We start from the raw sequence: 52,831 nt of genomic DNA, 5'->3' as shown, positions 1-52,831 counted from the left end.
TCACTTAACCACTCCACAGAGAATTTTTCACTTAACTTTAGCCACCAGGCACATGTGATGCCAAACATCTGCTACTGTTACTGCCAGAAAACAACATCCTGAGCACCTATAATGAATGTTACAAGATAGTTTATGTTTGAATAATTTTGAGACTGTCTCACGTTGTTAGTAAAACCCTCATTTATTCTACAGTAGATGGAATGTGTTAATAGCTGTCTGTTCTGTGGTGCCTCCACTTCTGGTTCAGCAGCTTCAACTTGACACCTTTTGCATGATGACACCAAACATGACACTGTTGCTAATTATTTCCTCAACCAATCCACTGATCTCTTCAACAGATGATCTTTGGATGCCTGTCGGCTCCGTCCCCTACATCTTGTAATATTTTGAAATGAACCAAAGAGTATCATTAACATTTTGACCCAAGTTAAATTAACTGTTGAATCATCTTATAATAATATTAATCTCTACCATTACCTTTTGTCATTTATAAGCAATATTTGTTATGTTTAGCTTAGTTCGAGAAAATATGTGTATCAATGTGGTCCTGCAGAACTGTTGCAAGTTACCTTCACGACAAGTAACAAAGTTATATTGTACAATTCTGTTTGGATAGTGAATACAACATGAATGTAATGGTTTATAGAAGGAATTTGATCATTTGTTATTTATTCGTCAGCAAGATGTATTTAATATGTTGATTAATTATCTTATCGAGATTATTGACCTCATGGTTCAACCAACATGTTTCTGTTGAGAAATATGTTGCATCACATCACAGCATAAATTGCAAAAGAATCCAAAAGTGTTGAGTACAGATAATAAAAATTAAAATATAAAATAGATGAAGTGAAAGTGACTTAGGCTTCCACATTTTATTAACTCTTGGGCATGATATTAAAATTAATCAGTTTCTCAAGTAGTTTGTTCATTTTTGTTTATCTGATTCTCTTTAATTATACCTATGTTCCAAACATGGTGAGCTGATTGAGCATATGAGTGTGACTACAATCGTTTTAGTATTTGCTAGAACCAAGTTAGTCATGAATAGACAAAATTACATGGCTGGTGCTTGTTTCCCAATACAATCACGTGTAGGACAAAGCACCACAGTTCAAAAAATGTACCCTCACTAAGCAAAAATGGTGCTTAGGGGAATTTTCATACAACCACAGACTGATAGACCACAAGAAACTGCCATTTGGGTCATTACGCCTGTATCAGCATTGGAAAGTGACCATTGTAAAATGCAAGGATTAAAAATTAAAAGATACCAGAAACATTGTGGACAAAAAGCCTCTGGCTGGAAATCTTGCCTTCACATCTTGACTACAAAATGTTAATGGCATTCTTAGTCCCCCATTACAACACTGAGTTACGTAAGTGAGAGACAAAGGATTTACATTATTTGTTTGATGAATATTTGCTGCTTTTGCTTTCTTTGCTCTTTTGGAGAATTATAGGATGAAATAAATTCTGTGCTATACAGGTTGAAGGCAAGCAACCTTTGAACCCTGCAAAGTACTAAATCCAGAGAAAGAGATCACAGAAACAAAAACTGAAATTGCTGGGAAATCTTAGCAGGTCTGACAGCATCTGGAGAGAGAAATCAGGGTTAATGTTTCAGTCCAGTGACCCTTCTTCAGAACTGATGGTACCTAGGAAAAAAATAGATTTTTAAAAACCAACCATTCTGAATGAGCAGGGAGTGCAATCAGGACCCACTACAGGGATTGTGAAGCCAGGGCCAAAGGGTAAGGAGCCAGATGGGAAGCCTGAAAAGGTAGGCCTGGAGGAGGTGGAGCTGCATAGGGGCCAGGGGAGGTGGGCTGTCTGATCCAAGTTTTGAAAAGCCAACTTTTTTCCTATCTACCATCAGTTCTGTGGAAGGGTCATTGACCTGAAACGTCAACTCTGATTTCTCTCTATAGATGCTGCCACACCCGCGCTTTGCCAGCAATTTCTGCTTTTGCTTTTGATTTCCAGCATCCACAGTTCTTTCGTTTTTTTTAAAAAAGGAGCTGTTGTCACTGGGGTTAGTCAATGCTTTGGTAAAGTGCTCTCTGTGGATATTAGTTTTATTGTGTCAATATAATTTTCTGGCGATACATAGTGAAGGTCCAAACAGGGGTTGTTACTTCAAAGGATACTTAAGTTCTCCATACCTATGTGTCCAGGATACATTTGTTTTCAAGCCCACTCACCTGTACTGCGAACTTAACTACGCTAATTACATTAAGGTCTGGAAACATGTCTATTTGGCAGAATGCTGGAGTACCTGATGTCTGAAGCCTATTTGACCAGCACACACACACCCACACATTGGAGGCTGAGGGGTGACTTTATAAAGGTTTAAAAAATCATGAGGGGCATGGATAGGGTAAATAAGCAAAGTCTTTTCTCTGGGGTGGGGGAACCCAAGGCTAGAGGGTATACGTTTAAGGTGAGAGGGCAAAGATATAAAAGGGACCTAAGGGGTAACATTTTTACGCAGATGGTGGTGTGTATATGGAATGAGCTGCCAGAGGAAGTGGTGGAGGCTGGTATGATTACAACATTTAAAAGGCATTTGGATGGATATATGAATAGGAAAGGTTTAGAGGGATATGGGCCAAATGCTGCCAAATGGGATTAGATTTATATAGGATATGTGGTCAGCATGGACGTGTTGGACCAAAGGGTCTGTTTCTGGGCTGTATATCTCTATGGCTCTATGATTCTCTAAGCAGCCTGGATAGGTGTGGCCAGCTCTCACAGATCAGGATTTCTAGTTTATTTTTAGCTTTCAGATTTGGCTTAAGCTGCTGAAGTTTTTAAGTAGAAGCTATATTTTCCTGTCTGTTGGTTACAGCCAGAAGCTGGGGTTTCTCTTCCTTCTGCAAGCGCTGTACGTGAGAAAATCTGATATCTGAGTTTGCCTTTTTGCCAAGGATTGTGTTTATAGGATGTTACTATATTGAAACAGTTAATTAGTAATATTTACTGTATCTATTATTCTGTTACATTTTCCAATAGAGTAGTTCCAACATACATAAATGTTCTGGAGGAATGTATAGATGGTCTGATTAGCAAGTTTGCAGATGACACTAAGATTGGTGGAGTAGCAGATAGTGAAGGGGACTGTCGGAGAATGTAGCAGAATATAGATAGATTGGAGAGTTAGGCGGAGAAATGGCAGATGGAGTTCAATCCAGGCAAATGTGAGGTGATGCATTTTGGAAGATCCAATTCAAGAGCGACCTATACAGTAAATGGAAAAGCCCTGGGGAAAATTGATGCACAGAGAGAGCTGGGTGTTCAGGTCCATTGTACCCTGAAGGTGGCAACGCAGGTTGATAGAGTGGTCAAGAAGGCATACGGCATGCTTTCATTCATCGGATGGGGTATTGAGTACAAGAGTTGGCAGGTCATGTTACAGTTGCATAGGACTTTGGTTCGACCACATTTGGAATACTGCGTACAGTTCTGGTCGCCACATTACCAAAAGGATGTGGATGCTTTGGAGACGGTGCAGAGGAGGTTCACCAGGATGTTGCCTGGCATGGAGGGCACTTGTTATGAAGAGAGATTGAGTAGATTAGGATTATTTACATTAGAAAGACAGAGGTTGAGGGGGGACCTGATTGAGGTCTACAAAATCATGAGAGGTATAGACAGGGTGGATAGCAAGAAGCTTTTTCCCAGAGTGGGGGATTCAATTACTAGGGGTCACGATTTCAAGGTGAGAGGGGAAAAGTTTAAGGGAGATATGCGTGGAAAGTTCTTTACGCAGAGGGTGGTGGGTGCCTGGGACGCATTGCCAGCGGAGGTGGTAGAGGTGGGCACAATAGGTCATTTAAGATGTATCTAGACAGATACATGAATGGGCAGGGAGCAGAGGGATACAGATCGTTGGAAAATAGGCGACAGGTTTAGATAGAGGATCTGGATCGGCGCAGGCTTGGAGGGCCGAAGGGCCTGTTCCTGTGCTGTAATTTTCTTTGTTCTTTGTTCTTGTTCTAGTTGTTAATCTAAGAGGTGCTACATTTTGGAAGGGCAAATCAGGGCAGGACTTATACACTTAATGGTAAGGTCCTGGGGAGTGTTGCCGAACAAAGAGACCTTGGAGTGCAGGTTCGCAGTTCCTTAAAAATGGACTCACAGATAGACAGGGTAGTGAAGGAAGCATTTGGTATGTTTGCCTTTATTGGTCAGTGCATTGTGTTTAGAATCAAGAATGAGCATCCATGAGGCACTGCAGGCCATCAGCAGCAGTATAACTGTACTCCAATACAATATGCAACTCATGGCTGGATACATTCCTCTCTCTACCACTACCATCAAGGCAAGGGATCAACCCTGGTTCAAGGAAAAGTGCAGAAGTACATACCAAGAGCATGATCAGGCATATCTAAAAAAGAGGAATCAACCTGATGAAGTTACGACACTGAACTATTTGTGTGCTAAACAGTGTAAGCAGCAAGTGAAAGACTGAGCAAAGCGATTCCACAACCCACAAATCAGACCTCAACTCTGTGAATGGTGATTGCAGTTAAGCAACATACTGGAGGTGGTGGCTCTGCAACTCTCAATGTGTGGAAATTCACCACATCAGTGCATAAGATAGGGCTGAAACATGTGCAAAAATCTCCAGTCAGAAATGCAAAGTAGATGATCCCTTTTTGTAAACAAGTGGGCACCTGCGAGTGGCGATTTTGTGCATTTTTCGCTGTACTTATGTATTCCTACACTTAGTATGTGTGACAAATAAATAAATCTACAGGCTTAAAAAAACTACCTCCTCCAGATGTCCCCAGAATCATAGATGCCAGTTTTTCACTAATTTGATTCACTCTACAATATCAAGAAATGGCTGACTGCACTGGATGCTGCCAAGGCTATGGGTCCCAAATGAAATTCTAACAAGTCCTGAAGACTGTGCTAAGTTGTTCCAGCATAGCTACATGACAATACAGCACAAAAAAGCAGGACAACTCCAACTTGGATAACTACCACCCATCAATATACTCATGATCATCAGTTATGTCAGCTACAGGACATCACTTCAGGAGTTCCTCGGGGTAGTCTATGAGGCTCAAACATCTTTGGCTGCTTCACTAATGACCTTCCCTCCATCCTAAGGTCAGAAGTGGGGATGTTAACTGATGATTGCACAATGTTCAGCACCATTCATGACACCTCAGATACTGAAGTAGCTCATGTTCAAATGCAACAAGACCTGGACAATATCTAGACTTGAGCTAAAAAATGGCAAGCAACATTTGTATCACACCAATGCCAGACAATAAACATCTACAATGCAGGCAATGAACATCTCTAATAAGAAACAATCTTACTATCACCCCTTGATATTCAATGTCGATGTCAATGTCACCATCACAGAATCCCCACAAATAATATTCTGGGAGGTACTATTAAGCAGAGATTCAACTGGACAAGGCATATAAATGAAGTGGCCACAAGAGCAGGTCAGCGGTTATGAATACTGCAGCAAGTAACATGCCTCCTGACTCCCCAAAGCCTGTCCCCCACCTGTAAGCCAGGAGTGTGATGGAAGACACCCCACTTGCATGGACGAGTGCAGCTCCATTACAATACACAAGGGTGACTGACACCACCCAGGGCAAAGCTGTCCACTTGATTTTGCACCACATCCACAAACATCCACTCCCTCCACCATCGATGCTCAGTAGCAACAGTATATCCATGTAGAAAGTTAGCAAGGCTTCCTAGATATTACCTTCCAATCTCACAAACACTACCATCCAAAAGGTTTATTGCAGGAGATACACGAAGTTGCTCTTCAAGGAAGTCTCCATTGACTTAGGTATCACTGTTCTTTACTGGGCCAAAATTCTGAAACTCCCTCACTAACAGCATTGTGGATACACCTACACTAAATAGGCTGCAGCAGTTCAAGGACTGCATCTCACAAACTCCTTTTTCAATGGCAACAAGGGATGGGCATTAAACGCTGGTCCAGCCAATGTCACCACTTGCCATAAATAAATTTTACAAGTGACCTTGAATTGAGTGGCTTGCTTAGCCATTTCTACAGGCAGCTAGGAGTCAATTAAATTGTTGTCTAGAACCACATGTTGGCTGGAATGGGTGAGAATGACGGACTTGATTCCTCAGTGGACATGAATTAAACCAGTTTTTATGACAATCAACAGTGTTCACCATTAAAATAGCTTTTTAATCCAGATTATTATTGAACTCAAATTTCACTATCTTTCCATGGTGGGATTTGAACTGATGCCCCCAGAACATTAGCCTGTGGCTCCAGAATTCTAGTCATGTGACATTACCATCACACCGCCACCTTCCCCTAGCATCATTCAACAGTCTTCATTCCTCAATTCAATCCATGTGTCTTCATTTGGTACTCGTAGGAATATAGGTGGAGTTTGGTTATTCTGCCCCTCAAGCCGACTTTGCCACTCTAAATCATGGCTGATGGCCTACGTCAAACCATTTTCCCACAATATTGGAATGACTGATAGGACTGTATGAGTCATAGAGTCATACAGCACAGAAACAGATCCTTCAGCCCAAGCTGAACATAACCCAAACTAAACTAGTCCAACCTGCCTGTGCTTGGCCCATATCCCTTCAAATATTTTATTCATGTATTTATCTAAATGCCTTTTAAATGTTGTAACTGTACCTGCATCTACCACTTCCTCTGGAAGTTCATTCCATGCACGAACCATTGTGTAAAAAAACTGCCCCCACGTCTTTTTTAAATCTTTCTCCTCTCACCTGAAAAATATGCCCACTAGTCTTGAAATTCCCCATCCTAAGGAAATGGCACCTGCTATCCACCTTATCTATATCCCTCATGATTTTATAAAACTCTATAAGATCACCGCTCAACCTTCTGTACTCCAATGAAAAACATCCCAGCCTACCTATCCAGCCTCTCCTTGTAACTCAAACCCTCCATTCTTGGCAACACCCTGGTAAATCTCTTCTGAACCCTCTCCAGATTAATAATGTCCGTCCTATAACAGGGAAACCAGAACTGGACACAATACTGCAGAACCGGCCTCACCAATGTCCTGCACAACATCAACATAGTGTCCCAAACCCTATACTCAGAGGTCTGAGCAATGAAGGCAAGCATACTAAATGCCTTCTTAATCAACCTATCTATATGTGATGCAAACTTTAAAGTATAATGTAGGTCTCTGTTCTACAACACTACCCGAAGATCCTACTTTTAATTGTATAAATTCTGCCTTCGTTTGTTTTACCAAAATGCAATACCTCACATTTATCCAAATTAAACTCCATCTGCCCCTCTTCAGCCCATTGATCCAATGTAATTTTAGATAACCTTCTTCACTGTCCATTATGCCACAAATCATGGTGTTATCCACAAACTTACTAACAATGCTTTCTATACTCTCACCTAAATTGTTTATATAAATGACATACAAAAGTGGACCCAGCACCGATTCCTGTGGAATACTGCTGGTCACAGGCTCTAGTACGAAAAACAACCCTCCATGATCACTCTGTCTCCTGATGTTAAGCCAATTTTGTATCCAATTGGCAAGGTAATTTCAAATCCCATGTGATTTAACTTGAGTAATTGGACTAAAGCCAAAGCTTTACTAAAGTTCAAGCAAACAATGTCGACCACTCTGCCTTCCTCAACACACTCAATCAAGTTTGTGAGACACGATTTCCCTCGCACAAAACCAAGCCAAGTATCCCTAATCACTCCTTACCACTCCAAATGCATATGAGTCCTTTCAAGATTACTTCCAACAACACACCAACCATTGAAGTCTGATTCTCAGGTCTATACTTCCTAGGCTTCTCCTCACATCACTTCTTAATAAAGGCACAACATTAATCACTCTCGAGTCATTTAGCACCTCAGCCATATTTGTAGATGATACAAGTATTTCTGCAAGGCACCCCACAATTTCCTCCTTAATTTCCCACTAAGTCCTGGGATACACTAGATCAGATCCCAGAAATTTATCCACCTTAATATTTTCTAAGACCGCCAGCATTCCCTCTTCAGTAAAGTGAACTATTTTTGAAACATCAACATTTATTTCTGAGTTCTCTAGCCTCCATTTCTTTCTCCACAGTAAAAACGGATCCAAATTAATCATTTAGTATCACCCCCATTTCCTGAGGTTCAACACAATTATGACCTCATCGAACTTTAAGGGGCCCTACTAACTCTCTAGTTGCTCTCTTGCACTTAATGTACTTGTGAAGCTCCTTAGATTATCCTTAACCTTATTTGCAAAGGCTATCTCACATCCTCTTTTTGCCTTCCTGATCTCCCTCTTAAGAATGCCCCCATACTCCCTATACTCTTCAAGAGATTCATTTGAACCCAGTTGTTTATATCCACATATTCTTGACTAGAATCTTAATATCTTTATCACTGTTTTTTAATCCTACCAGAATCAACTTTTTCTCTGTCATTTTTATAAGCTCATACGAACGTGATGTTTTGAAAGAACATATAGTACAATTGAAAGGAAAACGAATAAAAAAAATCTAACCAGCAATAGTGCGATGTTCGTAGTCTCCAGACAGTTTGGTCAAGACAAATGGTGTTTCAACTGACCACCTTTATGAATAGTGCTATTATTAATATTAAAGATGTCAACTTTATCAATAGTAACTGATGCTTTAAATATAGCGCCGACCACAATGACAAACAAAACGTGGCGGTGCTGGTGTTGGACTGGGGTGGACAAGGTCGGAAATCACACGACACCAGGTTATAGTCCAACAGGTTAATTTGAAAACACAAGCTTTCGGAGCCTCAGTCTTTCTTCAGGTGTTAGTGAGGGAGGTAATATCAGATACAGAATTTATAAGTAAAAGATCAAAGGGTCATACCATTGATGAGGATGTACTAAACAAACCTAAGATGATGTTAAATCTTTAATCAGTTGAAGGTTTTGATTAATATGTATATGTAACTCCCTGAATTCTTTTGAAGTCGCTATCCTGAGACAACTAAAGACTTTATTAGTGTAAAGAGGTGGCAACATTTTAGGTCCGACAATGCATGTTACGTGTGAGGCCTTGTCACAGAGTAATACAGCATGGAAACAGGCCCTTTGGCCCAACTGGTCTGTGCTGACCGTGGTGACCACTCAGCTGGTTCCAACTGCCAGCATTTGGTCCATATCCCTCTAAACCCTTCCCACCAATGTACCTATCCAAATGTTGTTAAAATGGTGCCATTGTACCTGCCTCAACCACTTTCTCTAGCAGCCCACTCCGTACACTCACCACTCTCCGCATGAAAATGTTTCCCTTCAGGTGCTTTTTAAATCTTTCCCCTCTCACCTTAAACTTATGCCCTCTAGTTTTCAATTTCCCATCCCTGGGAAAAAAGACCATATGCATTCATCCTATCTTTGCCCCTCATGATTTTATACACCTCCAAGGAATAAAGTCCTATCCTGGCCAATCTCTCCCTGTAACTCAGGCCTACTAGGCCTGGCAACATCCTCATAAATCTTCTCTGCACATGTTCCAATTTAACTATATCTTGACTATAACAGCGTGATCAAAACTGTACACAATATTCCAACTGCGGTCTTACCAACAACTTATATGTCCCAACTCCTATACTCAATTGGAATCTATAGAGTGCATCTGCAAATACAAATTCACCCCATTGATTCATGTGAGTGTGTGTTGGGTTGGGGGGGCGGCGACGGGGGAGAGCAGGGGAGGGTGAGAGAGGGCATGCGTATGTATATATATTTAGTTCTCACAGGGTAGTGACTTGAAAGGAATTTGGGGATTTACATATACATATTAATCAATCAAAACCTTCCTGATTAAACAGTTAACAGCATCTTATGTTTGTTTACTACATCCTCATCAGTGGTGCGATCCTTTGATCTTTTACTTATAAATTCTGAGTCTGATACTACCTCTCTCACTAGCACCTGGAGGATTAGGGCTCCAAAAACTTGTGTTTGCAAGTAAATCTATTGGATTATAAGCTGATGTGGTGTGATTTCTGACCACAATGACAAACAACAGCAGACAAATAGGGTAGATATTTTATGATTGAATTTATATATTTTACAAAGTTATAAAACACACAGGTCAATACTTTATTAGGAATGATATTATTTTCCGTTCAGAAACAAATTGCAAACCAAAACACAACTGAAAACTTAGGTACATTGAGCTAAAGGATCAAGAAATTATAGAAAAATAGCTTTCTAGTGTAGGCCAGAAGGCAGCAAGCTAACAGGCATCACTTTCTGTAGAGTTAACCAGTAACACAGTAATAAGGAACTGCTTAAAATTTCCAACTTCGCAGTTCTGTTTAGATTCACATAATATATGCAAATACAGCTGGATCGTCTCACATTTAAACAAGTTATCAAGGGACTATGTTACTTTTCAAAAATGTTCACAGTTGGTAACTTAAACCCTACAGAAAATAAATCACAGAGGCTTATTTCTTGTCCATCACTTCAGATAAATAAAAGCAACTTGTAAAGTTACAAGTGTTTGCAAATGCAAGCAGAGTTTGGAAAATCATGCGTTTAGTGTTCAAGTCCTTTTCCATCTCAACTCTTCAGGTCTTTGCCATGCAGCTTGCAGAGTTCAATGAAGAACCTAAAGATGCACTTTTTTAAAAATAATTTTATTCATTCTTTCTCATGCTGAATCAAAATCTGAGTTATTGACCGTTTTTTCTTTTTCCCATGTTTCTTATGCTTCTTTTTCTTCTTTAATTTTTCCTGAGTAACATTTAAAAAATTAGTATAAATACAGTATTAAGACGTCACAAAATACAAACGGGTACCTTATGCAATAACACCATTTCAACTGACATGGGTTGTAAAGGAAAAGAACCTTATCCTGCAAATTTGGTCAAACTAAACAACATGGAATAAGTTTAGTTGTTCTGTTTGGCAACAAGTAATTGTGTTTTGGGACTCAGAACACCTGAATCAGACTCAATTTTAACAAGCAGAAATACAGAAGATAGGAGAACTAGGTTATTTGGTGCTTTGAGTCTGTTCCACCATTTCAATAGGATTATGGCTGAACATCCAACTGAGTATCTTGTTCCTGCTTTCTCCCCTTACACTTTGATCCCTTTAACTCTATGAACTATGTCCAACTCCTTCTCGAAAACATTCAATGTTTTGGTCTAAACCACTTTCTGTAGCAGAGAATTCCACTTTATACTCCACAAGCCATGCATGCGCCCACTCACTCAACATCCAAATCACACTGAAGCATCTCTGCATCCTCCGCACAGTTCACCCTTCAACCCAGCTTTGTGTCATCTGCAAACATGGAAATATTACATTTAGTTCCCTTATCTAAATTATTAATATATATATTGAGTAGCTGTGGTCCAGCACTGTTCCCTGAAGTATCCCACTAGTCACTGGCTGCCTCTCGGAAAAAGACCTACTTATTGCACGATTTCATGGCTGTCAATCAATTCTCTAGCCACATCAGTACATAGTCCCCAATCCTATGTGCTTTAATCTTACATGCTAGTCTTTTATATGGGGCTTTTCTGAAAGTCTTTTTGAAGTCCAAGTAAAACACATCCACCGGCTCCCCCTTATCAACTCTACTACTTATATCCTTGAAAAATGCCAGTACATTTGTTAACCAGGATTTCCTATTTGTGAATCTAGGCTGAGTCTGTCCGTTAGCCAACAAATAGCCATTTAAGTTGATAAAATGGCAAGCTATTTTGCATTTCAGATAATATGCTGTACTAATTATTTAGAATTTCACTTCCAAAACTATGTATTATATAAATGAATAATCCTGACGAATCTGGAGGAGTGAGTGTTGCCTGCTTTTTGTGAAACTTTATACTGAACTTTGATAGATCATTTCCACATCATTAACAACAGTAATTCCTATTCAAAAGATGTTTGTTTCAGCTAGATTTTAAAAATTACACCTTCAAAAAATTACAGTGATCCTGCAGTCATAACATGTTTCAGCCAGACTGAAGTGCTGGAGAGTTGGACGTCTGCCCACTACTGGGCAGGAAGTCTCAGCAAGTGGAGCTGGCAAGTCCAACAGTTCTTGCAGGACCAGAGCTCTGTTATGAACACTGGCAGGCCCATGAAGGTGACTTCATGGATCAGAGTCACTGTACTCATCAGCAGTGCTTGCCCAAGTGAGTCAATGATGCAAAACTAGTTAAGCATTTCATAGAATCATGGAAGTAGGTCATTTTGCCCATGGAGTCCTTTCAAAGTGCACCAAATGCAGACCCACTCCCCTACAATATCCCTGTAACCCTGCATCTCTCATGGCTAATCCACCTAATCTGCACATCTCTGGACTTGGGAGAAAACCAGAGCACCCAGCATAAACCAGGAGAATGTGCAAACTCCACACAGAAAGTTGCCCAAGGGTGGAATTGAACCCAGGACCCTGGAGCTATGGGGCAGCAATGCTAACCACTGGGCCACTGTGCCGCATTCGCAAGAAAGGTACCCTGATCATCACAATAATTAGGTATCTATTAATTAGAGATGAATAGCATGTTTTATATGCCCATGGTTTTTAAGAGGATATGACAACATTTATGCAATTGCAAAAGTTTGGTTATTTATTAATGCATCCATTTAAATGGGTTCTTTTTCTATTTCAAATTTGAGTTTGAACCTAAATAGGCAACTGAATATAAAAGATACAATGAGCAACACTTAGAACAATAAAGCAGAAAACTTTTGGTGGAAGCTGTTGTGAAGAATCTTTTGCATGTTGAATGATGTGAACAAGTTGAGATTAGAAGAGTTACTTGGAGCAATTGTGTTTTCTTTTCCTGCTGACAGCAGCATTCACTAACCTGGGCTACAGAAGACACTGTGATTGCAGGGAAGCAAACTGTTGGACTGTAAAATGCATGCATTAAGTAATACTCAAGACTAGAGAATGGAAATAAACCTTAAAAAGCAACATTTAAATAAGAGTAAAATTAGAGGGAATACAGGTTCAAATACATGCACTATTAAACATGAGAATACAAAGATATAAGGCCATTAAATTTGCAAACAAGATCCTTGTGTTCTGTATATCCGAACGCAAACCAAGAGCAAGTGGGCAGTACTGAACTACACGGTAGGGCATGGCTTAGTGGTATAATCACTAGACTATTAATCCAGAAACCCAGTTCTGGGGACCCGGGCTCGAATCCCACCACGGCAGATGCTACAAAGTCTCAAAGAATTGAAACCGGATGGACCACCTGGCATTGACCTAGGCACCGGAAAAGAGAACGGCAGAAACAGCTCTGTCGACTCTGCAAAGTCCTCCTCACTAACATCTGGGGGCTAGTGCCAAAACTGGGAGAGCTGTCACACAGACTAGTTAATCAAGAGCCTGACATTGTAAGGTACGATTCTGAGAGTATGACTATGTCCCAGACACCATCACCAACGCTGGATAAAACCTGTCCCACCGGCAGGACAGACCCAGCACAGTGGTACAGAGTTGGGAAGGTGTAGCTCTAGGATTCCTCAACTTTGACTCCAGATCCCATGAAGTCTCATGGCTTCAGGTTAAACATGGGCAAGGAAATCTTCTGCTGATTACCACATACTGTCTTCCCTCAGCTGATGAATCAGTACTCTTCCATGTTGAAAAAAACCTAGAGGAAGCACTGAGGATGATAAGCGCACAAAATGTACTCTGGGTGGGGGATTTCAATGTCGACTACCAAGAGTGGCTCAGCAGGAGTACTACTGATCGAGTTGGTTGGGTCCTAGAGGACATAGCTGCTAGACTGGGTCTGTGGCAGGTGGTGAGGGAACCAACAAGAGGGAAAAACATACTTGACCTCATCCTTACCAATCTGCCAGCTGCAGTTGCATCTGTCCATGACAGTATGTGACCATCGCACAGTCCTTGTGGAGATGAAATCCTGCCTTCACATTAAGAATAACTTCCATCGTGTTGTGTGGCACTTTGCACAGATCCAGTACAGTTACAACACTGGTATCTACCCGGCAATGTGGAAAATTCCCAAGTATGTCCTGTACACAAAAAGCAGGACAAATCCAATCCAGCCAATTACTGCCTCATCAATCTACTCTCGATCATCAGTAAAGTGATGGAAGGTGTTAACAACAGCGCTATCAAGCAGTGCCTGCTCAGTGATGCCCAGTTTGGGTTCCGCCAGGGCCACTCAGCTCCTGACCTCATTACAGCCTTGGTTCAAACGTGGACAAAAGAGCTGAATTCCAGAGGAGAGGTGAGAGTGAAAGCCCTTGGCATCAAGGAGCCCTAGCAAAACTGCAATCAATAGGTATCAGGGGACAAACTCTCTGGTGGTTGGAGTCATACCCGACACATAGGAGAATGGTCGTGGTTGTTGGAGGTCAATCATCTCAGCTCCGGGACATCTCTGCAGGAGTTCCTCAGGGTAGTGTCCTTGGCCCAGTCATCATCAGCTGCTTCATCAATGACCCTCCGTCCATCATCAAAGGTCAGAAGTGGGGATGTTCGCCGATGTTTGCACAATGTTCAGCACCATTCATGATTCCTCAGATACTGAAACAGTCCGTGTTCAAATGCAACAAGATCTGGACAATATCCAGGATTGGGCTGACAAGTGGAAGTAACATTCGCGCCACAAAAATGCCAGGCTATGACCATCACAATCTAACCACCACCCCTTGACATTCAATGGTGTTACCATCACTGAATCCCCCATTATCAACATCCTGGGGGTTACCATTGACCAGAAACTCAACTGGACTCACCACATAAACAGTGGCTACAAGAGCAGGCCAGAAGCTAGGAATAATGTGGCAAGTAACTCACCTCCTGACTCCTCAAAGCCTGTCCACCATCTACAAGGCACAAGTCAGGAGTGTGATGGAATACTCCCCACTTGCCTGGATGAGTGCAGCCCAAACAACACTTAAGAAGCTTGACACCATCCAGGACAAAGCAGCCTGCTTGATTGGTACTACATCCACAAGCATCCACTCCCTCCACCACCGATGCTCAGTAGCAGCAGTGTGTACTATTTACAAGATGCACTGCAGAAATTCACCAAAGATCCTCAGACAGCACCTTCCAAATCCATGACCACTTCCATCTCGAAGGACAAGGGCATCAGACATATTGGAACACCATCAACTCCATTTCCCCTCCAAGCCACTCACCATCCTGATTTGGAAACATATCACATTCCTTCACTGTTGCTGGGTCAAAATCCTAGAATTCCCTCCCTAAGGACATTGTGGGTCACCTTACAACAGGTGGACTGCAGTTCAAGAAGGCAGCTCACCACCACCTTCTCAAAATCAACTAGGGGTGGGCAAGAAATGCTGGCCAGCTAGCGACGTCCATATCCCACGGATGAATAGAAAAAACTTGCAGAAAAAATTGACTAAATCACAGCTGGAAAGATTGTGCAGTTTTGGGCACATTATTAGACAGATATAAAAGGGAGAGAAATATGCCGTGAAATTTAGTAAGCTATTACTGGGATATTACTAAGATGAAGTGTTATGGGTTAGGTAGAGATAATTGATAAGTTAGGATATTTTCACCAGAGCTAACGACGTTAAGGTGACCCTGATGGAGATCTTTAGGGTTAAGAGAAAATTAATTCGTCATACTATTTTCATTGGTCTAGAAGGCAGTAATGAAGGGGAAATCCTAAAATAATCACAAAAAGATTCGGAGTAATCTTTATATAGAGATGATAGAATGAGCAATTCCTTCCAGAGTACTATTGTAGCAATCATCTTTTAAGACTTCAATTGAAGAGCTGCCAACACAAATGTAAAATTTAAGAACAAGGTATTGACATTTAACTAAGCAATTTACAAATCTTTACATATATACTGGCCTCAATATACATATGTGCATTCTTGACTGCGCATTACAAGTAATTTCCAAATACTTTAAATTTTATGCCAAATATTCTTCATTGAAGATGATCTAATACACTAAAATTTTAGGCAAAATCCAGTATATTAACATAAATTCCCAGAAATTTTCACAGGAGCCCAACAATACATGAATAATATTGCACACATAGTAGTAAGAGAATCTAAGGATGAATCTGCTCATATGTCAGCATTCAATCATAATCTTTATTATCTAATGCTTGCTGTTTATCTAATATATCTTAGGATCTGCAAAAGTGGATAACTTGACGCTTGCTTTCTAAATTTGCTGCCCTTGTTTTGGAACAAAACACATTATTTCCGTGAAAGCATGTGATTTAATCAAGAGCCTAGCTAGGTACCTGTGGTATTAACTGATGGAATGTTTATACGGTTGAATTTAGGAGAGACTGACAAGGCAGATCAGAGACCACTTGTTCAGTACCGACTTCTGTTTAGAAGGATCAGGAATGTAGGTCAGACAATGCTTTTTCCAGCAAAAGAATCAAGTTCTCACTTAACCCTCCTAAAATGTGCTGACTTTGTAAAGTCTCCATGCTAAGTATATTTATGTAGCAGTTTTCAAGTTGTCAGAAATGAAAAGAGGTTCAAGCCATCAGAATGTAAAGGAGAGTCTTGCTGGCAGATTGGAAAGAAGTTGTAAAACTCTGTCAGTAGTCCCAAGATAAATAAATAGAAAAGGTCAAATAAGGAGGAAACTAAAGAGTTTAGATAGGAGTGATACTCCTCTGCCTTTGAGCATCTGTAGAAAGATACTGCTGGGAAACAGGCCAAAAAACTTTGTTTTGTTGTTTATGTATGGATCTTTCTGAAAGTCTCATGTGAATATGTTCAGTGATTCGCCAAGGTAACTAATGCAAAAGTTAAATTTATGATCTATCAGGTCAAGTTGCACTCCAGGATCTGGACCATAACAAAATGTACAGAGCATTCTTTTGCACTTTTTCTTCCTAGCACCATAGTGAGATTGCAGGTATGCTCAACAGCCAAGTAACCATAGGAAGCAACTATATTCTGTGGGAAATGTAATCATTCTCATGAGGTGTTTGAAAGCAACTATGCCTTATTCCTGTTTTTGGCATCACCATAAATACATTTGTATGGTGGAGGGGGGAAAAAGTGGAGACAGCCATTATGAGCAACAAGCCAAACATAAGAAGTAATTTGTACTGTTAATTTTATTGCATTATAAAGACTTTTGGTACTTACTGCAGTTTTATCTCTCTCTTCATAACTTTTCTTTTTCCTTGACTGCACCTTGAAAATAAATTGCTGATTAATGAAGTACAATGAACAACCTACAGGAAATGTATATATGAAATCTGTACACTTCAAATGCAGGTGCCTATTATGTTCCATGGCAAGCTAATTAAGCCTTAATTTTAAAAATTATTTTCATGCCTTGAATCATTTTTCAACTTCACATTTACTGTAGCTATGATTTAGACACCTGTTAGTAAACAGGCACTAGAAGTAGGATATGGTAAAATTCAGTGTCATTTGGGTGATTCTTCTTTTTAAAAGGAAGATTGTATTTTTACATCATTCTTTAAGGACACAAAAATTTGCTAAGATTGAAATCAAAATCTGTCTGCCATTTTCTGTTCCTCAGTAGATTAAAAAGTTCCATTTTTGATTGAAAGGCTATGAAGTCTAGAACTGGAGTTTACTCTGTGCATTCAAGCTTTTATTTAGACATGAAAACTACAAAGATGCACCTCCAGTTTCAATCTGCTCCTACATATAAGAGTGGAAGTGAACTCCAAGTTAACACCCAAATAAGTTACAATACACATGGCATTTAGAATGTGCTTTTTATTGTTTGGGCTGATATTCCTATTTCAAGTAATCACAATCAAAACTTAATTGACTTAACATTGACCTTTATGCTCTGAGAGATCTTGTTGCATGCACTATGATTGACATGTTTGCCAAAGTAGCAGGCCTATATTATTTCAGTTGAAAATGAATTAATTATATGAAAAGTTTTTGCATATTTCTGGAAAGGGACTGGGACTTTTGTCACTGGAGTGTAGGAGGTTGAGGGGTGACCTTGCGAAGTTTAAAACTATGAAGGGCATAGATGAGATGAATGACAGGGGTTTTTTCCCCCTAGGATGGGGGAAGAGTTTAAACTCGGGGGCATATTTTTAAGGTGAGAAGAGAAAGATTTCAAAAGGACATGAAGGGCAACTTTTTTTTTTATACAAAGAATAGGTAGTGTGTGGAATGAACTGCTAGAGAAAGTGGTGGATGCAGATACAGTGACAACATTTAAAGGATATTTGTATAAGTTCACAAATAGGGAAGGTTTGGAGGGATAAGAGCCAAGTGCAGGCAGGTGGGACCAGTTCAGTTTGGGAACGTGGCTGGCATGGACTGGTTGGCCTGAAGGGTCCGTTTTCATGCTGTACGACTGCATTTGATAGATGCAAGACAGACTATACAGTGCAATATCATATTTCGCTTGTTGTATAGTTATGATCTATTCATCCATTAAACATGCTCATTATCCAAGTAACTTGAAAAAAAAAACAATTATTTTCAATTACAAGTCTATGCGCCTCTAATACGAATTTTTGAAGTTATTCCTATTATTTTTCTGTGTCATAGATGGGTCTATTTACCAAAGTGTCATCAGCTTCTGGGTCATGGATTGATTTGGTCTTAACAATGATCTGTTGCTGTCAAACTTAGGTCTTCAGGCTTTTGATTTATTAGGAATAGTTAATACCTTTGTAGCTTTTAAGCTTGTAAATACGCAATTAATGCAATACATTTAAATATCCAAATATGAAACACATTTTATCTCAATGCACATTTTGCAATACAATAGCTACATCATGAAAACTTAACTTCGGTAGTGGGGAAAATGCTTCAATCTATCATTAAAGGAAGAAATAGCAAGACATCTAGATATAAATTGTCCCACTGGGCACACCCAGCATGGGTTCATGAAGGGTAGGTCATGTTTAACTAATTTGGTGGAATTCTTTGAGGACATTACTTGCATGGTGGACAATGGAGAATCTGTGGATGTGGTGTATCTGGATTTCCGGAAGACATTTGACAAGGTGCCACACCAAAGGCTGCTACATAAGATAAAGTTGCATGGTATTACAGGTAATGTATTGGCATGGATAGAGGATTGGTTGACGAGTAGAAAGCAAAGGAGTAGGGGTAAATGGGTGTTTTTCTGGTTGGCGGTCAGTGGCTAGTGGTGTGCCTCAGGGATCAGTGTTGGGACCTCAATTGTTTACAATTTATATAGATGATTTAGAGTTGGGGACTAAGTGTGGTGGGTCAAAATTTGCAGATGACACCAAGATGAGTGGTAGAGCAAAGTGTGCAGAGGGATATAGATAGTCTAAGTGAGTGGGCAAAGGTCTGGCAGATGGAGTACAATGTTGATAAGTGTGAGCTCATCCATTTTGATAGGAATAACAGCAAAATGGACTATGTTTTAAATGGTAAAAAATTGCAGAACGCTGCTGTGCAGAGGGACTCGGGTGTCCTTGTGCATGAATCGCTAAAAGTAGGATTGCAGGTGCAGCAGGTAATTAAAAAGGGAAATGGAATTTTGTCTGTCATTGCTCGAGGGATGGAGTTTAAAAACAGGGAGGCTATGCTGCAGCTGTATAGGGTCCTGGTGAGGCCACACCTGGAGTACTGTGTGCAGTTTTGGTCTCGTTACTTGAGAAGGGATATACTAGCACTGGAGGGGGTGCAGAGGAGATTCACTCAGTTGATTCCAGAGTTGAGAGGGTTGGATTACGAGGAGAGACTGAGTAGACTGGGATTATACTCATTGGAATTCAGAAGAATGAGGGGAGAATCTTATATGTTTCTATAAGATTATGAAGGGAATAGATAAGGTGGAGGCAGGGAGGTTGTTTCTGGTAGCTGGTGAAACTAGGACTGGAGGGCATCGCCTCAAAATAAAGGGAAGCAGATGTAGGACTGAGGTCAGGAGGAGCTTCTTCACCCAAAGGGTTGTGAATCCGAGGAATTCCCTGCTTGGTGAAGCGGTTGAAGCTACCTCGCTGAATGTTTTTAAGACAAGGCTAGATAAATTTTTGAACAGTAAAGGAATTAAGGGTTATGGTGAGTGGGCGGGTAAGTGAAGCTGAGTCTCAAAAAGATCAGCTATGATCTTATTAAATGGCAGGGCAGGCTCAAGGGGCCAGATGGCCTACTCCTGCTCCTAGTTCTGATGTTCTTATGAAAAAGACTCTCTTAAAAAAAAGCAAAGTCTGAAACACAAGATCAACAGCACACTTCATACAGCAGGATATTAGGGCATAAAATAAGTTTTAAAATCAGACATCAAACAAGTAGAAATATATCAACAGTAAATCAAATGTATCACAGCGAGCAGTCATGCTAGGAAAAAATGCCGAGGTTCAGGTTCCACCTTAACACATCTGAACAGGTTGATTATATCTAAAAATGCAAACTTGTTTGTTTACTCCTGTTTGCCATTGATTACACAACTTTGATTTTTTTATCCTCAATTATATGTTCACTTGAGAAAACCAATTCTAGACATTTTATTCTGAACTATTACATCTGAGATATAGGAGTAAATGGTCATAAACTGCAGCAGCAAAGTGGTTTTGCTCCAGACTTGTTCAATGGCCCAGAAATTCAGGATAGAAATCCTGTTAGCTTGCATTTCTCCTCTTGATGGGAGCAAACTTATCTCTTCACAAATAGCACCAAACCCAAAACCACCACCTGCAAACCAAGGACATTTTCTGCCAGAGTTTCCTGACACAGGTATTTACTCCTCCCCAGTGCTCCTTGATGCTGGAACAATCCTACTCTCTATTCGGTACTCCCAGACCCCCACCTCAATTTGCAGCTCAAGGAAACCCCTTGTGAGGAGTGTACAACTATGCTTAAAAATTTTGAGTCTCCTATTCAAGACCGATTTCTGAGTTAATCTGTGGAATTCCCTTCCCAAGAAAGCAGTGGAGGCTGGATCATTGAATAAATTCAATGTTGAATTAGACAGATATTTGGTTTTTCAGAGCAGTCAAGGGTTATGGGACATGGACGGGAATGTGGAGTTGAGATCAGTCTGACTGGAAATCCGTGAAATGGCCCAAGATGCAGTTCAATCTGTGCGACTGTCAGTCAACTGATGGATTCAGTATTTTTCAAAATACCAGGAAACTATTCTCAGTAACTGTCAATTTAAAAAGAAACATTAAAGTGAATCTGACAGTTCTTGCATGCGTGAACTGAGTGCATTGCAATGACTGAAAGAGAAACAGGAAAGGGAAACACAAAGATATCTCAGGCTCGGCTATTGCGTCTTCCCCCAATCACAGCTTGTGGTTGATACCTGGAGAAGTAAACCCCCAGAGCAGCAAGATCCTCAAAATGCATTGTTTACCTTCTATTCCTGTCAAAACTGTAAACCAAAGGGAAAGTTAATGTTCTACATGTTTGAAGTGGCCTAGAAATACATGTATTATGACAGGTAACTACAGTAATTATGAAAAATATTCAGACCTTTTTTGGTTTCAGGACACTAACTTTTAGACCTTTTAGGTTTTTGGTCATGCTCATCCCTAACTGGGCATCCAATTAGTAATCCTTCATAGACATTGCATAAAATCTTGGAATTCATTTTTTTAACATTATGGGGTTTTCACTGTTGCAGGAATTAAAATGGTTCAGAAAGACAAATCTGTCAACAACAGGTTAGAGCAATGGAGAAGAAAAATTAAATGTAGCCATAACGCAACTATAAATCTCCCAACATCCCCCATCATGAAATATAAGTAATTAAATAGCTTATGATACAAGATTGACAAATTGATTAAAAGTAGAAAACTGGTAAAGCAGGGTGCACTTGAGATTTAGAGATTCCTATCAATGGTTAGAAGTTAGTACTAGAGTCAACATGAGTTGGTGGAAAGAAAAGTTTAAATTATGATGTTTTAAAAGTCTACCTAAATAGACCACAGCATCTCCTCTCAAGTTTTGAGAAACAGAACTGGGGACCAAGATCAAGAGGTGCAACAAAACATTTAATGTCAACCTGAAGTCTAGATTTGATGCCCTTTTACTTTGAATTAATCAAAATGAAAAAGCGAGAAAAGTATTAAAAAGACACCAAATTCAAGTTCAAGAATTTCAATAAATAATCAGCTGTCCACCGTAGGTCTGAGGATTAATGCATTGCTTAACTTTGCATGTTGTGTGTTTGCTCATTTCCTTTTAGTTTTTCTGGTTCTCGTTAATTTGTTGTTGTTGGGAAGTAACCGATGTAGTCTGGTTAATGAATTAAGTCACCGAGGTTGACAGCATTTCTTTAAACAGGTATATGCACGGCAAGATGTGGGCTATAATGCTTGCTCAGTTTGCATAGTCTAATCCAGTTCAGGATGGTACTATACTGCTCTGTATGCTTTTGTTTCTAAGCTACATATATATCAATCTTTGCTGATTGGTATGTGACAAAATGCTACATTTGTTAAAGCCATTTCCTCTTTATTGGCTACTGCTCTTTTTGATTTGAAAACTGTAACCACATTTGTGTTTTGTCCTGACCATCTTTGCTATGTTTTTGGCCAAAGTGTATTTGGTTTCATATACCAATTTTTTGTCTATTCATCTGCTTCTTTGCTCAATCTCCATTTTCACTGTGTTATTCAAAGCTCTGTTTCCTCACTCACCACATCTGCAAGTTTATTGTTTCAATGAAGAGAAGCCAATCTGGGGAGGTCTTATAGTTAAGACCTCTTATTTCAATGCCACATCAGATCACAAGTTTCTCAATATCAGTTAAACAGGGGGCAACAGAAAGTCTGGGAGATGGAAGGCATGACACCGCGGAGAAGGCTTCCACTACTCTTGTGGGGTCTGAAGCATTAGAAGCATTAGTAGGTGAAGTAACAGCAAGGAAAGCTTCTGTCTCCCCACTTAGGCTTGGAAAGTGGATGCCAATGTCAAACCTGTGTTTATTCTCTATCCGCAAAAACAGTGAGAAACTGCTGGAGGAGACAGGTGGGATGGAGGTTGGCGGGGGGGATGTGAAGCAGTAGATACAGATGTTAGAAGGCAGTAGTAATCAATCGTACTGTAGGATTCAAACCATATTGTGATTGGCGAATTTTCTTCCTTGAAGATGAGAGAAATTTGTTTCAATGACATTATCACAGCTTGATAATTTTTTTGCGCTAGCCTACAAATGAGCAGACTTACTGAATTCATCTTCATAATTTGCCAGGCAGGGTGAAAAACAGACAGCTTGTGGGTTGATAGTTCAGTGCCAGAACTATAATCTTATTATACCCTGGTTCAAACAATGACCTGGTATAAACAGAAGAATTTTAATATTCCGTGCACCTGTAACATAACTACGTTTAATAATAATTAACCTTTGAATAGCCTCCCACAATGTAAAATTGTTACTGTCCCTGAACTCAGACAGGGCCCATCCCCTGCAGCTACTAATTCTGTCAGTGTTAAGATTGTTCACTCAACAAGTACACTATACACATGCAACATTAATAAATAATTTCTGGTAGCCATCTTTGAGTAGCTTGGGCAAAATAAAAAGAGTAGGGGAAGGAAGAGGTAAATTTTGAAGTTTGGTAGGATAAGTTGCTGAAATGTCTTGACTTTAAAATTATTCATGAGAAAATACTGTTTTAGTCTTCTCAGATCTAATTTGAAAATGTAAGACATTTGCTACACACAAGCAGGCATTATAATTGGGCACCTGTTTATGCAATATGTTATAATAGCAGATTGTTAAAACAAGAACACTTATTACCTTAACTGCACTTGTCAGCTTTGCCAACATTTTTTTTTAATTCACACACAGAATGTGGGTGTCGCTGTGGGTGTCACTGGCTAGGTCAGTAATTGCTGGCCATCGGTAATTGTCTAGAGGCCAAAGAAAAACTGATCAAATTCATAAAATGCCAAATGGGGTCAGTGTAAAATGGGATGAAAATTTTATATGTTCATAAGCAAAGCACGCAGAGGGTTGGTTTTTGTGATACGAAAGCTCGGGTTGAATTCCCGTACTGACTGAGGTTACTATGAAGGTTCCTCTGTATCAATCCTTCCCAATGCCTGGGCATGATCCTCAGCTTAAACTACCACCTGTCACCTCTCTCTAAAGAGAGTGCTGCTCTATGGTCCTCTGGGACTATGACGACTTTACTCATTATATATTGACAACAAAAAATTAAAATAAACTCAAAATAGATGAAGAAAACAGCCAAGACTAAAATATTTTCCAAAAAAGATATTTTGTTGGAAAAGTTTATTAATGAATATGGAGAAAGGCTATTGAATGGGGTTAAAACACAGAACAGCCTCAAATGTCAAAAATGGTGAAGACAACCTCATTAATCAAGAGGAACAAGAAAAAGTTATTGTCGACTCTGAACGTTCCATACATTGACAGAGGAATCTCAGAGTTTTCCTTCACATGTCATTTCCACAATGTAGCATATTGCAGTGTTTATTTCTTTCTACGTTTACTGCCATCTTAGCTCATTATCCCATTCCTATCCTGTTGTTGAGCTGGCTCTAAATGAAACTGGAAGTAAACATATCTGACAGTTTTTGCACTATTCTGATTCAAGAAGAGGAGATACCTTTTATTTAAAAAGAACCATGGACATGATGAAATTACTTGAGAACCTCAGCAACATTGATGAAATCTAAACAGAACTCATCACACAGGAAAAACAAAGTATGCACATTTAACACATCAGGTCAGTTGAATACATTGTACATGTGATAGTGGAGCAATCCCTTGGTGCTGCAAGAGAAATTCAACTGAGATTATGACCTCTCAGGTCCTGGATTGGGGCTTGAAAATACAACCTTCTTACTCTGTGTAAGAGATGGTATAAATGAACCAAATCTCTAACGTTCAGATGGAAAATTTTTAAGCGTTAAATTTTAATTATTTAGATACACTGGAAAAATTAGTATTCCAAAAGAAATCCAAACCAATGTTTAATAAATAGCAACCAATTCAAAACTATACAGCATAATCAGCATTCTGATACTCTCTTGAAGGTCAACAACCTTATCATTAAGATACTTTGTTAATTGGCACACAGAATCTCTCCTCTCAGTTAGACAAAAAACCAATTACAAATAAAACGCTGTTACAGTTTGGAAGGAAACAATGATTAAACCATGTAAATAAAATGCCATTTTACAGACCTTATTCTCTTCAGCTGAGTCAGACTTTTCCTCTGAAGTTCTTCTCTGTGCATGATCACGCTTCTTCTTCTTATCCTGATTGAATGGGGAATTTAAAAGTATAATGAATCCATGTAGTTTATTCAGCTGCTTGACAATAAAATGAAGTAATACTTGAAGGCACACACTAAATTCTTTAAAAATTCACTTTCAGGGCCGTTTCTCTCCCTGACTTCATCCCACTGTTGTTACTTTTGATTGCCTAATGCTGACTTCTAACATCACTGTAACTGTTCATATAAAAGAATTCTTGGAGTGCTGGGAGACACGGTTGAGACTGGAATGACATCCTTGGAAATTATATCTGGAATGAAAATCCTGACCTAATTCCATGTCAATGTAAGTTGCAATTTAAAACAAAAAGAAGAGAAGGAGCTGAGTGACTTTTTTCACCCCATCCATTTGAAAGATTATATGATCTAAGACTCTCAAAGTCTATAAACTGAGATGTGATTATGGTCTGATAGAATTCTTGCCCTAGAATCAAAAGTTGTTTACTTGGATAGAATATGCAACACAAAGTCTAATCAGGCAAGTTTTCAGATCTGGGTTGCAATTGAACTATTACTTACTTGTTCTTTTTCAGTTTCTTCCTTGATCTTTCTCTTTTTATTCTTTGTACTTTCCTTAAAATAAATATACCAATAGTTTGAAATTAATTTTAATAAATTCATCTTTATTAAAATAAAGGATACAGTTAATTGCTCTACCTTAGTATCCACATCACAATCAGCTTGAGAATCATCTGAGGATTTTCTCACAGTACTATGCTTTCTCTTGCGTTTCTTCTTAACATGTTTCTTTTCATCCTGTAACAGACACAACAATTTCTGTGCTTTAATAACAGATCAATATATGTAAAAAGTTTTAATTTTTACTGATAATGCACTCTGCTAATAATCTACTAAAGCAGCTATGGTTGATCCAAAAGACTTAGTCAGTATAGCTCGAACATTAGCTAATTGCACAAAAACTGTTGAATTGGTGTCCAAAGAAATAGTATAAATTAACATGTATAATAAAAAAAATTCAATTCAAACTCAATAAAATTATTTTATTTCAAAAGCCATTTGCAAATTAGGTTTGACCAGTTTTTAAAATCATGATCTATTTTATTCTGTGTAATTGACTCAATTTCCCAGAGAACAGTTTAGTTATGGTATTAGAAAAAAAAAGCTTGGTGTCTCTTGTCAGCCAGATTCAATGGTGAGCTTCTCACACAGAAATATTAATTCAAAAAATTTAGAAAATCATAATATAAAATATCAAGGAATGTGTTCAAGGCTCAGCTAAGTTTTGAGATGATGGAGCTTTGCTCTTCACACCACATCCTCTCAAATGAATCTTTTAGTTCTTTCCCAGATATTTATTTTGGAATTGCATTTCATCAGTTTACCTGTATGAATTAATTATACACAGTATACAACAATTTTAGTAGTAAACAACAGTTTTTGTATTAAATAGAAGTGAAACTAAGCACTGAAATCCACACTGCTGGTTCCTGGATCTATCAATTTCATTCCAATCATAGAAAAATGCATATAAATCATTATGAAGGCCACTTTATCCCATCGTGAACAAAAATTACTCTGCTTCAACACAAACAGAGCAAGAACTCACTATAGAGATAACAAGGTGTAGAGCTGGATGAACACAGCAGGCCAAGCAGCATCAGAGGAGCAGGAAAGCTGATGTTTCGGGTCTGGACCCTTTTTCAGAAAATTTTCCGAAACGTCAGCTTTCCTGCTCGGCCTGCTGTGTTCATCCAGCTCTACACCTTGTTATCTCAGATTCTCCAGCATCGGCAGTTCCTACTATCTCTGAATCGATAAGAACTCACTATAAATGGGATTACAAGTGCAAAACTGCAGTTCCTACAAACTTAACAAAATGCATGTATTGCAACAATATCTCAAAAGCTGTTTTAATTTTTATGAATCACGCATGGGATGTGGGAGTAACGACTGAGCCGGTATTTATTGCCCTTCCCTAGCTCCCCTTGAGAAGGTGATGGTCAGCTGCCTTCATGAACTGCTGGAGTCCATTTAGTATAGACAGATCCACAATGCCGTTAGGAAGGGAGGATTTTTACCCAGTGACCCTGAAGGAATGACGATATATTTTCAAGTCAGGATGGGAGTGGCTTGAAGGGGGACATTTGATGGTAGCGTTCCCAACCTTCCAGATGGCAGAAATCATGGGTATCCAAGGTACCGTCTAAGTAGCCTTGGTGAATTTTTGCAATACATTTTGTAGATGGTACACACAGCAGCTACTGGATGTGGTGGCAGAGGGTGTAAATTCTTGTGGGAGTAAATTAAGCTGATTGCATGTCCTAAATAGAGCTTCTCAAGCTTCTCGTGTGTTGTTTTTTTTTTTTAAATCCAGTAACAGAATGAGAGCATTGCTGGCTAGGCAGCATTTATTGCCCATCCCTAATTGCCCAGAGGGCAGTTCAGAGTCAACCACATTGCTGTGGGTCTGGAGTCACTTGTAGGCCAGACCAGGTAAGGATGGCAGTTTTCTTCCCTAAAGGACATTAGTGAACGAGATGAGTTTTTCTGACAATCGACAATAGATTCATGGTCATCATTAAGTTCTTAATTTCAGATATTTTACTGAATTCAGATTCCACCATCTGCCTTGGTGGGATTTGAACCAAGGTGCCCAGATGTTATCTGCTTCTCGGGATTAACAGTCCAGCGATAATATCACGAGGCCATCCCCTCCCCTGTTGGAGCTGCAATCATGCAGGCAAGTGGATAACATTTAATCACACTGCTGATTTGTGTGTTACAGATGGAGGAGTCAGGAGAGTTATTTGCTGTAGGATTCCTTATCACTAAAAGCCATAGCATTTATATGGCTAGACTAGTTTAATTTCTGGTTAATGGTAACACCCAGGATATTGATGGTTAGATATTTAGTGATGGCAAGATGTTGAATGTCAAGGGGCAATAATTAGATTCTCTCTTGCTTGAGATGGTCATTGAGTGGCACTATAGTGTAGCATGATACTGCTTCAGTGTCTGAGCAGTTAGGATTTGTGCTGAACATTGTACAATTGTAGTGAACACCCCCAGTTCAGACCTAATGAAACAGCTGAACATGGTTGGGTCTAAGACTATCTTTGAGGAACGCCCGCAGATATGTTCTGGAGCCGAGAGAGAATCATTGAGTCATACAGCTCTACAGCTTGGAAACAGATCCTTCGGTCCAACTCATCCATGATGACCAGATATCCTGAAATAATCGAATCCCATTTGTCAGTATTTGGCCCAAATCGCTCAAAGCCATTCCTATTCATAGACAAATCCGGATGCCTTTTAAATGTTGTAATTTTATCTGCATCCACCTGTTCCTTTGGCAGTTCATTCCATACATGCACCACCCTCTGCATGAAAATGTTGCCCCTTAGGTCCCTTTTAATCTTTCCCCAGTCACATTAAAGCTATACCCTTTTATTTTGGACTCTCCTACCCTGGAGAAAAGAACTTGGTTATTCACCCTATCCATGCCCCTCATGATTTTATAAACCTCTATAAAGGTCACCCCATAGCCTCCAATGCTCCAGGGAAAATAGCCTCAAACTAATCACCCTCTCCCTATGGTTCGAACCCTCCGACCCTGGCAACTTCCTTGTAAATCTTTTCCGAACCCTTCCAAGTTTCACAACATCGTTCCTATAGCAGAGAGATCATAATTGCATGCAGTATTCCAATACTGACCTAACCAATGTCTTGTACAGCGCAATATCACCTCCCAACTCCTATACTCAATACACTGACCAATAAAAGGCAAACATACCAAATGTCTTACTCACTACCCTGTCTACCTGGTACTCCACGTTCAAGGAACTGAACTTGCACTCCGAAGTCTCTGTTTTCAGCAACACTCCCCAGGACTTCACCATTAAATGTATACAAGTCCTGCTCTGATTTGCCTTTCCAAAATGCAGCACCTCACATTTATCTAAATTAAACTCCATGTGCCACTCCTCGGTCCATTGGCCCATCTGATCAAGATCCCGCTGTACTCTGAGGTAACCTTCTTTGCTGTCCACGACACCTCCAATTAGTGTCATCCACAAACTTACTAACCATACCTCCTATATTCATATCCAAATCATTTACATAAATGACAAAAAACAGTGGACCCAGCACTGATCTTTGTGGCACACCGTTGGTGACAGGCCTCTAGTCTGAAAAGCAATCCTCCATCACCACTGTTTACTGACCTCCAACAACTAACACCATTTTCTTTGTGCTAGGTTTGACTCTAACCAGCAGAGCGTTGTCCTGCTGATTCCCATTGATTCTAACTTGTGCCAGTGCAGAAAATACAAATGCAATTCCCAACTCAAAATTCAACTAAACAACCTGGGCACGTGCAAGTTTAAAAACAAAACTGACATTTTAGTAAAATCAAATGGAACTGTCACATAATACCGTTTTTACGATAAAATGTTGAACATGCTTTGCTTAAAAAGTATTCTCAGTAAATTTTAGGCTTCATTTTAATGGAATTGTGGCGAGATACTCACCTTACTGTCAGTGTCCGAAGAGCTGCTGGAAGAATCAGAGCTTGATGATGAGGAGGAAGATGAAGACGGCTTGACCAAACACAATAAAAGTACAGCTTGTGAGATTTATCATCCATTTGTTGTATATTAGCAATTAAAAGCAAACTGAAATGAATTAAATCAAATAATAAGAATTTGAAAGAAAACTTTCTTTGAAAATTTGCTCACCCTACTTTTCTTCTTGTCTTTTCGTTTTTTCTATGTAGGAATAACAACAAAGAATTATTGATTGTGATCTAAATGACCACCTGTACTGAAGGACTGTACATTCATCTTTCTTATTTAGGCGAAGATGAAAATTCAGCGAGAAACAGACGCACAGGTCTAAAGTTCTGCATGACATGCCTGATTCACTGTACTATAACCTAACGGCATCTTGTTTGCTCCGGGATTGAAAGAAATATCTATGATCAAAGATTAAATTGAGTGGAGTTCAGAGGAACAAGTTGCGACCTCATTCAAACAGTAACTTTTCCAGAGGTCGAAGGAATGTATACAAGAAGGATGGGTGGAATTTTCTCCTTCAATGAGGTGGCAAGGGGAAACAATTAGCTGAATTGCCCCTGGTGAAATACTTGCTTCACTTCTGGTCACCTCATCAATTAAGTTCTGGGTGAGAATGGCCATTTGGTACTTCCTTGACCGATCATCAATTAAAGTCCTTAAGTAGTTAATTGTGGCTACTTTAAAGGCTTCAGATCACCACCTCTGATTACCTACCTTCCCGGTAGGTGAGAGAAGGGGCTAGCTTCCAATATCGGTGTGACTTACCTACCAGGTTGTGGGGTTGGGCAATTGCCCAACATTCATGCCTCTGACTGGGAGGGAGGGTGGTCTCTGACAGTTCTCTTGCCCTTGCCACCAATCCCCTTTCCCCACAAATCCTGTCCCACAAAAAAAAACATGCTAATCGTTTGGCTACGGGATCCCCAAAGTGTGTTTCGGAACCTAGAAGCTGTTGGCCCGTGATTGGTCTGCAGCTTCTGGTGACCGAGTGTGCCAGAAACAAGGCCTGCAATAGGTCGAGAAAGTCATATGAACTCTGCCTGTCAGCACTAAATGGGCTGATTGGTGCATGACAGATTGAGTTATTGCAACAGTGAAGGTGGCTTGTTAGTCACTACTAAACACACCTATCCCCATATTTAGTCACAAAAAATGGAAAACTGCATCTGATGCTTCCTTTGGCTTGGTATGGTGCGGCAGGGCAGAGGGTACTAAAAGTAAGGGAGTCAGAATAAAGGAACTGAGACAAAGAGTAATTTCTTCACTCAGACTGTGGTGAATCTTGGGAGTCCTCTCTCCTACAGGATTACACAGATTCAGTTGCTGAGTATCTTCAAGACTGAGTTTGATAGGTATCTACATTAGAAAAAGAATCAAAGGATAGGGGTGTGGTGCAGTAAAGGAGTGTTTAAGTAGATATAAAGGTGAGAAGGAGAAGTTTAACGGAGGTGTGTGAGGCAAGTTGTCTTTTTTTGAAAACACAGATGGTGGTAGGGGCCTGGAACACACTGACAGGGGAGGTGGTAGAAGCAGAAATTTTAGCAAAGTTTAACAGGCATTTAGACAGACATATCAGCAGGTAGATAATAGAGGGATATGGACCACGTGCAGGCAGATGGGATTAGTTTGGAATAGCATCGTGGTTGGCCCAGACATGGTGGGTTTAAAGGCTTGTTCCTGTGCCGTACTGTTCTATGGCAAACAAACACCCAAAGTCCTCATTAACATCTGGGGACTGCAAAAGTTGGAGAGTTAGCCACAGCTAGACTATCACACTCAATTGTTTCAATCAACCAGCAATATGAGCTGATTTTTGTTTTATTCATTCACGGGATGAGGGCATTGCTGGCTAGGCAGCATTTATTGCCTATCCCTAATTGCCCAGAAGACAGTTAAGAGTCAACCACATTGCTGTGGATCTGGAGTCACATGTACACCAGACCAGGTAAGGATGGCAGTTTCCTTCCCTAAAGGACATTAATGAACCAGATGGGTTTTTCCAACAATCGACAATGGATTCACAGTCATCATTAGACTCTTAATTCCAGATATTTATTGAACTCAATTTTCACCATCTGCCGTGGCAGGATTCAGACCCGGGACCCCAGAACGTTATCTGGATCAACAGTCCAGCGATAATACCACTAGGCCATCACCCCTCTCAAGTGATAAGTGGCAAGTAACTATCGCTACTTGACATTCAATGGCATTACCATCACTGAATCCTGAACTCTGGGACATTTATCATTGACTAGAAATTTAACTGAACCAGCCACATAAATGCTGTTGCTGCAACAGGAGTTCCGAGGGAAGCACTCATTTTCTAACTCCCTGATGTTTGTCCAACATTCAAAGACTAATTGAGGGATGTGATGGAATACTCCCCACTTGCCTGGATGTGTGCAGCTGCAGCAACACTCAAAAACCCAACACCATCCAAGGCAAAATAGCTCAGTAGAGTTTGCATCCCAGCCACTACCCTAAATATTTGCTTGCACTGATGTACAGTGGCAAGTGTGTACCGAAGTGCACTGCATTAATTCACCAAGGCCTCTCCAACAGCACCTTCCAAAACTTTGACTGCTGCCTTTCTTTTTTAGGTGGCAGAGGACACATGGGGAAATGGCCACCTGCAAGTTCTCCTTCAAGACAGGCACCATGCTGACTTGGAACTGTACCATTACTCCTGCACTACTGCTGGGTGAAAATCATGGGACTTCCTCTCTAACAGCATTGTGGATGTACCTACATCAAGTGGACTCAGCTATTCAAGATGAAAATTTATCACCATCTTAAGGATAATTAAGGTTAGGCAAGAAATGTTGGCCTTGCTAGCAATGTTCACAACCTAAAAATGCATGTATAAAATACCTAACAGGAAGGGTAGTTCTACTCAAGAAAATAGCAGGAAGATAGCTGGCCTCCACAGTATCCCTCCACATCTTTGAAGTTCTCTCATTTAATTGTGTCAATCTGCCAAAGCTCCTAGGAGGGCAAAGAATGTGCATGTTCCATCAATAAGAAATTTTAATTAAGCAAATTTCTGAGTAACTAAGTTGAAAACTCTAAACAAGCTAATCAGACTCTGTACATTATGCACCTGGTAGAGGCACAAAAAGATAAGACTTTGGTTTGATGTGGAAAGCATTGAAAGAGAAGAAAAAGAAGCAAGCAGAACAAAATGAATTCAGATGTGGGAACTCTGAAGAAAACTTGTGTTTAGCAGCTTTAGGGCATTGAACTTCTCTGCATCAGACAACAGACTAACATCTTCAAGTTGGATAGAACATGACAAATTTCATAGTAAAGCTTTAAATCATCTTAATTGTGCAACTCAGCTTAACTCTGAAAGAAATCTCACTATCATTTTATCACAAAGAACAATTATTCTTGAGCAGAAACCCTTCATTCTCACTCTCAGTTTAGTCCTTAATTTTGGACTATTTTTGTAATAAGCATATATGACATTTAGGAATTTAACTGAGATTGCACAGATTCATTTTCATTAGGATTTTGCAGAAGACAAATTAATTCTTAGCTTTGGATGCAAACACAAAACATAAATGACTAAGCCCACCCAATACTCAGGTTTTTACTGATTTAAGTCAGTCTTACCTCTCTCTTTTTGGATGAACTTTCGCTTCCACCAAGCTTCTTCTCTCTGTTTTTCTCAAGCTCTCTTTTCCATTTCTAAAGATAGTGAAACAAATAATTGGGTCAAAAAATTAGACAACTGTTACATTCTATTAAACTACAGACTACTATTCAGAACTACAATATTACCAACAATTTTAATAGATCTCCGACACTATTTGCTTTACCTACCCATTGCACTGACATCACTGCCATGAATATTTTAGATTCATGGAAAAATAGTAATGAAGTAGTGTGGAAACCTGTTGCAAATGTCATTTGGACACACATCATGCAAATATTTTTAAGACAAGATTCACTGTGCTCTTATATTTTTGTAACCTCGTTGAAGCAGTATGCACGATGATGAATATCACACAAAGTTGAATTTCTCATAATAATGCAGCAATATACTAAGGTAGAAATTGTATGTGTGTTAATGCCCTCATTTGAAGCTATTGGAGCTTACTAATTATAAAGTAAATCGGCTGGCAGCTTCTGGTGACTCCATATGGGGAACTCAAAGTTGATGTTAGAGCTACCTTGCTGCTCCAGAATCTTCCTTTTAACAGTTACTTGCTGAGGAACTTGGCACTGAACATAGAATTGAATGAGGTTGGAGTACAGGGTCCTTGCATGACAGGTACCTATTAAGTTAGTTAGAAAAATTAGAGTTTATCCATTCTAGTAAGTCAAGCTTTTTTAAAAAAGTGTGAACGAACTTAATTTCTGACAAACTATCTTTCTGGCATTGAAAATTAACTTAACATTCAATTACCACCAAACAAAACCTTAGCAACATTATGAAGCTAGCTAGGACAACTGTACTACATCACCAAGAATCATTCTTGCTATACATAACACATTGAATCCATTTAATGAATCAAGAAATCTGTAGACCATCCATACAGCTTTCTCTTTAAATGATCTAGGTCTACTTTTTCACACTTCTAAGCTTTTGGCTTATAACAGAGCCAAAATCTATGCAAGGTCTATTCGCAAAGTTGAACTGTAATCCTTTTTTTCCCTAAAAGCAAATTAATGCGCATTTGCTAGATTTAGTTATTTATCCCATAGACCCTTAAAATAAACTGCTAACTCAGCTTATTATTAATTAACATGGGTTCTCTAAATTCTTGCCTTCAGCAACATTGTAGTTTGCCTTCCTCTCCAAGAACGCGTGACCTTTTGTTTCTGGAGCTTTCTTATTGCTGACTTCTAAGCAATTCAGATTTCTCCTCAGCCAAGTCTACTTAAAGACTGTTAATAACAGTTTTACAGTAATGGGTCTTTTCCACTCCTGCATGAGCTTGTTTCTCGCCATTTCTCCCTCTCTTTTGGGCAAAAAACTCAAGTCAATAAATACATTAGCAACGCTCTCTCGCGGTGGCATGCCTGGTCGTTTAACTGAAATAACATGATTTCAGTTTTGTACTCAAAGTTCAAAATGATTTTTTAATCTTTAACAAAAACAAGTCTGATCTTCAGAGAACTGATGAACTAAAATTAATTTTCCTTGACTTTAGAACCCAAGTTACGAAACAATAATATTTACTCAAACTACATAAAGCAGAAAGCAAATGGCATTATTTCAAATGAAAGGACAGTTCTATTACACTGAGATGGAAGATTGAGGTGAGAGAGGGTTAGGTGGTTTGGCAGTGAAGTAGTGCCAAGAAAGTACCAGAAATATCACACTTTGGAAAGCATTATAATAGGTGCAGAATTTTGATGAGATGCAAGATGAAAACTAAATTCTAAATTTAAAAATGCAGCCGATTCAGAGCAACTATACCTTCAGTTCCAATAATGGGTGAACAGGAAAGCAGTAGTTGTGGCCGCTAACCCGATTATTATGAGAAGGCAAATCAAGAAAGTGAAAGGAGGATTTAATAAAACATCTAAGGGGATAGAGAAATATGATCAAATGGAAAAACACTGCAGAAGGAACACTTCAAATTAACAAATTTTTTTTGTAAATTAAGACCCTGAAATTTCAAAACACCATCCAATAGAGATAGCTTGCAACCAATGTTTCCTCTAAGTTGCATGGCCACACATGCCACTTGGAGGGTATGTGCATGTCAGTTGGCATGCCAATGTATTGGTTGCTATGCACGGACCTTGGAAGTCTAAACAGTGGCAGGAAACATTAGAGAGACAGTAGCTTACAACTGCAGTCAGAGTGTCTAGGACACAGGATTTTTTAAGATGTTCTCAAAAATGTGGAGCTGTTAGTGTTGGAGTGGGGTGGACAGGTCAGAGATCACACGACACCAGGTTATAGTCCAACAGGTTTATTTGAAAATACAAGCTTTCGAAGCCTTACTCTTCCTTCAGATGTGAGTGGGAGAGATAGTATCAGACACAGAATTTATTAATAAAAGATCAAACGGTCACACCACTGATGAGTATGAGTATATATTAAACAAACCTAAGATGCTGTTAAATCTTTAATCAGTTGGAAGTTTTTAATTTATTAATATGCATATGTAAAGCCCCGAATTCCTTTGAAGTCACTGTCCTGAAAGAACTAAAGATTTTATCAATGTAAAGAAAAGGTGACATTTAGGTCAGAATGCATGTTAGGTGTGAGGCCTTGTTTAGAATCTGTGTGTTTGGTTTGGAGTCAGACTGGTTTTATTGCTAAAGTTGGAAGTTATAAGACGCTACATTGACGGACTGTCTATAAATTGTGTGCTTTTTGATCAAAATAGAATGTATCTCAAATACAAATTCACCCCATAGATTCATATCTGTGTGTGAGTGTGCGCGAGGGTGCGTGCGCTTGAGAGAGGATCTGTGTGCGTGCGAGTGTGAGTGAGTGAGTCAGACTGTGTGTTTGTGTGAGCAAGTGGTGTGCATAAACTATAATGGACCTCCTCAGAAGACAGACACGGGATACGTCCGATAGCTACCCTTCATTGTCCAGCACTTCCCGGGAGCGGAGAAACGACACCACGTTCTTTGCAGCCTTCAACACATTATCAACGACAATGAACACCTTGCCAACATCTCCCTCATGCCTCCACTTTTCACCTTCAAACAACCGTCAAACCTTAAACAGACTATTATTTGCAGCCAACTACCCAGCCTTCTAGACAACATCGACCACAACACTATTCAATGCTGTCATGGTAACCTCTGCATGGTGTGTCAGATTGCTGACATGGACACTACCATCACATGTGGGAACACCACTCACCATGTGCACAGCAGATACTTATGTGCCTCGGCCAACGTTGTCTATCTCATACGCTGCAGGCAAGGATGCCCTGATAGATGGTACATTGGAAAAACCATGCAGATGCTACGACAATGGATGAGTGGACATCACGCGACAATCGCCGAACAGGGATGCTCCCTCCCAGCAGGGGAACACTTCAGCAGTCAAGGACATTCGGCCTCAAATTTTCGGGTAACGGTTCTCCAAGGCCGACTTCGGGATACACAACAACGCAGAGTCGCCGAGCAGAAGCTGATAGCCAAGTTCGGTACCCATGAGGATGGCCTCAACCGGGATCTTGGGTTCATGTTGCACTATAGATGACCATAATCACACTCTGCATACTTTCGCGCCCACACTCTCCCCCACATGCCCACACTTTCTCTCTCTCCCCTCCCACACACACACACACACACACACACACACACACACACACACACGAGAATCTATAGGGTGAATTTGTATTTGCAGATACATTCTATTTTGTTCAAAAAGCATAAAATGTGTAGACAGTTAATGTGGCGTCTTATATTTCCCATTTTAGAAACAAAACCAGTTTAATTCCGAACCAAAAACACAAACAGATTCCAAACAAGGCCTCACACCTAACATGCATTGTTGGACCTAAAATGTCACCTCTTCTTTACACTGATAAAACATTTAGTTCTCTTAGGAGTGTGACTTAAAAGGAATTCAGGGATTTATATATATATGTATATCAATCAATTAAAACTTTCCAACTGATTAAAAATTTAACAGCATCTTCTATTTGCTTAATACATCTTCATCAGTGGTGTGAGGCCCTTTGATCTTTTACTTATAAATTCTGTGTCTGATACTACCTCTCTCACTAACACCTGGAGGAGGAGTAGGCTCCAAAAGCTTGGGTTTTCAAATAAACCTGTTGGACTATAACCTGATGCCATGCGATTTATGATCAATACAAAACTTCATCAATTTTGTCTTATATACATTGACTCATACACTGAAAATCATTTACAGCACCACTTGCAAGTACAAAAAAAACTGCACGTATTTGTATTGAGCTTTCAATAACATGCACATAACAAACTGAACATATACTAGACAAACTATTCATAATAATAAATTCTCCACAACATTAACCTGTCAGGGAATGCAAAACCTGTAATGAAAACGAATGAATTTAAAATTGTGCAAAACAAAACTGCTCAATTATCAGCAGGCTATTTTACTTGCTATAAAGTCATAAAGTGTAACAAACCTCATTCATTTTCTCTTCAAAATCTGCAAGAGCTTTTGAGCCTTTCTTTTTCTTCTCAAGCTGCTCTTTTAATTCTTCCCTGGAAGAATACAAAACAGATCATGAATCTTATTTCATTGATCACATACAGACACTTTCAAAAGCAATGCCAACAAATATTTATATTAAATCATTGAGAATCAGAGCACTTTCTTTAGATTTAGCACCTTCATAGAGGGCAGGTCGCATTATGCAATGCTTACGTACAACCAAATGGAGAAACAGAAGTGTAAGCATTCTAACTAAAGCACACAAACTCCAATTACTGCCATCCCAGGAAAATGTTGGGCAGGTTTATAATTTAACTGCAATAAATATGAAAATTGTTAGTTATGCAATTTGTTTTATCCAATTCTGCTGCAGCAATACAGTTACTCAGGACCTGATAAAACAGCACATCTGAATTAGGTATTTTCTACACAAATAGCAAAGATTACCCAACATATGAACACATGAATTAGAAGGAACTGACCCTTGAGATTACTCTGCTGTTCAATAAGATCACAGCAGATCTGATTACTCTACATTCCCTCCCACCCACCCAGACAGCCTCACATCGCCGTTTATCGAGAATTTAAGTCTGTATTAAAAATGTCCAAAGATTTTGCTGTTACTGCCTTTTCAGGAAGTGTGTTCTAAAGACTGAGAAAGGAATTGCATCTGTCTTAAATGGGCAACCCTTTAATTTTAAATAGTGATCCCTAACTTTAGGTTTTCCCACAAGAGGACACATCTTTTCTAATCCAACATATCAGAGGGTAGAAGACACAAAAGTTTGTATACACATATGAACAGATTCAAGAACAGCTTCTTTCCCGCTGTTATCAAACTTTTGAATGGACCCCTTAAAGTTAACGTTGATCTCTTAGCACCTTCTTGGCAGCTGTAACATTGTATCCTGCACTTTGTTTTGTTAACCTGATGCGATCTGCCTGTAAAGCATGTAAGACCAATTTTCACTGTACCTCAATACACGTTTCATTGGAGGCAGTTCAGAGATGGTAAACTCGGATGATCCTTGGTAATGGAGGGATCTACTCATTGGAATTTAGAAGAATGAGAGATGATCTGATTGAAACATACAGGATTCTTAAGGGCTTGACAGGGCCAATGCTGACAGGATGTTCCCCCTCATGGGAGTTTCTAGGACCACAGAGCGTAGTCTCAGAATGAAGAGGTGCCAATTTAAGACTGAGGAGGAATTTCATCTGAGGTTTGAGCGTCTTTGGAACTCTTTACCTTAGAGAGCTGCAGACACAGAATCTTTATGTATATCTGAAGTGGAGATAGATAGATTCTTGATCAAAAATTATGGGGAAAGGGCAGGAAAGTGGATGCACAGAATGACGGATCAACTGTGATCATTTTGAATGGTGGAGCAGGTTCAAGGGGCCCAATGGCCTACTTATGTACCTATTTCTCATAGTCTTTACCACAACAGCGCACAGGTCCCCACATCCAAATCATTTCTATAGATTATTAACAGTTGCGGTCAAGCCCTGACTGTTACACTAGTAACAGTTTACCATCCTAAGAATGATCCATTTATTCCTACTCTCAATCTACCACACCATATCCTCCCCCATCCTACATGCTCTCATTTTGTTTACTAAGCTCCTGTTTGGGTCCTCATTCGGAGCCTTCTGAAATCCAGCTACATCACAGCCATTAGTTCTCCTTTATCTAAGCGACAAGTAGCACCTTCAAGCACAACAGGTTTGTCAAACATGATTTCCCTTTGGTAAATCTATGTGGACTCTGCCCAAACATACATTTTTTGTCCAGTTATTACATCTTTTACAATTGATACCAAAGTCACCCATCAAAATGTTAGAAAATAAATAGGTTTTTGGTTCTGTTTACTTTCTCTCTCACTTAAATAGTGGGATGTATTTGTTTCTTTCCAATTTGCAGGAATATTTCCAGAATCTATATAGACATGAACTACCATGGACTTCCAATGCATCCACTATCCCTGCAGCCACCTCATTCAATCCTCTGGGATGCAGCTCATCCGTTCAGGGAATTTACCAACATTCACATGATTAATTTGGAGTACTTACTCTTAAATTATACTAACTTCTTTCAATTTCTCATTGTCATATCATTGATGATTAATCTGGCCTGAAAATAGATCGAATTAGAATTTTGTGCGTCAACTGAAAAGCAATTTCTGGATATGTAAATAAAAGCAAAGTACTGCACACACTGATGATCCAAAATAATAAAGTTGCGGAGGAACTTCAAGTCTGGCAGTATCTGTGGAGAGAGAAACAAAGAATATTCCAAATCCAATATGACTCTTTTTTGGAACCTGGGAACTTTGGGTTCCGAAGAAGTCATATTAGACTCAAAATGTTAATGCTATATCTCTCTCCACAGACATTACAGGACCTGCTGAGTGTCTCCAGCACTTTGTTTTTACTTTGGATGTGTACACATGGCAGCAATCAAAGTCATGCTAATTTAAGAGAGGGGAGGTGCCAAAATTATCTTTCAAATAAAAATTCCTTTTAGCTTATCAAATGAAGGTTCAACATGGCAGTTCACTACCACCTTCTCAAGGGCAACTAGGGTCGGACAATAAATGTCAGCCATCCAGTGATTCCCACATCCCATGAGTGAATAAAAAATGTCTGGAATCTGAAAAATGGAAATAGTGTCATTTATAATTGCTGTGTAGGTCACATGAGGCATGATGTATCAGAGCACAGTGAATACTCCAATGTTAGCCATAAATATTTCTTCCAAGTTGAGTTGATATTCCAAGAGTCACTTCATTGTATTGTAAAAACAATGTTTTGCTGATGGCTCAGCAATTTCATGAATTGAATAGCTCAGGCACAGAGACAGGAAGGCTTCTTGTCCAAGTCACAGTGATGCTACATCAGCTGACAACAGGTAGACATATTAAAGTTGGCTCATTTGTCCAAAGAGAGGGTGTGTGAAAGAAGCAATTGGAATCTCGATTGCTATCCAGTCATCCTTGCAGGAGGAGCATGCCATAAGGTTAGCTGTTGACACGGTTGGGATGTTTCTCTTGCAGATTGTTGATACTCCAAAATAAAAAATGAGGTGCTTGAGGGGAAACATTGGATGGAAATATCCTATATAAAAGAAATTTAGAAATGTAGAGCACTAAATTTGCATGCTCATGGAAGTGGAGAAATAAGTCTTGTGTCATAGATGCAGATCAATTTTAGGTGGGCTGTAACGTTCATAAAAATAGGGCAAACATAGATAACAGTGATTTGAAAATAATGAACAAAATCAAGAGTCACAACGTATAACTGTTCAAGAATGCATGCTCTTGAGACTGCTCTGCCATTTGATACGATCATGATTGATCTCATCTTGGCCTCAACTCCAAGTTCCTGCCCACACCTATAACCCTTTAACAAATAACTAATTAAAAATCAATCTCTCCCTTAAATCTATTTTTTGTTCCTGTGTCTGCTGCACACACGGACAGCAAATTCCACAGATTCACAGTCCTTCGAGAATGTAAGTCCTCCTCATCTGTTTTAAATCTGCCACCCTTTAGCCTAAAAGAATGGACTCTTATTCTAGATGCCCCACAAAGGAAGACATCTACTTTACATCTATCTTGTCAATTCCCTCTAGTATCTTATATATTTCAAATTAGATTTCCTTCCATCCTTTGAAACTCTAGCAAGTATAAGCCTAAACTGCTCAATCTCTCCTCATAAGATAAGCCTTTCATCTCTGGAATTAATCTAGTGAACTTTCTCTGAATGGTCTCCATGCAATTACATCCATCCACAAGTAAGGGGATCAAAACTAAGTAGCACTCCAGATGCAATCTCACCGTTGCCTTGTACAGTTGCAACAACACTTTTCTAATTTTTACTTAATTCCTGTAGCAATAAATCCCAAAATTTAATTTGCACCCCCCAACCCCATTACCATAAGACACAGGAGCAGAAATTAGGCCATTTCGCCCATTAAGTCTGTTCCGCCATTCAATCATGGCTGATAAGTTTCTCAACCCCATTCTCCCCGTAACCCTTCATCCGCTTGACAATCGAGAACCTCTTTCTCTCTCGCTCTGTCTTAAATATACCCAATAACCTTGCCTCCCCAGCCTTCTGTAGTAATGAATTCCATAGATTCACACTCTGGCTGAAGAAGTTTCTCCTTACTTCCATTCTAAAAGGTCTTCTCTTTACTTGAAGGCTGTGCCCTTGGGTCCTATTCTTGCCTACCAATGGAAACATCTTCCCAAAGTCCACTCTGCTCAAGCAATTCAGTATTCTGTAAGTTTCAATTAGATACCCCCTCATCCTTCTAAATTCCATCAAGTATGGGCCCAGAGTGCTCAAATGTTCCTCACATGTTAAGCTTTTCATTCCTGGGATCATTCTCGTGAATTTCCTCCGGACCCGCTCCAGGGCCAGTACATCCTTCCTGAGGTATGGGGTCCAAAATTGCTCACAATACTCAAAATGTGGTCTGACCAGAGCTTTATAAAAGTCTCAGAAGTACATCCATGCTTTTATACTCTAGTCCTTTCAAAATAAATGCCAACATCGCATTTGCTTTACTAACTACCGACTCAACTTGCAAGTTTACCTTGAGAGAATCCTGGACTAGATCACCCAAGTCCCTTTGCGCTTTAGATTTGTGAATTTTCTCCCAATTTAGAAAATAGTCCATGCCTCTTTTCTTTCTACCCAAGTGCATGACTTCAGACTTTCCCATGTTGTATTCCATCTGCCACTTCTTTGTACACTCTTCTAAACCTAACTAAATCCTTCTACAGCCTCCTTGCCTCCTTAATACTACCTATTTTTATATCATCTGTAAACTTAGCCAGAATGCCCTCAGTTCCTTCATCTAGATCATTAATGTGTAAAGTGAAAAGTTGTGATCACAACACTTACCCTTGTGGAACACCAGTTGAGACCGGCTGTCATCCTGAGAAAGACCCTTTCATCCCCACTCTCTGCTTTCTGCCAGACAGCCAATCTTCTATCGATGCTAGCACCTTGCCTCTAACTTATCTTACTCAGCAGGCTCCTGTGTGGCACCTTGTTAAAGGGCTTCTGGAGGTCCAGGTAGATAACATCCATTGGCTCTCCTTGGTCTAACCTGCTAGTTATCTCCTCAAAAAATTCTAACAGATTTGTTAGGCATGACCTCCCCTTGATGATCCCATGCTGACTTTGCCCTATTTTACCATGCACTTCCAAGTATTCAGAAATCTTATCTTTCACAACGGACTCCAAAATCTTATCAAAGAATCAGTCAGGCAATCAGCTTTTGCCTTACTCCCTTCTTAAACAGGGGGTTACATTAGCAATTTTCCAGTCCTCTGGGACTCTCCCTGACTCCAGTGATTCCTGAAAGATTACCACGAATGCCTCCACTATTTCTTCAGCCATCTCTTTCAGAACTCTGGGGGGTATTACCTGCTGTATTCGCATACTAGCTTTCTGCGACTCATTCTTAGACACCCGGATCCCTCTGCAACAAAGCATCTAAAAGAGTATAGATTGCTATTAGATAAAATGGGAAGAAAAGTCTACACCATTACTTAAAATATGCATCTCTTTACAGATGATGCAATGCTAGTGATACTTTTAAACAAGTTAAAGAATGTGATTTCTTTCTGGCACAAAAACCCTGAAAGGACTCAGTCTCTTCACAGTACTAAGTGCTGTTAGTTATAGCGAGATGATTTCTGGACTCCAAGGGCAAAATTACAAGGCATGATTACACAAATTCTGGTTCTATGCTCAGGAAGTTAGAAGGTGAAGAGATAGTATGATTGCAGGCTTCAAGATATTAAAAGAAGTATATAGAGATAGATAAGAGAAACTATATCATTGTAGTAATCTAGTATTGGAGGCATAAACTAAAAAAAAGCCAGAAATTTCAGGAGTGGAATTAGAGTACACTTTTCCATATAGCATAAGAAAAAGTTGGAACACTCTTCTACAAACAGCAGTTGGTACCAAAAAAGGTCCAAGATCAATTGTTTAGTTGAATAAATATATTCAGGGATGTGGGGATAAGACAGTGAAGCTGAGTCTCAACAGTTGTGATCACTTTGAATGGCAAAGCAGGCTTGAAGGAATAAATGGGTTTTGTGCTTGGGCTGTAATTCCTTTACTTCTCGGTTAGTTCCACAGCAAATGAATAGGATAAGTTAGTTTTCAGACCACCAAGAGCTGTTAAATCTGGGAAAGCAGGACAGAAAAAAAGTGATGGGTTTGCAGTTGTAAATATCCTGCAATATTTTTCAGATCGACTTCTATTTTCAATAAAGGGTGCACTTTGAATGAAGTGGCCTTTGGACTTTAACTCTAGACCACAAACATTCCACAATCTTTCACAGATTGGGTAAAAAAATCTTAAAATGATAACAGGTACGATGAATAAGCACAAAATTATGGAATTCAAATTTGACATTCCCAACTCTCCAATTTATAATGTTAACTTTATGTCTCACTTATTTGATTGCCTTCATCTCAGGAACTGGCATGGATCCTGGTAAGAGTCTTCATGCTACATGCACTCTCCACCAATATTAAAGATATATCACAATCATCACACCAAGTAAAAAACCACAGCCCCAATTCTTTCCCCTCTGCACAGTAGCAGATACATTAGCTAAATGACAATAACTCAAAATACAGTGCAAAGTCATCACTGCCTTTAAAAATCAAGGATGCTTACCAAAAAAATGCGTATGACACATTGAAACAGCAAATGGCTGATGTAAATCAGGCAAGGTTTTTACATATTTAACAACACAAGTTATAATGGAACAAATGAACAATTCTAGCAGCAGTTCCTTAGGTGCACAGTGTCCCCATGTGGTATGATGTGGAATTCACAATGAAGTTGCTTAGCATTACATGATGAAAGTCAATGCATTCAGCTGTAAAGACCAAGTATCCATTTTAGAAAGACAGAACGACTGCAAGAAAGGTTAAGCCAGAATCAATTTTGTTTTCTTATTGCAAATAATTTATGATTCAGGAATAATTTAAAACTTTTAGCACTATGTTGCAAATCAATGGATAAGTTTACAAATTTTAAAAATAAATATTTGATAACAAAAGTACGTTAACAGTTTGACAAGTTTCTGGACAAATAGCTATGACTTCATGATCTGCTCTTATGTTCCTTTGATATTGAAGCATTGCAAGGTGATCAAGAGCATCATAAACTGATCACTCCGCAAGACAACAAAAAAATGTAAGACAAAATTCAAATAATGAAAAAGTGGAATTAATTCCTATCCTTCTTACCAAGTAGGTCTTGGCCGACTCAAGTAATCTTGTATTGAAGGTCCTGAAGACGGTGCAGGGCCTCGAGCTCTTGCAAGAGCCACTGGATTAACAAAGGCCTAAAAATGTGAGAAAGACTTAGACAATGGCACCAAGAATTTGTAAATATTTGTCTTTGTAACTATTAACTAGCAAAACAAAGCTATTGCCAAGCCATTTGGTTATTCAAAACGAGATGACTCTATGACTATTTATTTATGCTGATGGCTTAGTGTTTAAAGAGGCATTTTTATAATCCACTTACCTTTCAGGTTTGCCTCTCATAGGAAAAAGATTATTTAAGCAATAGTGTCAATAAAGAAGAAGAATTCCATTGGAAACATTAAGACTTTTAGAATAGGTTTACCCATCTGCTCCAGAGAGTCACCAGTGATAGTGACAGGTCTGGGATTCATCTGCAGCTAGAATGGCAAGATTCACAAGTATCTGTTTGCTTTAAATTTGTTTCTTGCAATTTCAGAAAAATTGATCTAAGCAATCTCAATTACAGTTACTCGTGTTTCCTTCAATAGTAATAGAGCAGTGAGCTGCAAGGTACCCTTTCCTTCATAGTTGTGGACTAAATTCTAGCATTTCTTACTGTAATGTTGTGTGATCATTAGTGGTGCATGTGTCTCTGTAATACACAACATATACCAATGATGAGAACATTAAGGTGAATCAAAGTGTTATAGAAAAACAAGCAGCAATGCACATGGTCCAATAGTTTAAAGAAGGGCCAAATCTCTGAATGGTAGTTGTTGGCATATCCCTTTGTATGTACTCAGCGACCAGATTCATTCTTAGTTGCCACAGTCGTTTTACATGACCACAGCACATCAGGACAGTTGTGGTTCGAGACAATGGCCACAATGATCCACGTACATGATGCGTCAGTAAATATAGGGAAAATTAAAGATCTGTAGTGATGGGTGAGTGTTGAAGATAAGGGATAATGATGTAGCTAGACACCGTCGCAGACCAGCATTCGGGTCACTCAAAATACAAGTCATTCAACGTTGGACTTGAAACAGGAATTTTGTTTTCTCTTCATTTTTTCTTTGGATGAGGGGGTGCTGGCAAGACCAGCATTTACTGACCATTCTTAATTACCCATGAGAAGGTGGTGGTGAGCTGGCTTACAGAACTGCTAGACTCGATGTGAAGTAGGAATACTCAGTGTGTTTCAGGGAGGGATGTCCAGGATTTTGATCAGTAATACAAATGAACAGTAATACAGTTTCAAGTCACGGTAATGTGAATTGGGTAAGGGGAGGAGGGGCAGTGTTCTCATACACCTGTAGCTTTTGTGAGCGTAGGCGGTAGTAACTACGGGTTAGGAAAATACTGTTGAAAGAAGTTTTCCAAGCTGCTTCATAGTAGATGGTACACACTGCTGCCACGAGATGCTGGTGAAAGAAATGAACATTTATTTGGTGAATGGGATATCAATCGAGGGCATGTTTTGTGACCAAATACATCCATTTTGGATACTTTTATACAATCAGTGATTAATAAGCCTCTTCTGGAGTATTGTGTTGAATTCTGGTCACCTTGTTATAGGAAGGATATTATTAAGCTAGAGAGGGTTCAGAAAGGATTTACCAGGATGTGGCTGGGAATTGATGGTTTGAATTGTAAGGAGAGGCTTGATAGACTGGGACTTTTTTTTAAAAAACTGGAGTGTAGGAGGTTGAGGGGTAACCTCATGAGGGGCATAAGATAAGGTGAATAACAGGTGTCTTTTTCCTAGAATGGGGGAATTCAAGACCAGGGAGCATATTTTTAAGGTGAGAGGAGAGAGATTTAAAAAAAACGAGACTTCTTTTTTTTTTTTTAACAGAGGGTGGCTCGTGTGCGGAATGAACTTCCTACAGAAGTGGTGTATGTGGGTGCAATTACAACATTTAAAAGACATTTGGATAGATACCTGAATAGGCAAAGTTTGGAAAGATATGGGCCAGGAGCAGGCAGGTGGGACTAGTTTAGATTGAGATTATGTTCGGCATTGGCTGGTTGGACCGAAGGGTCTGTTTCTGCGCTGTATGACTCAAAGTCTTCAATATGATAAAGAAGTTCGCCAGGAAAGTGGAAAGTACAATAAACCTTTGTATCAAGCACACACATGCAATATGACTGTGCTGGTTTTGGTTAGGACTGCTGATAATTACCATCAGCGAGGTTTGATCAAAAAGTGGTGGTGGTGGTGGGTGCGAGACAAACAGAGAGAAACTCTTGTCAATAGCTGGCTGCACGAGAATTGCAGTTAACCAGCTACTGGTTAATGGGGAACTTACTGCACTCTCTCACACTCCTGAATTGTACCTTGAAGATGTGGCATAGGCTTTGAGAAGTCAGGAAGTGAATAATTTTCCAAAGAATTATCTTCAGACCTTCTCTCGGAGCCACAATATTTATATGACTGGGTGCTTCAGTTAGGTCTATGCCCAGTGGTAACTCCTAGAATATCAAAGCCTGGATAATTCAGCAATGGCAATGCTTTTGAGTCTCAAACAGAGACGGTTACATTCTCTCTTGGTGGGCATAGTTGCTATCTGGCACTTCAGTCACATGAATGTCATTCATCACTTACCAATCCAAGCCTGAATGGCCTAATAGGTTTTAGCAGCGTAACTTCCCTGCTTCTGCACTTAATATCGCCACTTGAGAAGTGAAAGATCCATATTCTTTGCCAAATATTCACACAATATGACCCGCTATCTTCAAAGACCCATGCAGATGGAGCCTCCCGTCTTGCACACCATTGAGAACTACCGCCTCTCCATATATTCTGTCAAAATTTCACTCTTTGCTTTACAAAATTCCACCTGTCACTTGTCTGCCTATTTTTGAGACCACCTATGCTCTGCTTCAGTTAATTGGTATGATCCCCAGGGATAGTCACACGTCCAAGTTTGGGAACATTGGATAAATCTTGGAATTTTACTCCGTACTACAACGCATATGAATTTATCAAAGTCGTCACAGGTCCTAGCATTGAGCCAGGAGACACACCACTGTCATACCTTCTGCTAGACTGTAAAGCAACAATTTACCACAACAATAGGGTCTGAGGAAGGGTCACTGGACCCAAAAACATTAACTCTAATTTTTCTCCACAGATGTTTCCAGGCCTATGAGCTTTTCCAGCAATTTGTTTTTGTTTGTGCTTGTAATTTACCACAATGCACTGTTTCTGTACTATTATCCACATATTATTCTGTGAGTCTGAATATTATTGATCAGTTCATTTTATATAGGTCTTTGTCAAACATATGGTGGCTCAGTGGTTAGCACTGTTGCCTCACTGTGCCAGGAATCCGGGTTCGATTACAGCCTTGGGTGACTGTGTGGAGTTTGCACATTCTCCCCGTGTCTGCGTGGGTTTCCTCTGGGTGCTCCAGTTTCCTCCCACAGTCCAAAGATGTGCAGGCTAGGTGGATTGGCCATGCTAAATTACCCAGTAATGTTCAGGGATGTGTAGATTAGGTGAGTTACAGTGGATGGGATGCTCTGAGGGTTGGTGTGGACGTGTTGGGCCGAAGGGCCTGCTTCCACACTGTATAGATTCTATATTCTATGTATTTCAAGTCCATACTGACAACATCCAACTCTTTCTTTTCAAACTTTTCTGTTACCTCAAAAATTCAATTCAATCAAACTATGACTTTTATAAATCCGCGTTGGCTCTCCTAAATTAACACAAATCTCTTCAAGTACCTGTTGATTTTTAATTCTCCAATTATGGTTGCAAAAACCTTACCCACCACCGGGTGTTAAACTAATCAGTCCATCACTACCGGCAATATCTTCAGATCCCTTCTCGGATAAGACTGTCACATTTGTCATTTTCCAGTTATCCGACAACTGCACACCACCCCTCCCCTCTTCCCCTATTCTGTGGGAAGATTACGGAAAGCCCTTCCGTTACCAACACCTTCGCTTCCTTTAGCAACCTGGGATGCGAAACATAAAGCAGCTAACCAACCCCCAAAGATCATCGTTTCCTGCGCCGCATTAGAAACATCAGCCGCTGGAGGTGCTTAAAGCGCATCGAACCCCAATGGAGGGGCGTCAGCGGACCTCACAGAGCCAGATAATTAGAGACCTGGAAACGGGTTTAGACCGCAAGGCCCGTACTCACCACTCGGTTATCCCGCTTCCCCATGTTTCCGGGGCCCCGGGCCGCAGTTCACAAGTCGAGCCCGACACGGTCCTCCGCTGAAACCGGCACCCCTCGCGCCTGCGCAGCGCGGCCCACTGCAGCCGGAGGTGACGGCGCAGCGATGGAGGACATGCGCAGTGTAGTTCACCCGTTTCTACCGTCACTTCCGGTGTCTGGACAGTCATATTGCGCTTTGTGTCGGGGTCGGACCCGGAGGGAAAGTCTCCATCTAACCTCGTCTACGAAAATAAACAATCTTTTCGGTGCTTGGGTTCGGATAAAAACAGTAACTTTTTCTGAAGAATTAGTTGTCTTGGTTGTTTATTTTATTATGAAATTTACTCAAAGTGCCGCTTGAACAAATATATTCGGGAGATTTTATGATTTGGGGCTGCGATGCTGTAGTATCGATCGCATCCTTTTGCCACCCAAACGCTCAATACCCGATGGGATAACACAGCGTGGAGCTGGAGGAACACATCAGGCCAAGCAGCCTCAGAGGAGCAGGAAAGTTGACGTTTCGGGTCGGGACCCTTCTTCAGAAATGGAGAGGGGGAGGGGAGCTCTGAAATAAATAGATGGGTGGTGGGTGGGATGGTGACAGGTGAGTGCAGGTTGGCAGTGGTGGGGATTGGTCAGTGAGGTGGGCGGGGTGGATAGGTGGGAGAGAAGAGAACAGGTTGTGTCAGGTCAAGGAGGCGGGGATGAGAGGGAAGGTTGGTCATTGGATGAGGCTAGGGGTGGGGAGATTTTGAAACTGGTAAATCCACATTTAGGCCATTGGGCTGTAGGCTGCCGAGGCAGAATATGAGGTGCTGATCCTCCAGTTTCCAGGTGGCATCGTTGTGACACTGGAGGAGGCCCAAGATGGACATGTCACTGTGGGAGTGGGAGTGGGAGTTGAAATGGTTTGCAACTGGAAGATGTTTTTTGTTGTGAACAGAGCACAGGTGCTCTACAAAGCAGTCTCTGAGCCTCCGATTGTTCTCACCGATGTGGAGGAGGCCACATCGGGAGCAGCGGATGCAATAGACCATGTTGACAGATGTGCAGGTGAACCTCTGTCTGATGTGGAAGGTTTGTTTGGTGCTTTGAATGGAGGTGAGGGTGGAGGTGTAGCACTTCCTGTGGTTGCAGGGAAAGGTGCTGAGGTTAGTGGGGACTGTGGAGCAAATGAGGGAGTCATGGAGAACGCGGTCCCTACGAAAGGGGTGGGGTCGGATTGTAGGTGGCAGAAGTGGTGGAGAATGATATGTTGGATATGGAGATAATAAGGTGTAGAGCTGGATGAACACAGCAGGCCAAACAGCATCAGAGAAGCAGGAAAGCTGACGTTTCGGGCCTAGACCTACTATCTCTGTTGGATACGGAGGTTGGTGGGGTGACATGTGAGGACAAGGGGGATTCTGTCTGTGCTTTTTTTTTTGGGGGGAAGAGATGTGAGGGCAGAGGTGTGGGAAACGCAAAAAATGTGGTTGAGAGCATTTTCAACCCCCGAAGGGGGAAAATTGCGGTCCTTGAAATAAGAGGAGATCTGGGATGTTTGGGAGTAGAATGCCCCATCTTGGGAGCAGACACAGCAGAGGAACTGGGAGTAGGGGATTGTATTCTTGCAGGAAGGTGGGTGAGAGGCAGTGTAGTCTAGGTAGCTGTGGGAGTCGGTGGGCTTGAAATAGACTCTATTTTGAGGTGGTCACCAGAGGTGGAGACAGAGGGGTCCAGGAAGGAGATGGAGGAATTGGAGATGGTCCAGGTGAATTTGAGGTTGGGGTGAAAGGTGTCAGTAAAGTTGACGAACTGTTCAAGCTCCTTGTGGGAGCACGAGGCAGTGCTGATAGAGTCATCGATGTAGCGGAGGAAAACATGGGGGATAGTGCCAATGTAGCAGCAGAAAAGAGACTGTTCCACGTATCATATGAAGTAGGCAGGCATTGCTTGGGCCCATGTGGGTTCCCATGGTCATCTCCTTAGTCTGTATGAAGTGGGAGGAGTTAAAGGAGAAGTTGTTAAGGGTCCAGCTACACACTGTTATCTCTGACTCCAGCATCTGCAGTCCTTACTATCTCTGATACCCAATGGATTGCTTTTGAAGTACAGTAAACCGTCACGTAATTCCAAGTTCCAAAAAGTCATTGGATAAGTGGCTGGATAATGTTTTGTTTGCTGATGCTGTTTGATGGAGGTCAAGAGGCTGAGTTGTTGCCCTTTTTAAACCTTTTTAAAGGTGAATGTTTTGTGTCCATCTCCAGGCAAGGCAAGGTCGGTTTAGACTGTGTGCTGAAGTTCATAATCGAGTTCAGGCTGGAGTGTTACTGAATCTACCAACAGTGCACAAAATTCACGTGGATAACATACAAATAATGAAAGCATTCAGGTCTGTTTTAGTTCATTTGTCCAAAATGAAGACTGTAACTTTCTTAAATAGAGCATCCAATGTTTAACAATTCCAGCATTCCAGTCAACAGTTAGTGCACTTTAGAGATGCTTAATTACTTTGAAATTTTCAATGCATGTATGTCAACCGATAAAATGCAAAAGCTGACAAAGGTGTCCAAAAGGGTCGAGTGCTCAGAAATGTTGAGAACTCCAGATGCCATCAAACTGAAAGAAAAGCTATCTTGGAAAGTCCATAACTAAGATCACTGCTCAAAGTGATAGAATAAGTTAACATCCTTTCTATTACATTAAGGTGTTTTCTAATGTTTCAATCATGTATTGCAGATGAAAATAAACTTGTGTGCCAGAAACTTGTCATCACTTACACTGTCACTATTACCCATGTTTGTAGACAAAGCGAAGTACACCACTGCATAGTTGCAAAAGACTAATTTTATGTTCCCTCCACATTTGCACTCTACCATGGGATCTACCTTTTCTTATTCTTTCATTGGATAATAGTACTACAGAATGGGCAAGGCAATGTGAGGTGGTGGTTTTCTAACGTTGAACTGCTGTATCTATGGTACAGGTCCATGCACAGTTTGTTAGGCAGTGCCAGGATTTTAAGCCACCAAAGGACCGGGTGTAATTTCATTTCAGAATGGTGTGTGGATTGAAGGGGAACTTGCAGGTGCTGTTGTCACGCATCTGCTATATTTCTTCTTGGGGCACTGAAGTTTGAGGTTTGGAATGTGATGTTGAAGGAGCCTGGGTGAGTTGTTCCAGGGCATCTTGTCCCACAGTGCATCTGCTGTTGAGTGAGTGAATGAGTAAAGTGGCAGATCGGGTGTCAGGCTGTTTCCTGGATGCTGTCAAGCTTCTTATTCATAGAGCTGCAAACAATTGGTGTGGTGGGCAGTTACCCATTGCGTCAGAGATAGTAGGAACTGCAGATGCTGGAGAATCTGAGATAACAAGATGTAGGGCTGGATGAACACAGCAGGCCAAGCAGCATCATAGGAGCAGGAAGGCTGACGTTTCGGGTCTAGACCCTTCATTTCTGATGAAGGGTCTAGGCCCGAAATGTC

The 52,831-nt window shown here is 40.2% G+C and overlaps 1 protein-coding gene across 4 annotated transcripts; it reads right to left on the bottom strand.

The window, feature by feature from the left end:
- Nucleotides 1-10,056: 10,056 nt before the first annotated feature.
- Nucleotides 10,057-49,508, bottom strand: fam133b (family with sequence similarity 133 member B). 4 transcript variants are annotated; one of them, XM_020534974.2, is made up of 11 exons: nt 49,344-49,507; nt 45,182-45,279; nt 37,863-37,941; nt 33,376-33,450; nt 29,923-29,952; nt 29,716-29,784; nt 25,883-25,981; nt 25,745-25,798; nt 25,134-25,208; nt 17,136-17,183; nt 10,057-10,757 (listed from the first exon to the last, which is right to left on the bottom strand). In XM_020534974.2, the coding sequence occupies exons 1-11, from the start codon at nt 49,365-49,367 to the stop codon at nt 10,665-10,667; spliced, it is 744 nt and encodes a 247-aa protein (XP_020390563.1). In that variant the 5' UTR covers nt 49,368-49,507; the 3' UTR covers nt 10,057-10,664. The 4 variants fall into 4 exon arrangements, 2 of the variants coding, with proteins under 2 accessions (XP_020390563.1, XP_048462310.1); XR_007263889.1 differs by lacking the exon at nt 10,057-10,757 and adding an exon at nt 23,719-23,831 and having other exon boundaries at nt 17,135-17,198; nt 49,344-49,508; XR_007263888.1 differs by lacking the exons at nt 10,057-10,757; nt 17,136-17,183 and adding exons at nt 23,143-23,252; nt 23,719-23,831 and having other exon boundaries at nt 49,344-49,508.
- Nucleotides 49,509-52,831: the final 3,323 nt, after the last annotated feature.

Source organism: Rhincodon typus, chromosome 2, assembly GCF_021869965.1.
Source record: "Rhincodon typus isolate 14 chromosome 2, sRhiTyp1.1, whole genome shotgun sequence".
Lineage (NCBI taxonomy): Eukaryota > Metazoa > Chordata > Chondrichthyes > Orectolobiformes > Rhincodontidae > Rhincodon > Rhincodon typus.
The sequence above is the reverse complement of the archived record's forward strand: the minus strand, read 5'-3'. Positions and strand labels throughout refer to the sequence as shown.

Bases quoted from the DNA above. Each gene is read 5' to 3' on its own strand.
- fam133b (XM_020534974.2), bottom strand. From the start codon at position 49,367: ATGGGGAAGCGGGATAACCGAGTG. The intron at 45,280-49,343 runs GTGAGTACGGGC...TCACATTTTTAG, and splicing joins GGAAGCGGGATAACCGAGTG to GCCTTTGTTAATCCAGTGGC. The intron at 29,953-33,375 runs GTAAGACTGACT...ATTCCTACATAG, and splicing joins GTTCATCCAAAAAGAGAGAG to AAAAAACGAAAAGACAAGAA.